Below are 72,089 nucleotides of genomic sequence, written 5' to 3'. Positions count from 1 at the left end.
GGACATCATGACAGGATGTTTAATGTCCTTGTGCTTGTCCGCAAGGCTGTCTTCACAGGATAAGCAGAGGCCAAATACCATTTTATGAATTCATACATGGCTTGCAGCTTGATGATTTTCCTATCCATGGGCAAATAACTAAATTAAAGGACTGAAAATTTACAAAACAGATTTAGGGAAAGTGCGCAGATATACTTTCAAATGTTGCTTTTGGGAGATAAACAATTGTATTTCAGTACTTGCTTTTATTTGAAGAAACACTAGAAATGTAAGTCAGTGAAGATTAAAGTTTTTAGGAAAGGAGTTTGACTCTAACAGATATTTTAGAGTCCAAGGCAGAATGAATATAGAAAGACAGGGCTAAGCACTATAAACTATAATTACATAAATCTCTTTCTAAATTCTGCTTAAAAATGCTAGTCAGGAAACACTAGACAGCTTATAATGAACCATTGATCATTCTAATGGGGTTTTTTTTGCACCTCTTCTCATTTTATTTTTTCCTTTTTCTTTTTTTTGAGTACAGAACAAAAACAAAACCCAAAAAATCGGAACAAAAAATGCCGTCTAGAGAGTTAATATGAGCCTAGAAAATGCAATATGAAGATTATGGCAAAGAACAATGTAGGAAGGCTCAGATATTCCCCCTTTTTAGGCAGCTCTTCCCCTGCAATCTTAATGGGGGATTTTCCCTGCAGATTTTTGATCTATTATATAGATTTGACTAGCTACTGTAGGCTTTCTTTTTCAGATTGGGCTCTTCTACTCTTGGCAAGCCACTGTCTTTACTGTCTAACCTTTCCTTAATCTACCTCAATCAGCCTTCCTTCATCCCAGGGCTGTTGAAGCACTAGGACAGTTGTAGGATTTATGGATGAACTCTGCAGCTGCCTTGTGTCTGCCTGTCCATTGCAGTTGCCTGTCCTTCACCCCTCTCTGCAAAGGCAGCACTGGGGTAGGGTGCCAGCTCACTGCTGAGGGTCACACACCTTCTGGTGGTGCTCTTCACAGCTGTGCCATTGCTTTCATGGTCTCTCATACTCTGTGAGAGCACAAAAAAAAAAAAAAAAAAAAAAAAAAAAAAAAAAAAAAAAAAAACCACTGAGAGAAAAGAAAGGTCCTGATTGTTAGAGCCATTGGGCAGAAAACATTTTGCTGGGAAAACTTCTTAAGATGTTGCAATATGACCCTAAGGTAGTGCCCACTTTCTGAGAGCTTTTACAAGTTCACAGCTGCCAATAAATCCCAGTGGTAAACAAGGCCAGCTGCCTGACATTGAGAGAACAAGAGCTATTTAGTAATCTGAAAGAACCTGGGCTCGCCATGCCACACTGTGGGTGTCGAACATGCACTTGGGGGATTTGCATCAGTTTGTGCTGAAAATGCTGGAGGCATTTCTTGGTATGCATCTTGTCTGTAGATTTTGTATTTCTATTAATAGCAGCAATCAAATACAGGAAAGACCATTCCATTTTAATACAGATGGAGAAAGAGGTACACATGTTGAATCATTCACTTGTTGGTAAAACAGAAGAGTTTTACTTAACTTTGGCAAAAGTAGGCATTTATTAGTTGCTAAATTTTTCCAAATTCTTCCTGATTACTTCCTTCAAAGAGTCTTAGGGAGGTGCAGGACTTTGGAGGTAACAGGTTTTGGATAATGTGTTTTCACTGGCATCTGTGACTGTTAATAATTTGCAAAGGTCTTCTGGTTCTTTTTTTTCCAAGAATATCCTGGCTGTGCCTCAATTTTATAACATGCAAATTCCCCATTTTGGCTTTAATAAGCCATTGAACTGTGTATGCCACTTGACTGTTGTTTTTGTAGCTGCTCAGAAATTATTTTTCTTAATGAAAATTATGCTTTATGATGAAAAATGAAGCTCATGCTTTCAACTGAAAATGGTTTTGTTTTGATACCTCAAGCGTCTCATGGGAGCAGTAGTCTGCGTGCTTCATATTCCAAAGCCTTCAGCTGTGGGGGCTTCTTAAACAAACTGCTCCTCCCTTGACCTGCCGTGTGAGTTCCCGGCTGTAGGACTTGTCATAGGATATCTGATCCAGAAAACCTGGGCAACAGAGGGGAATGGAGACAGCTACAGCTTTCATGAACTACCACAGGGACAATCCTGAAATGTTTTGGGTTTTTAAAGAAAAAAAAAAAGCCAACATAATGACAACAACAACAACAACAACAACAAAAAACCAAAACCAAATGAAAAGCTAGGAAAAAAAAATAGATATTTAGATTTCTGGTAATCTGTTTTGAAGGTTTGGCCTTGGCTGGATGCCAGGTTTTCACTACAGCCTCTTTATCACTCCCTTCCTCAGCTGGACAGAAGAGAGAAAATACAATGAAAAGCTCATGGGTTGAGGCAAGGACAGGGAGAGATCACTCAACAATTACTGTCATGGACAAAACAGACTTGACTTTGGGAAATTAATTGAATTTTTCACCAAGCAAGCCAGAGCAGGGTAATGAGAAATAAATCCAAATCTTATAAAAAACCTTTCCCCCACCCCTCTCTTCCTGGACTCAAATTCACTCCTGCTTTTCTCTCCCTCCCCACCCCAGTGGTGCAGGGGGACGGGGACAGAGGGTGTGGTCAGTTCATCACACATCTCTGCTGCTCCTTCCTCCTCAGGAAGAGGACTCCTCATGCACTTCCCCTGCTCTCATTTGTGTCCCTCCCATGGGAAACAATGCTTCATGAACTTAGCCAGTGTGAGCCTTTCCCACAGCCTGTAGTTCTTTATGAACTGCTCCAGTGTGGGTCTCCTCCATGGGGTGCAGTCCTTCAGGAACAGGCTGCTCCGGTGTGGGTCCCCCACAGGGTCATAAATCCTGCCAGGAGCCTGCTTCAGCCTGGTCTCCTCTCTGCACATGGCCAGAGGTTCTGCCAGGAGCCTGCTCCTACCTGGGCTTCCCACAGGATCACAGCTTCCTACAGGCATCAACCTGCCCTGGGGTGAGGCCTTCTGTGGGCTGCAGGTGGATCTCTGCCCCAGAGCACCTCATCCCCCTCCTCCTTCACTGACCTGTCTGCACAGCTGGTGCTCTCACATATTCTCACTCCTCTCTCTGGCTGCTGAATTTCTTTTTCTCCTTCTTAAATACATGTTCCTGGAGGTGCTGCCACTGTCACTGATGAACTTAGTCTTGACCAGTGGAGGGTCCATCTTAGAGCTGGCTGGTGTTTGGTTCGTCAGATGGAGGGGAAGCTTCTCAAAGAAGCCATTCCTGTAGTACATCCCTGGCTACCAAAACCTGCCCATGCAAACCTAATACACCTGCTTTTTGAAAAAGATGAAACTGTCTGCTAAGTGGCTAGTTCTCACCAAGAATTTAATTTAGCTGAAAACTAATCAGGAAACATTGTGATAAAAAGAATTTGCATATCATTAACTGTTTTCTCTTTTTAAAGAATAATGCTGTTTCTGCCAGAGAGCAGATCTGTGCTGCACCAGAGGAAGGTTTATAAGACATATGTCTGATGAAATTGCAAATGGCTGCACTTGAGATATACTATCACAAAGCACTGAACACAAGGGAAACCAGGAAACATAGCTGACCATCTGTGCTTGAGGGTCATAACAAACTGCATAACAAACCTGTAGCACCTAAAAATCCCGAGCATTCTACATTACCTACAACTGCTTTCAAATTATTGAAGGTTGATTATCAAGGTATTTGGACCAGAAGGTCTTACGAGTGAGGTTTTTTAAACTTCTTGGGTACTGGGTTGTTAAGGTTTGGCATGACAGCCTCTTGAATATCATCTGTTTTCTCATTTTTACTCAGACTTTAGTCTGAGTTCTCATTTTTACTATATGGTCTTAGATCTTTTGTAAAGTAAATATATTGTCTTTTTAAGCCAGAACCTGGATTTTTGTTTTGGCTGTCCTATGGCTGCAGCAGGTCTTGTTGTTATGTTCTCAGACACTCTCCTCTCCCTGTTTCAGCCGTCTCTTCAGTTCCCTCACATTGCATTTTGCACAATTGGGACTTTCCAGTGCTTTTGTGCTCTATGTCATGGGTCTCTGAGTTGCCTGAGTACATCTCTGAAAATTTTCTTTCTCTTCTTATTGCAATGGGGTGCCTCAGACAGGTTTGGCAGCACTAAATGAAACTGGGGAGAAGTTTCCCTCTATCCAAACCATGGATATAAATCCACTAGTTTATGGTATATTCAGTGTCAAGTTTGCTTTCTTTGTGAGAATTGATGGTTTTCCACCTACAATAGAATTACTTGCTTGTCCTTACAGTTTATTTCAAATGCTTTTGGCATTTATGAGCTGTATTAAACTTGTGTTTTTCATGTCAGTGACCTGCTTGGTGAGATATTCTCATTTTCTAGCTTCCCTGTGTTCAATTCTTTGTATGTCCATTCTCCTGACCCCTTTTTAACCACACAGCAGCTAAACAATTATTCTTTGGGTACTGGGAGTCAAGCAAAAAATTTTCACTCTTTCAGGCCAATTAAAGACTTCTTGTGTTCTTTCAAAAATACCAAGCACTGAAGAACAGTGGATTCACAGAAAATTGGTGTTATTTAGGCATATTAGTTGATTATTATCCTCAAAACAAACTACTGTACCAAGATACCCTATGTCTTTTTTCTCCCTCTCTCCTGCTCCTGTGAGACCAATGGAGCAAACACGATTCATCAACTGACTCCTTTGATGTCAATGGGATGAAAGTCACAGTCAAATAGGGCTATGAGCTTTCAAGATTACTTGGTATATTATTTTCTGATTGCTTTAATAAAGCTACTGTAGCAAATCTACAGCTACCAAGATAATTTTAATACAACAACAGTCTTTCTCATAATGGTATTCTGTAATTACATTGTGCCTAGGAAAAACAATGTCTTCAGGATATTTCTGGAGGCTGCTCTTCTACAATATTAATTTTGATTGATAATCTGATAGGCAAACATGTTTACCTATCATGCAGTCAGTTTGCTTCCTTTGTTAAACGTGACTATATCATGTAAGATCTACCTTTCATTCAAAGAACTTGAATTGGCTGAGAGGAAGTAACCAAACTGGCACTTTTACTCCAAAATGTCAGCACCTGAACTGCAGCATTAGCTCCCCTGTTGCCAAATTTTTGGGATGTGGCCAAATCTCAGAGATGCTATTTTTTAAGGGCCTAGAGGTGTTTTATCTGCATGGGCAAGTCAAGTTTGCTTATCTCTGACTCATATCAGCTGTGTGAATTTTGCCTGTGTCACCTGTCTGACAGTTGTGTGGCATTTGGGCATCTCTGGAAGTGCCTATAATGGTTCTGCAGAACCACATGGAGTAAAGAGCAGTAAATGCATACTGTGACTAGGAAATAAGCAGGTATCCATCTACCAAAGGACAATAGCATCTTCTGCATACAAAGCCTTGGTTGCTGTGCAGTCACAGTTTGGAGAGCAAATGAACCTTTCAGATGGTTTTCATTTATTAGCTTCTTCTGTCCAACATAGATATGAATGTTGATTTTTTGCTTCCCAGAAAAGAGGACTGCAGTGATTGCAAATCTCTAGATATTTTACATGTTTATTTAATCTTTTCCAAACAACCACCTAAAGCTTCATGAACATTAAAATTAATCAATTTAGGTTTAATTGAACTGCGTTTTAAAATCACAACATATATCTTTACTCCTAAAGTAAATTTAAAAATAACCAGAAAACATAACTGCTGAGATTATAACTGAACAGTATTTATCTCTTTAATCACTTGTTGGTTATGTTCCAGGCTTAGCATCTACAACTGAATATTCAACAAAATATCAGCAAGATTTTCTTTCTAGACTACTACGTCAGTGCTTAAGACATTCATTAATTCTAACTTTCAGCTGTTAGTAATCTAGCCAATGCTCAGTGTTTAATATGCTGGATCTGTGACAGAAACTTTCCCCCACACAGGCAAGGGTCTTTGACTTCAGTACAGTATTAAAAAACTAATGTTGTGACAGTCTTTCAGAAATGTCATCACTCCTGCTTGTCAAATGACTCTTCAGCACTTTTACAAAACAGCTGATAGCAACATGGCTTGTTAGGTCAGCTTAAATAATGCCTTCAAAGTATGACTTCATTTACAGAGCAGAAGAGACTTTAAATTTCTGTCAGGGTGATTTTACAAACCATTAAACAGGGATGCTCTCAGAAAAACGAGGAGGAGCAGTGGATCCCATGTGATTCCCCCACTGCAGCCCCTGCCATGAGTGACAGAACTCTACTGAGCTCCTCAGAGTGAGGGAAATACATAGGCATCCACACACTCTGCCTCTTCCTATTTATTAAAAAAATAATAATAAAAAAATCTGAAAAGCCTTTCATATCTGTATTGTTATACAACAGCAAAATGGTATAACTGCCCTGTGGTTCTGCTATATAGTCAGATTCCAGATGCAATAGATTGGGCAGTAGAATACCACTAACCCACTCCCATTTAAGTGCAGGTGACTATTCTTTTCCATTAATATATTGATTTTTTTTTATACAAACAACAGAAGATGAAATATGGGAAGAAATAAGGAGGTGGATGTGGAACTGAATTTTCTTTTTATCACTAGATAATTCACCTTTTAAAACCTATGTACAATCTACAGTGGCTCTGAATATGGACTTACAGCATCATGATGCCTGCCACATATTTTGTCTGTTTGAATGTATTTATATTTAATCAGGGTATTGTGTATTTTTCCAGATACTACCTTGCCTGCAGCTATGGCAGCAGCCTTTTAGAAGAGTCTTTTAAAGTGTAATTAAATAAAATAAATAGAAACAGAAAAAGTGCAGAAACTGTTAATGGAGGATAAGAGCATTCAGGATGCAAGAGGTGCTATTTTTCTGTGTTGACCTCTAATAATTTGCATAAACCACCTGCCTTAGTTTATCCAACCGTTAAATTGTTATAAGAGCACATATTCCCCCCAAGGGTTGTGGACAGAACTCATTAATGTTTCATAAACACTTTCAAATACTTATCTAAGATCATCCTATTCATAGTGGGTCACACTAATGAGATCTAGTAATGAAAGGTAAAAAACACGTATTATCATAATATTATTTATTTACTTACAAACACAAATATTTTGACAGAGTATAACCATCATGGCATCTTTACAATAAGAAATGTATCATAATTTTTAATTTAAGCATTATTTCTAATTAAAACCACATTAATTCTATAGCAGTAACATTACTTTTTCCATTGACAAACCAATCAAAATTCTGATTCTGACAGAGATTCTGTAATTAAATTCTTTACAACAAAGCTTTGCCTCTGATTGTTATCCATCTTCATGCACAGGGCAGCCAGTAGCTTCCCATAACAATTTGACTTCTGAGTGAGCAGCCATTTTCTTCTCTCCTCAGCCTCAATTAAGAAGGTTATCACTTATTTCCAGTGATTCCTGAAGTGGGTCAGGTGCATCTGCATGAGACAGGATTTGGCCAGGAGTGTTCAACATCAGCCATTATCCTCATGTGCCATGGCCTCTCCAGGAGCCATGTCCCGGGCTGGGTGGGAGCATGGGGCGCCAGGCAGCCTGTGCTCTGGGACAGGTGGAAGGGCAGGAGCAGCAGGGCAGGTGCTGAGCTCCACGAGGTACCTCCCTCACCAGGCAGGGAAAAGCCACTAGAGTTACTAATGCACAGACACACACAGGACCTGGAGTTTGTCCACTTCAGAGTCACGGAGATTTTAAAGATTTGCTACACTACTTAAGTTTTCCAAAGACCTATATCTGCATATTTAAAGGTGAGGTCTCTTCCAGACAGATTCAAATATTTTTTGTAGGATACTCTCAACTTTTCTTGGAAATGATCCCTGAAGGTAGTGCTTAGTGTCCTGTGGAGGAATGCTCAGTCCTCCAAATCTGGGCATGAGGTGCAGGCTGAATATGCTCAGATAAAATGTAAGGCTGCTCTGTTCAAAGTTGGTGGAATTATGGCAACCAGAACTTAATAAATACACAAAAATACTATATATTGTTTTCCAGGGTTGTTTTTTCATTTGTTTGCAGTCCTAGGACTGCCTAATAGATGTTAGTGTTGCTTACACAAGATTCCCTAAAGAAGTGCCTTTAAAGAAGGGATCTGTGCAAAGATTTCTATTCTACACATATTTAAAACCAGCTCTAAAGCAGGCTAGAAAAGGGAAGTCTTGCCCTGTAGGAATTCATAGATTTTTAGTTGACTGGTCCTAGTGAAGCATTTGAGAATGAGTGTTACATGAGACAGAAAAGCTGAAATAATAACAGTGAATTATTTCAACATTGTAGAGACTTGTTTGCAATAAGATTTTTAATTTACAATTCAATGAAATTAATAAGTTGCAGCTGAATATCTTGATTTATTAGAAACTCTGCTTCCAACTGGAAAAATACAATAGCAATTGAAATACTGAATCCTGCTGTTGATTTTTAGGCTATTTGATTTTGAACCACTCTTCTTAAAAATAACTTTTTCAAGGAGATATTTTTTGGTTGTAGGTAATACACACAGCAGTGCAGAAGGACATTTCAACTTGGGTGCATAGCATTGTCCTCCAGTTGAGTCCTTCTGCCCCTGGCAGGGTGCCTAGGAAAGACAGCCTGTCAATGCAAGCACCCGATTTAGAGGCTGTAAGGCTCCTCTTCACATGTAAATAAAACACTTCACCATGGATTTTTCTCAACTTCACATAATCAGTTTTTGCAAGAGGAAGGAGATGATAAGCAAAGTAGCAGATGACATTGTGTGGCAGAAAGAATGTTGTGATTACCCAGTAATGTTTCCTTCAATAATTGCTTGGGGAAAAAAAATAAAAATCTTGTGTTCACAAAGATAAACAGGATTTACTGGGCTACCATGTAGTCACAGGGTATAAATACTTGAAAGACAAAAAAAAAAAAAAAAAAAAAAAAAGCTTTAATTGTAGATGCTTGATGTGCACTGGAAGCAAGCAAATAAAGTCCAGAATGAAAACTTTATTTGACAGGCATTATTATATGTGAAGCACTGCTGAAAAGCTATAGTTTATCCAACTTGATTTTCAAATCTGTTATCTGTTAACCTGAAATAGCTTTTGAGGGTTCTGAAGGTAGTAAGTAACATGGATTTTGCTGCTTTATGAAAATTATTTAGGTCCTAAGGGTCTATGTGCTTTGCTACTGACCTATTGAATTCCATTAAATTTAAAAATGTGGGCCAGAGCTGGCCCTTTTTTATTATTATTTTGGAGAGACTGAAGACTGTGAATTTCTACTACAATGACCAGAAGAAAGTAACTGAACATAAGGGTAATCTACAGACTTACAGACTTTGGAATATTAAAGATCAAACAACCCACTTCTTCCTAGTCAGCTATGGTGATACAGGTGATAAGTAGCTTACAGAGTGGGCCTTCCTTTCAAAATTTTTCCTTCTCTTGTCTCTAAAGTACATATGGTTTTTCCCATCTACACAGATGACTTTCTGAATGCTTATTTTTTTAATGAAACACAGAAGCAAAATGTTCCTTTGCAAGTCTTATTGAAAGATGCATATCTTGCAAGTTTTCCATTTTGCCCAACATGTTTAGAAGGTGTGCCACTTGTATCAACAGCAAAACAACATTGGATTGTGTTTAACAGAAGTTGAAAATATGATGTGCCTGTCCCAGAAACTATGATCGCATTGTTGATCTTCGTAGCACAGCCATGGCACAGTTGCAAGGAAATGTGCTTCCTTTGTGTACAGGAGGTCCACAGTTCCCACTGACACCAGGAAATGGAAGCACCTTTAAGAGTACACAGGCATTGCTCCAGATGCAGGAAAATATCCACCAGAGCAATTGAACCCTGCTCTAATGAAGAGATGGGATGAGACAGTGAAGGGCCTTGACTTTGCCCACGGCACCCACAGAGCCTGAGCTCCCCAGTGAGCTGGAAGCTGCTGACCTGACAAAGCACTGTCAACCAAAAGTGACAGCCGCTCCTGTCACATCTCATCTTTGCAGCTCAAGGACCAAAAGTAAAAAGCTCACTGGAGAGAAGATCTAGAGAGGATGTCTTCTCAGTGTTCGACAGAGCCTGGCCATTTCATTGCTATTCTACCAATACACTGTAGAGGATACTAATAATACCTTTATGTCATTGAAAGGAGAATTTGGAACTCAGCTCTTCAAAAATTGGAGTCATACAGGCAAGATTTTGTTTTAACTCGACAAATTGTACTCTCATTGTACCAGAATAGCACCAGTAGATTTAGCTGTGTGGGGGAATATGGGACTGTGCAGCTTCCAGCATCGCTCACTGCTATTGTACACTGCTGGCTACACTGGTGAGCAGCCACCTGAACTGCAGGCTCTGAACCAGCAGCCACACCTGGATGTGCTAGAGGAAGTTTGCCCCAGGTCTATGCCCACTCCTTCCCTCTTCAACATCCACATACTGTGTTAAGTTCTTCTGAGATGATTGTATCTTATTACCCTAAGCCCTCATTTTTGCTTAGTTGAAGAGTCATTACACACCTGATGATTTGGAAGCTCCACTGTAATGTTTCCAGATCCCACTCCTAATTAACAAAGGAGCAAACCCAGCACAGAACTACTTACTATGCCACTTTTTGCTGCCAGCAAGTCCAAAATGAGTCTTATCTGAAGCTTACAGACATAGCTTTGGGCTTAGGACTGGCTTTAAAATTAATCTGAAAAAAATACATAAAAAGACATTAAAACTGGTATCTAGCCTCATGTGAGAATACTGATACTAATTTACACACACCCAGAAATGTGTGAGCTGAGTGTACAGTGTTTGCACTGAACAGACCCCTGGTTGCATAACTGAATTAAATGAATAAAACAGAAAGTGTTTTTTCTCTGTGGCACCTATTTTGCAAATATTCTTAGAATCACCAGGCTCTCAAAGCACCTGCAGAGTCTTCAGGGCCCTAGACTGCTGGTGTTTCAAGCAGACCTCTTACAGACAACATCATTGAAAAGCCTCTAAGCATGAACCCATCCTGAAAGCTACAATTCGCATTTAACTGTTTCAGTTCTGATATTGCAGAACATCCTATATTTGGGAAGGTGAGGACACTATGAACAAAAGGGCTGGTCACAAGCTGGAGGCTGCATCATGAATCAGTGCTGATGACAACTATTTGTCAAATGTGTTTTACACTTAACAACAAACAACATAACATCCCAAACTGTCTGTTCATAGCTCACTAATCTGAATTTGTTTATCTAGATTTTTTCCTATGATTTCTTTCAACATGGGAATCATGGCCTTTAGTGCAGCTCTTATCAAAGGAATCAGGCTCTTATTTCTCCCTAGCAGACTGAGTTCTCTGCTGTGCTAACTAGCAGATCCCTCCATTACCTTGTGTTAATACCTCTAAAATTCTGTCAATGTGGTTACCTAAATCCAGTAAATGTGTACTAAATAGCAATGCTAACAATTTAACAATCTAGTTACAAGCAGTAAGTTACAAAAGAAATTGTCTCTGCCTTTCATTAATTTTCCCCTTAATGGTCTCGTTAGTTTTTGTAGTTGGGCACAGCAGTTAATGGCCTCAACAATAAATCCTGCAAAGTGAGATTTTAAAACTTCAAGGTAGATCTTTGCTACTGGTTTGTCTTGTTATTTTCTATGCTGACCTCTGCTACCTTTATTTAGGTCATTCTCTCTCAACTTTTAACTGTTTCAGAGTCTAACAAGTGATATCTAATTCTGAAATATTAAATCTGGACCACACATATGCCAAATGAGTGCTTCAGGTTCTACAAAATGATGTTGCAAGACCTTCCAGGATTACAGTACCTTAAAACCAGAAGTATTTGAAAACAGTGACAGTAAAAATATAGTTCCTTTTTATTTGTGTCTTGAACTTCTGAACTTTATTATTCAGGTCCTTCCAGCAGCCTTGTGAGGGTCAGGAAGCCCCTTTTAAAAAATAACAACACAAAGCCAACAGTTTTTATTTAATCATATGACTTGAGCACCTGGGAGCTTAAGGAAGAGTAGCAAGGAAAACAAAAGTCACAATCAGAGCTCAAGGCTGGTAGCAATGTGCCTGACACAAAGATCCTTCTTGCGACTTTGGGATCAGTGTACCATGATAATAATAACCAGATTAGTGATAAAGATCATTGCATTCTCTATTTCCTTTCTCTTGACAGCTTTCATATCTGATTCACTAGGGTGCTTACTGAGTCCAGGGGTGTTCAGCCAGTGTACAACTGGAGTAAAACAGCCATGAATCATGCCCTCAAAGTGCTCTTCACCGCAGCCGCTAACACTTTATAATGTTGTCTAGAAATTCAAAAGAATGATTTAGTCAAACCACGGCTTCTATTTCATTTTTTATTAAACCTGGCTCTCTGCCTAAACTCTTGGCATTTTGAACAGTGAATATATTGCTTTATCCATAACATTTGTAACCTTCATTGATCGGCTCAGGTAAAAGTACCGAGTGTAAGTCCTTTATTATTGATGTGGAAAATATTACTTCTCTATTGCTTTTTTCTCCACAAACATCTGTCACTTTTCCTTGACAAATCTCCTTAAGTCTTCTGTATTCTGGGCCTAGAAACCTCATCCATGGTTATTTTGTGAGTTGCAATTGTTTTTCCATATGAATCACAGCATACTTAGATTTGAAAGGGACTGTCCAAGGTCGTCTGGTCTAACCCTGAGAAGGGACATCTCCAGGTTCAACCTGACCTTGAATGTCTCCCAGGATGGAACACCCATCACTTCCCTGGGCAACCTGTCCCAGTGTTAACTGAACTTTAAATGGTTTAATTAACACTGGTTCACAGCACTTTCTCTACACCTCAGCTTTGAGTACAAAAATTTTGCACAAGCACAGCTTACTGTGATCATTCATCCTCTCAGAACAAAGTGGTCTTTTCCTACAGCTTTGAGGACCCCTTGCCCAGCACCCCATTGCATTCACTGCAGCAGCACTACCCCAGGGCAAGCATCCTTCTTGAGAGCACAGCAGGTCTGCAGCCTGTGTGCATATCTTCCAGAGGAAAGTAAATTGTCAGCATAGCTTGTTAAGCACAGCTTTGTTTTCTGATTTTATCACCCCTATTTTTATTGCCCACTGCCCCTCCTCTCCTGGTGCAACAGGAGCCATGCTCTCCCCAGCAGTGGGGAGCCTAACACCTGCACCTGCCCCAGAAGCTGGGGTGTAATATCATGCCTAATGATTTTTTGATTTTTTTTCCCTGCATGATATCTCTAGTCCCTGTATCTGACAGTTCCAGCAGTGTAAGCAATAATTTTCCTACCTGTCACAAGACCCATGACCCAGCTGTAGCCTGGGGAAGGTTGCTCTGGGCCTCTGCCCTGCCAGGGCTGCTATTCCAGCACCCTTTTTGCTCTTATGGCTTCTGAGGCAGAAGAAGGCTCCCAAGGTTTTCGGTCAGTGCATGGCTGTCATATTTCATTTTGCCTTATACACATCAAAGCGATACCTTTGACAAGTGCATTTTCCTATGCCATTTGTTGATTCCTCCTCTATAATTCCACCTGCTGGGACCCAAAGTGTCACCCCATCAGTCACCAGGGCACAGAAAATTTCACTGGCTATTTTCTGTGTCTGTGTACAGGTTTTTTTTTTGTTTTGTTTTTGGTTTTTTTTTTGTTGTTGTTGTTTTTTTGGGTTTTGTTTTTGTTTTTGTTTTTTTTTTTTGTTTGTTTTTTTTTTTTTTTTTTTTACTTATTAGCATTTGAGATTATTATAGCTTATTATTTATGTATGTGTCTTTGGTGTGTATGAGTATGCAGTTGCCGTTTTTATTATTTCTTCATTCCCATCTGGGCTGCATGCTAACTTTGTGTATGTTGGTTTGCTTATTGAGGGTGATATCATTCATCCCTGTACAAGCATGGTGTGTGGGTCTGTGTGCATGCAAGTAGCTTACCCTATTCATCTCTTCATGTATGTGCAGCGTGTTCCTGTCTGTGTGACACAAAGATGAGCCAATGTTGTGGTTTGGTCTTCTGCAAGCAGCACATCTCTGTCTGCATATTAATATTGCTCTGCACCCTGATGATTTAATCATGTATTAGATAAGGAAGTCAGCACTGCTTCCCAGTGGAGAATATTTATTTTAGGTTTCCATTTTCAGAAATTATTTCAGGATGATGCTCCACCATTATGAAAGGGAAAAAAAGTAGTCCACCTGACTGAGCTATTTACTCATATTGGGAGCAGCATTATGCTCCTGCTGCACTAAAGGACATCTCTGTATCCAATGGGGGTGGATCCACCTCACCTGCTGGTAGCCATTGCAAAGTCAGGCTACGCCAAGCTCATCATCACGGCTCCTTCTGTAGTCAGTGAAAAAAACACAGAGATGTATAGACTCCCTCTGTAGACAACCCATCCTATGACAGATGTCTAAAGCAGTGAGAGGACCACTGCCTAGGGACAGGAGTTTGTAGTAGCCCATCGAAACTTGCTGGAGTTTGCATTGCGTATGTAGGAGGGGAGCTTTACTTGCATCTTTATCTGATGAGGTAAATCCTGGGACTTCAGAAAAGCAAAACTAGCTGAACTGAATGTGTCAGTTTTTCTCTTTACATGTTTCATGACCACAGTTTTTCTTGCAAGCAGGTTTTTCAAGTCTAGACATGACCCACACTGGATGAAAGGCATTAAAGGGAGTGGACTAGAATATGTAACCTATAAATGGCAAAGGCATTTAATAGCATAGATCCTGGAGGGAAGTTTCAGCAGAGGAACTGTGGATGCAAGACTAACCCCAAAGCCAATGAAAACCATACTCTTTGAATTTATGAGCTGGAGTATCATCCCACAGGTGAACAATGATTATCTTGCAAATGTAGGAATCATCTGAATTTTAGTGAAGGGCAAGACCAACAGCTAATGTTTGTATTACACTGTAGCTGCTGGTCAGACAGATCATCAGTACTACGGCACTGGTGACCCAGACATGTAATCTATAGTAGTTATCCCCAAAAAACTTGAAGATGCGGAGTAAAAACAGTACAATCCAGGCAATGATCAATTAATACCCAATTTTGGATGGCTTCTCCCAGAGGACTGAGGTAAGATAAAAAATCCAAGGTGAAACCTGCTGCATTTTGTAGCTATTAGAACATAAAACAGACACCAATTTGAACTTAACAAAACTGTGAGATTTTGCTTATGCAGTGGAGCTGGAACATCAAAAAGGTCTTGGAAGTCTAATAGCATACTCAGATTTGAACAAATAGGAAAGATATGAGCTTTCTCTTTTTTGGCTTTGATACTCTTGAGACAATCAGTAATTTGATGGATCTAGGGAAGCACATTTATTTATAGAACAGAAAGGTTTTTTATGAGTATCAGGTTGCTGGTATACATAAAAATTTACAGAAGTGGGCTTCTATGATCCAAACCTCTCCTTTTAAGTGGGTTTTTTAATGTGTGATCCATTTAGAGCTTATCTCTGTTCAGGGTCTCAGAATAATACAATTTGAGGAAAAACAACTGCCAACACCTAATTTAAAGGGCTGAGAATTTATTAATCTCTTTTTTTAGAATGTCACTGGCCTTGAGTGGAGCTGAATCCACTGTTTTAATAAGGCTGTATTGGATTTCACTGGCTTTACTATCATAAATGTAGAAATGCTTCAGATTATTACTTTTTTCCAGGGCAGTAATGGTTGATTGGTGTTAGGCATGTGTTATAGCTGTAGCTTTTTATGATGTTCTTTGTTCCTCCCCTCCTCCAACATCCCATGACCCATGATTCCTCGGTGTCCCTGTCCTCAGAGATCTATAGCACTATATTTCCTTCCTACCAAGCAGCATGTTCTTTTGCTCTTAGATTTGGACCTGAGAGTTTAAAACGAAGTGAAGAAACATAACCTAACAATTCTCTCTCTTCTGTTCTTCAGTGTCAGCAGTATCTCTGCTCTCTCTTCTATATCTTATCTTTAATGCTGTCATGCCTCACTAAGAGGGCTTGACTCATGGGTTGGATGCTACTGCTTTTGGTGATGACTTGTTACTTTTTTTTACTTCTGTTTATCACATCTGAGTGAACTCGACAGCATTCAGTCATTGCCAGATTGTCAACACTGGACCCAGACATTCCCTGTGCTCAGAAAAAATGTGGTCATATCTTTCCAAGTACAGCATCTAAAAGCCTACTTCTTTCTGCTTATTTTCTCTCCACATCAAATATGCCTCAGTTTTTTCCTGGAGAGGTGACACTGGCACTGGGGAGGGGGGATTTGGCTTCTTCACTCACTTGCCACGCTGCCTTTCAGTTGAGATGCCAGCCTGGGAGTCTGCAGTGATGCTGCTGTTGGGATGTGGCTTACAGCAGAACTGGAATGGCTGCTTCCCATCTGGTTCAGAGCAGCTGTCAAAGACAACGAATGCCAGTATCCAACAGCAGGAGCCTGGTTTTGTTGTGTGTACGTGTAACTTCCGAACCGCCGCTGTGCTGGGAAGCTGCTCTTCTCTTTGCTAATGGATGCTCATGTAAAGGCTCATATAACCCTGCGCCGTGGTCTGCAGGTCATAGTTTGCATTGCTCTGGCTTACTAGCTAAAAGATCAAGTTAATGTGTAAGTCTCAAGGTAATTTAATGAACTATTAACTGGAAATACACATTATTTTTATTTTGCAAAGGGATCTGGGAGAGAAGGCAACTTGATATCTTAACTAAGTATCAAAAAGGATTGTGATAAGTTCTTGGTTTAACATATAACATGACCCAATGGCTAAAATATCATCTATGATGTGTATAGATGGTGTTTACATAGGAAGCATGCAAGGGAAGCAGGCTACCTGTGGGGTAGTCTTTCTTCAAGGATACCATGTTTTCAAGCATTGCAGAAACATTCTAAAGCCTGTAGCAAACCCACAAAATGGAAACGGGTTTAAAACTTTCCCTAATAGAACATTTTCAAATAAAAAGTGTATGTCTTCAGCAGGTCAGCAGGTCAGTTTGGATCACTGCCTAAGGAAAAGTAAGGACTATTTCAAAACTGATTATAGGGGAGCAGAAAAACCTAAATAGGTGAGTCGCATTAAAAACTAGTGCTGCTTGTCTGGAATTCTGGACAAGTCTTCTGTGAAGATTTAGTTATCTCAAATATCGACTGGGTAACTGGGTAACAGCCTTCCAGCAGTTGCTCTTGCCCATCTGGCTTCAGTGCTCTGTGTGCTTGGCCAGAATCTGAAAGCTTTCAGGACTACTGGTGTGTGGCATTTAACCAAGGGGAGCAGCTGTTCCTTGTTGAAGAGCCAAGTTCTTGCCCAGTTCCCAACTGAGAGCTTGTCATATAACATAGCCCCACGATGGAGATAATAATGCTTGTCCTTGTTTAGAAATTACTTTGAGATCTGCCAAAGAAAAGGCCCTATTCAAATGCAAAGCCTGATGCTTTTATTTATTAATAGATATTGTGCCAGAGTCACCAATCTGCTCCTGGTGCCTAGTGTGGCTTTAAAAACAGAGGATCTGCTTGCTTGACTGAACCCAGCCAGTGAGTTGAGGCCTAGGGCTGTTTTGTGATATTGGAAGGAGAACGAAACAGCCAGATGTTAACCAGCAACTACTCAGGCTTAGTGTTTTCCTGCCTCTTTTTCCTGTAAAGCTAGAGCAAACATGGGAGTGCCTAAGCTGACCCACCAGCAGCACCACTGCTTCTGATGCAGAGGACCAGGCTCTTCAGAACACTCTTGTTTCCTTAAAGGATCTCAAATGCTGGCAAAAAACAGCAGTTACAGGTAAAACTATTATCTCCCCTGGAAAATATGTTTTATCTACGCCACAGGATTCCATGGCAATCCTGTGCTGTAGCAGGCTCCTGGCAGGACCTGTGGCCCTGTGGAGAGAGGAGCCCATGCTGAAGAAAGGGAACAGTGTGAGGAGTCCTCTCAGCAGAGGAGGAAAGACTTGCAGGGACAACATATGATGACCTGACCACAGCTCTCATTCCCCATTTGCCTGTGCTGCTTGGGGATAGGAGATAGAGAATTCAGGAATTAAGTTGTGCCCAAGAACAGAAAAGAGGTGGAAGGAATGTCTTTTAAAAATTAGTTTTATTTCTTATATTCTGATTTGACTGGTAAGAAATTCAGGTAATTTCCCCAAGCTGAGTTTGTTTGCCTATGACAGTAATGAGTGATCTCTCCCTGTCCTTCTCCTGACCCAGGAGCCTTTTGTTGTATTTTCTCTCTCCAGTCTAGCAGAGGAGGGGAGTGGTAGAGAAGCTTTGGTGGGTACCTGGCATCCAGCCAGGGTTAACCCCCTATAGAATTAGAAGCACAGCACAGTATTAAAGGGTGCACCTGATGTGTTATCTTTACTACAGCACTACCTGGCATCTATGGAGCCTCTAGTTCAGTTCAATCCCAACAAGTAAAGAGAGGTAGGAAAAAAAAAAAAAAAAAAAAAAAAAAAAAAAAAAAAAAAAAAAAGCTTTTTATCAGTCTTGGTCTAGCTTTATCTCTCTGCTGTGAATGATTAACAGGTGTTTAACAGGTGGGAGGCTTGCTTGTCTAAATTTGTGCCTTTCCTATTTTGTTTTGGCTGCACTTTTCTGGTGAGGAAAGCCTGGTACTGATTTCAGTCAATCCATGGTTCACACTGCTCGATTCATTTTTGCTGTCCTTAAGGGAGTCTTTCCATAGAATCACAGAATATCTTGTGTCATAAGGGACCTTAAAGATAATACAGTTCCAACTCCCCTGCTATGGGTAGTGATAACTTCCATTAGACAAGGTTGCTCAAAGCCTCATCCAGTGAACACTGCCAGGGATGGGACATCCACAACCCCTCTGGGTGACCTGTTTCAGTGTCTCACCACCCTCACAGTAAAGAATTTCTTCCTAATATCTGATGTAAACCTCTCCTCTTTCACTTTAAAGCATTCCCCCTTGTCCTGTCGCTACATGACCTTGTAAAAAATCCCTCTCCAGCTCTTGTAGACCCCTTCATGTACGGGAAGGCTGCTCCATGGAGCCTTCTCTTCCCAGGGCAGAACATCTGAGAGTCTCTTGGCCTGCCTTCATAGAAGAGGTGCTCCAGCCCTCTGATTATCTTCACGGCACTCCTCAGGACTTGCATCAAAAGGTCCATGTGTTTCTTATGTTGGGGTTTTTTTCAAATACTTTCCCCTCTACCTGTGCAGTAACAGATGACATTTTGGAACAATCCCATTAAAATTAAAGCAGAGGGTATGTTTCTACCCACAAAGTGATTGATAAACTTTATTTTATCAGATGAAATATAAATGGAAGTAACTTCACTTAATGTGCTTTTACCGAGACATCTCCTTAAGCTGACACATTATAGTCTGTTTATTTTGATTTCTCATATTTAGAATTGATTTCTGACATCAGGATTTTTCCTGTAGCCGCTGAAGCATTTTTATCTCAGACATATTGTAAAGCGATGGATAACTTTAAATGCTTCCTTACCACCTCGGAAGCCCGGACAGCAGAGTGGAGCAGTGCTGCTGGATGATGCACACCGGGGTGTTTGATAAATACAGGCAGGGTTCAGCAGGAGCCGCTGATCCCGCCCGGGCAGGGCCGGGCAGTGTCGGGCAGGGCAGTGTCGGGCCGGGCAGGGCCGGGCAGTGTCGGGCAGGGCAGTGTCGGGCCGGGCAGTGCCGGGCCGGGCAGGGCAGTGTCGGGCAGTGTCGGGCCGGGCAGTGTCGGGCCGGGCCGGGCAGGGCAGGGTCGGGCAGGGCAGGGCAGGGCCGGGCAGTGTCGGGCAGTGTCGGGCCGGGCAGTGTCGGGCCGGGCAGTGTCGGGCCGGGCAGGGCCGGGCAGTGTCGGGCCGGGCAGGGCCGGGTCGGGCAGGGCAGGGCAGGGCCGGGCCGGGCAGTGTCGGGCCGGGCCGGGCAGTGTCGGGCCGGGCAGTGTCGGGCAGGGCCGGGCAGTGTCGGGCAGTGTCGGGCCGGGCAGTGTCGGGCCGGGCAGTGTCGGGCAGGGCCGGGCAGTGTCGGGCAGGGCAGGGCAGTGTCGGGCCGGGCAGTGTCGGGCCGGGCAGGGCCGGGAGGGGGCAGCCTCGGCCCGCGGAGCCGCCTCGGCGCGGGGCGCTCCCGGCAGGCGTGGAAATTCCCCCTCCCTCCGCACAAAAATAAAACACTGCGTTGCCATGGATTTAAAGGAAAACCGAGGGGGTATTGTCAGGGAAAGGCTTTGCCCTGCTGCCCGGGCGGTTCCCGCGGCCACTTCAGGGAGAGCTGCGGACGTGAGGGAAGTGGGGAGACAGCGGGGGGACCACGCGCCGGGCTTGGGGAGATCAGGGGACAGACGAGTGAGGGGCTGATTTCATCTAGTAAAGTGAGGGGTCATGTCATTCCTAAATGTAAGAAGAAGAGGGTCACTGGAGAAAATCATGAGAGAAAAAGAGCAAGCATTAAAATCAGTCCTGTTTGCCTTGCCCTCTGATTGCTAACACCTTTTAATGATATTCTCTCTCCCTATGGGGTGGATTTTCATTGGCTTACTTCACTTTCCATTGGAGTGACTCGGAAAATTCCAACAGCTTTGGTGGAAACAAATTCCCATAATCTGTGATTCTCTGAAGTCCTTCCTTTCCAAGAAACATAATCCTTCTGTGATAGAGAGAGCTCTATCATTTGCAGAACCTTAATGCATCTTTTAATGCTGAAAATGTACCACATCAGAAATCATGCCCAGTGCAACTGCAATTATACACCGACCTCCCTACTCAGATTAAATTGCACACCATTTAAAATATATTGCATTATTATTATTTGGTCCTTAATTTAATTTCTTTGTCTGACATTTGAAATATACTGAACAGTCCGAGTTACACTCAATTTAATTCACTTTTGATTCTTCAATGAGTTGACTTATATAGTGATTTTGGCTTTCTTTAAACAGAGATTTCCACTTCTTATTTGCAAATTCGTGTAGCTGTAAATGCTTTTCTTGATTTTCATACCTCCACAGTGCTGCTGTGAATTGACAGAATCACTCAGAAAGCAAAGCTATTTTAGGGTGCCTCCCTGGTCAATAAGGAAAAATGTTCCTCTCACAAAAGAAAACTGTTTCTCTTCTGCATGAGTCATGACTCTGCTTGTATGCACAGAGCAAAAGATTTCCAGCTTTTCAGGCCTCACTGGCATTCGGGGTAGGATTCAGCCAGCCAAGACTCACATGTGGAAACTAAATATGGTCATAGGGTTACACTCCCATTTTTTGCCCATTACTCAGGCTTCTGCTGCATGGTGTATTTCAGTGCCTACTCCCTTTCTGCTGCTGTGTATTTCTCTCTGCTGTGATGGTTTCTGGATAGTTAGATATCCCTCTGTGGATACTGCTAGTAAGATCTTAGACAGCACCAGTTACAAATAAATAGCATATTTCAACTGCTTGGAGTACTACATAAAGAGAACCTGTAGTAATCCTGGGAGGAAAGCTAAAAGCTCAATACTTTTATCAAACTTCAGGCTAGAGGGTGTAATCTTATGACTTACTTGAACTTTCAGCTGTAATACTCACCACAGTTTTCATGGTACGACCTGCCAAAAATAGACAAACATGAGGGAAAGAATATGTTGTTTTTTTGAAAACAAAACAGCCCATGTATTTTCAGCAACGAGAAGTCAGAGAGACCTTTTTATAATTATATACAACAGCAGAAGGGTTCTGATGTCATGGAAGTCAGAAAAATATATCTGAAATTATACCACATTTCATTATGGAGGTTAATCAGCACAACAATGCCATTTTTAGGTTCCAGTGAGGATGTTCAGCCCCTGATTGGAACTGGTCAACAAGTGTGGCTGCAGGGGCACAGTGAACACAAGTTACTGGGCTCTCTCAGCTGTGCACTGCCCTGACCTGGAGACAGAGCTCTCAGCAAAGCACTGGCTCCCTTCCATCAGCTCTCCCAGGGGCCCTCATACCACTCCCCAGGTGCTTTATAGATTTGTGTGGGAGTAGCAAGGGGTTTGATCTTAGGCTCTGGGCTCAGTTTTGACTTCCTTAAATTAAGAACTTCTATGTTCTCCTTTCATTGTCTAAGCTATTCTGTGCTGCCTGGAGACACCAACTGCAAACTGCAATGCACCCACAGTGGAGAGCTGATGTCTGTGTTGGTCCCACTTTCCGCCTTCAACATTGATTCAGAATTCAGCACAGAATAGTAACAGCACTATGACCAAAGATTTCTGTGAATTGGGCCTGTTTTCAGAAAAGCTTTTACATAGTGTCAAATTTATAAATTCTCCCAGGAAATTGTATGAGACCAGACTTGATTAAGACAGAATTATGGTCAGGCTGGATTACCATTTGTTCAGGAGATATTTTGTTACCTGATGAATTACATTTACCCTGTATAAACTCTATGGGACTTTATGGCTTGCTGCAATATTTCTGCTAGAAACAATACAATAATATTTTACAATAGCTGTGGTGACTGCATGGATTAAAACCATTCAACTAGGAGTATCTTATACAATTTTTTCAGCCAAACATTTTAAATTACACTTATGCTTTTCTGCATTTTGTTGTGTTTAACTACAAAATAGTTACCATTAGGAGAAATGAAAAATAAATTAATCTTACTTTAATAAAATAAAGAAAGCTCATTTCCACAAGAAATACCACACACTAGAGAACCACAAAGTTTAATTTCACATCTGGCTATGCAAAAAAATTTCCTGCATCTTATTTCTTTAGCATGAGAACCAGCCCTTTGAAGAGACATAGGCTAGACAATGCTGCAGGGCAATATTAAAGTGTTTATACTTCTGTCATGTGTACCAATATTTGTTCTGGAAGCAAACAGCTTCTTTTGTGAGAACTATTCCATTTCATTCCCCTCTCCAAGGTTATTGAACTGGCTTCAGAAATATTCAGACATGCCTTATGCCAAGTATTTGCACCTGTTATATTCTTTATGCAAAATTAAGTCACTGACTGTAAAGGTCCTAAGGGACTTATGTTCTGCCTCAGAAAATCATTTGGCATTTATACATATGAAATTTGATAGTGTGTGCCATGAAAATCATTCAGTATGACTGCTCATCTGGTCCTCAACTACCCACCTATCCTTGGTTGACAGACAAGCTGGTGTTTCTATATTCATATGAGCTAAAAGTGTTATTTTTAATCAGATTTTCATAAATAGTAGTGTTTGTTAACCCAGAAGGACAGCTTAGTTTTGAGAAGCAGTTTAAAATTTGCATTGGATGTAACTCTTGAAGCCATGGCAAGCAGCACCATATAATGAATAAACTGAAACTAATACATCATTATCTGATCACACAGCCATTACCTGATTGGAATTACCCAGAACTCAACACAGAGCAATAAAATGACTATCTGTTACTTTTTAAGTCACATTTTATCTGGTTTCCTTAAAGAAATAAAGGCTTTTTGCTTCTAGTTGGTGTTTGTAAATGGAGACAAAAAAGAATGCAAGGTCCACCTATGAGAAGCCTATGAAGTATTGAACAGGGAGAAGAATAGAGTCCTTTTATTACCCCTGTACTTGGCACTGGTGAGCAGCACCTCGAGTGAGTCTTCAGCTCTGGGCCTCTTATCACAAGAAAGATACTGAGGTGCCGGAAAAGAAGGGGAACGGAGATGCTGAAGGGTCTAGAGAGTGAGTTGCACGAGGAACAGCTGAAGGAGCTGGGGTTCTTTAGCATGGAAAAGAGAAGGCTCTTCCTCAATAAGGAGAGACCTTATTGCTCCCTACAATCACCTGAAAGGAGACTGTCACCAGCTGGGATCAGCCTCTTCCCCCGGGCAACCAGAAACAGAGTAAGAGGAAATGGCCTCAAACTGGGTTGGGGAGGTTCTGGTTTGACATCAGGAGGACTTTCTTCCTTAAAAAGGTGGTCAGGCATTGGAACAGGCTGCCCAAGGAACTGGATTCACTCTCCGTAGAAGAGTTCAAGAAATGAATGAATGTGGCACTTAGTGGTTTGGTTGATATGGTGATGTGTGGTCAAGGGTTGGACTCCTTGATCCTTGAGGTTGTTTCCAGCCTACTTGATTGGTTCTATTTGCATGAGCTTTCTATCCAGAATCACCTGTGTAACTGCTGGAAGCTCATGCTGAAATGGAGGCAGACTAGAACAGAGATTAGAACAGAAATGGAACAGAGATTTTTTGAGATTCTTGCAAATTGTAGGCCTCATTCAACATTGTGATGAGCAAATATGGAGGTGACTTTGGAGAGAAAGAAATACCTTGAGTTGAAGATGCTGAACAGAGCAGCATAATATTGTGAAACAAGTGGGGTAAGGCTGAGCATTCCTATCAGCCAGCAACACGTCTGTGAGAATGAAGGAATTCCCAGATGTTGGCGTGGTGTAACACTGATGGTGAAATAGGGAGAAGGGCAAGCTGGAATGACAGTAGTCACAAAATGGCAATAGCTGAAGGAAATACTGTTGTTGTGATGGCTGTGAAACTAAGTGAAATGTTTAGTGCAAAGAAATGAAGATAGAGCCTTTAACTGTTGTTGATACAAATATATGATTAATTGATCTTTGTTAATTTTTCCTGGGTTTGTTTTACTTTTTCTTTTGTCTATACAGGCTTAGTATTCTAAATGAGAAATTTTGCCTATAAAGAGAGTCAGGGTTCAGCATTCCTACAATTCATGCTGTGGATTCAGACTGAAGGCTTTTGCTATTGCTAAAAGGAATCCCTCTACATTTTAGCCTAGTTCTTGTTGCTGTATGCAACGGAGTTTCTTTGAGTTTCACTTCTCAATAATCCATACTGCAAGAGACTGGAGTTTGAACTTGCAATGAAGTTTGGTGGTTTTGTTTTTTAAAATTAATTTTGGATGAGTATTCACCAGCATAGTTTCAACTGTAAATTTTTTTAGTCTCTCAGCCAGGAAGGAGTAAACTGATACATGGAGAAGTCCAAGTTTTTTTGAGAACTGCAACAGAAAGGCTTTCCCCACTATACTGAATAGTTGGGCAGTGCTGACTTTAACCTCTCTCTGCTGAATACTGATATTTGCTAAGACAATTCTGCAACTGAGAGGAGTAAAAAAATCTGTATTTTCAGTGGCCTCCTTCAAAGGATATTTGTTAGACATATACAAAGGAATTTTTGTAACTATAGAGATTATATTCTAAAGACACTCAGGTTCAGACCAAAATCCTGCTAAAATATGTTCCAGTTTTTTGTCTCGAAGCATCTTTATTTCATGGGTTTCTTTAGACTGTTTCAGAACAAATGAAATGAAACTGGCAGAATTCTAGCTGCTTCCAAATCTAGTTGAATCATTGAATCATTGGCCAACAGAGAGTAAGAACACCTGCTTTTGTAAAAACAGCTGAATTGACAAATGTCTGTACCATTTGAATGGGAGTATATAAATCACAAAATAAGGAGATAAAATACTGTACAAGCCAGAATATTAAAAGTCAGGAGTTGGCAAAGTATGAAAAATGTCAAAAGTACTTGTCTAAACCTTCAAGAGCTCATATGCTCTATTCAGTTTTCAGTTCCTAATTTTGGGATATTTATGATCCTGCAAAAAATCTAGGCTACAATAGAAGATTTCTGTCTCAGTGGGTAGTCTGGAAAGGCAGCAAATGCTTATTGCAGGAAACACACAGTAGGCATCGCCCATCAACACATTTGGATTGGGCTTTGGGATTGCATGCAGAGGGTTTTCATACATGAGTCTGACTGCTGCTGACAGCTCAGGGTCCCTAGCTTGCTTCCCAGTTGATGCCTTCTCAAGGATGGAAAGCAGCCACCAGGCCTGCCCAGCCAGGCTCCTGTTATGGGAATCTGATCATACACACTTGCATGCAAGGTAAGTTCTGATATTACTAATCAGTGCATTAAACATAAATCTACCTGGCCACAGGTGATCCACCTGGCCTATTGTGATTCCACCTCCATTTGCACATCCTAATGATACATTAATGCCTTGGTTATTGCTGCCTCTTGGTGCCTGCTACTGCACTGTTCATATTTGCTCTTCTGTATGGTTCTGTTTTGGTTTAGAATTTATCTGCAAAAAGTTAGACGTAGGAACTGGGAAAAGGTAGCAAAAGTCATCCCATTCCTTTTTTTTCTTTTAGAAATCTCCATCCATACCTTTTAGATGGATGTGTGTCTGCTGTGCACAGCTTTGCGTCATTCCTTGAATATGAAAGGCAGATCTGAGATCTCTCATCCACTTGTTCTTTATATAGAATATACCTGCTCCTTTTGATGAGATTTTTTTTTTTTTCATTGCACCAACTAGTTCATTTTCATGTCAGTTTTTTCACTTTGGATTTTCTGCCAGTAGGGTTTCTGGCTACGTGTACATCTGGGCAAGCTACATCTGGAGCCTTGATTGCTGGAGATCAGCAGGCTGAATGTTTTGATGACTAATAGTCCCAGATGAATGCCTATATTCTGACAGTTGCCAAAAAGTTATACAACTCTAGAATCCTTCATCCTTTAAGATTACTCTGAGTGAATCCTTTGGTGTAAAGTATTTTCTAGCTCAGAATAAATAGCCAGGAAACGACTATCAGTGCCTAGATGCACTTTATCCACATCCTGGATAAAGGTTCAGATATATGATCAACTGAGGATGTCACAGTTATGACAGGCTTATAGCTGAGTTGCTCCCTTGGTGCCAACAAAACTCTTGAGAGCTTCTGTCAGTCTGCAGAACAGCCTTCAGCCTATATTGCTTGTGTTTCAAACTGAAAAACAGAATTAGGTCTAGAAGTACTACAACTGGAGACCATAATGCCTTTATTCCTCTCTTATAACCACTGATAACCACTTGATAGAAGGGAAAATCTGAAGATTTAGATCACCAATGGTGTCACACAGCTCAGGCAGTATCTTTACTGCGAGTGACCTGGCTCCTGTGGGAAGCCATCACAGCACATCAGGTGTCTGGTTAGTTCCTCCAGAGCACACCATCAGTCTTATAAAAATTGGACCCATAGTAGTCAGCAAACTGAGTGGTGAGAAGCTGAAGTTTACACCTGGGAGGGCAGTGAAGGAATTTAAATCTCCTCTCTCAAGGAGTGACTACAAGCCTCAGAGAGACATCATTTCCCAACACTTTTTAGGTATCCCTGAGAGCATTGATCATCTCCAGCTCCTACAGGAGAAGGTCAAATAGACTAACACCTCATTAATACATCCGTGCACTATGTATGTGTAACCTGAATGCCCTTTCAGTGAGTTTTAATGACAATAATGGGCCAAGGAAATTCAGGTTCTCAGAACAAAAGCAAACCACCTACTAGAATTGAGCCTAGGCACTGTGGATTGTGTCTTGAATCAACACTAAAATGTGCTCTGACTATGAGAAAAGGCATAGGCTTGTAATGAGTTTAATCACTGTCTTCTTACTTGTGCTGTCCTTAAAATCACAATCATAAAGCTGGAGAAGACCTCAAGAATCAGAGTCCAGCCATTGACCAAATACCACATCAACCAAACTATAGCACTAAGTGCCACGTCATCATCTCTTGACCACTTCCAAGGATGGTGACTCTACCACCTACTTGGGCAGCTTGTTCCAATGCTTGACCACACTTTTAATGGAGAAATTCTTCCTGATTTCCAACCTGAACCTCCCCTAATGTAGCTTGAGACCATTTCCTCTTCTTCTGTCTCTGGTTGCCTGGCAGAAGAGGCTGAACCCACCTGGCTACAACCTTCTTTTTGATGGCAGTTGCAGAGAGAGGTAAGGTTTCCCCTGAACCTCCCTTTCTCCAGCGTAAACAAACCCAGGTCCCTCACCTATTCCTCACAGGACTCAGTCTCTAGGTGCTTCACCAGCTTCATGGCCCTTATCTGGACATGCTCCAGCACCTGCATGTCTTTCATGAAATGAGGGACCCAGAACTGGGCACAGCACTCAAGGTGTGGCCTCACCAGTGCTGAGTACAGAGGGACAATGACTGCCCTAGTCCTGCTGTCCATGCTACTTTTTATATATACACTGCTTAGTAATAGAAGTTACAAAATTAGTGAGAATACTGTGCATTTATTTTTTCACAGTTATCAAATGTACATTATACAACTGTGCCTTCAGAAGCCCCTAACAGAGAAAAGCATCTTGGAGACAGGATATGCTATTTGTACTATACAATTAAAAGTTCTACAGCAAGGAGCAAGACAGAAATAAAACACCCGTGTCACACGGTGTCCCAGTGTCAGACATGACATGAAACAAAAAAGTCAAGGTTTGTAAGACATAAATGAGGATAACAAAGGTGTTCTATCATAGCAAAGACATTTATTCTGTGCTTCTTTCCTCGTCCTCAGGATATAAGGAAGCAAAAGGAAGCAGCAGACATCAGGCAATGAAAGCAAACAAGTGAAAATAGAACCCCTCTAGTTAGACCTGAGTGAGGGTTAAAAGGTAACTTGGGAGCAGATATGGAAATTTTCCATCATTATTAAAAGCCTAAGGTTTGTCTTTGTATTTTGTTGTAACTTCATTTCAATAAGTACGTTTAAAAAACATAATCTGTGTTTAGTTCTCAGTCAAATTCAGATGGATCAAGCAAACAGCCAGACAGTTCACATGCTCTCAGTACTTGGGTACTCCACCTTGTTTGAAGTGCCCAGCTCTCCCATACTTTGTCTCAAGAACACAGTTTAAATTACATGGCAAAATCTAAGAACTGGTGACTCAGTGGATGAGAAGAGTGACCAATGACAGCCACAAAAGTTTTCTGGTAACAGGAAAAACCATTCTGAGCCCACCTGAATGCACAAGTCTTGAGGCACTTTGTGAAACTGACTTCTACCTAGCAGAGTGGGGCTGTCTGCACCACATTTACATCCAAGCCAAGAAATTCCCTGCTACTGTCCAACACCTAATGTCTAATCCTCTACTTGATAAACCTGGATCTTGCTATGGTCCTAAGTGTTATAGCAGGAGCATGGATATGAGATCCAGCCACAGCACAGCCCTGTGACCACAGTTCAGCAAGTGTCAGGGACAGTGCAATCATAGTGTCAATCTGCATGTCTCTCTCATGAAGAGTCTTGGAGTCATGATATTATAAACAGTTAAGCTTAAATAGATCAGGCTCTTTGCAAAAGCAAGCTATATACCAAAGGTATATTTGCTTTTCTTTCAGATTACAACCTCCCTTTTACTTTTAAAATATTTTGCATTTTCTTAGATAGTCCAATTCAACATACTATTTGCTACCACTGGCCTATTAAGTGCTGCTAAATACACCATTCTGCTATTGGAAAACATATGATGGACTACATTTATTTGGTATCTGCCACTTGAACATTAAAATACAGTTAACAGATTTGCAGACCATTCATAATAGCATGTTTTGTTGGGCTTTTGTGTAACAGTGTGACAGGTATTGTGCAACAAACCCATAGAAATGAACTGTTCTGTCACAAGTTACGTCTATACACGACTAAATAAAAGCTGTCATTCCCCTATTTCCATACATTAAATGCTAAGGCTAATGAGCTTTTATTAGGAAAAATCCTGTTTCTACTGGACTGACAAAGAAGCTTTATGCAATTTTTAATGTATTTTTTACACATGACTTTCAAGGAAAAAGAAGTCAGACAGGATCTACCTTTAAGCATCTTTTTATTGTAGTCTTTAATGTACATGCAGAATTTTTAAAAAAGGTGTCAGTTATATCTGTAAGCTTATAACAATAATGTAAATGTTTGGATCAGCAATGTATTTGGATTAGAGACTAAGAACTCTAAGTGAACAGACATCTTTCAGGATATACAGTTTATATGGTAAATCAAGAAGGTTTTCTTCAGAGTGATTTTCCTCATAAAATGATAAAATATTTCTTGTTTACAATCTTAGTTGTTTTTAATACTGAAAAAATCTATAATAGTACACTCTTCATTATGTACATAGAAAAACATAGAACTATATCCATACCAGTGTCTGTTTTAAATGCAAATAGTAGTTAATAGCTTTGTAAATTTTTGTGCACCCTTTCCCCTTTTCCCTCCCCCACCCCCATTTAAAAATGCAGCATTTCCTAAAGTTTTCAATGCTTTGGCAGAAACAGAATGGAAGGCACTTCCAAGTTAGGTAAAGCAATATGTGAAATGTCAGCGCTAAATAAAAAAAGCCGTAGGTGTACCAGACAGCTCCATGTTCATCCCAAGGGACAAATTTTGCACTCCTGCGGGTCAAGAACTCGTTTGCTAGAGATTCCAGCTGGAGCAGGCTCAGACCCCAGCTTGGTTTACAATAAAGCTGATTAGCCTTGCAACTATTTTTACAAATGCTTCACACACACCAATGAAGATGCAGAGAGCATCTCTGAACACAATACTATCATGAGGGCAAAAAGCTCTTGCGGGTCACAGCATTAGAACATGTTGCAAAGGCCCCCGCTGCTGAGGCCTTCCACTTTGCAACATGGTACTTTCACACAACACCCTCTGTTTAAGATTTCCGGATGTGGCAGCTCAGCTAAAAATTAACAAAGCAACACACAAATGTGAAGATTCTAAAGCATCTCTTGTGATGGATACATTTAGACTCAGCAAAGCATCCTGAAAACAATCTGTGTGCTAGTGGCAGGCTGACCTCTGCTGATAGGGAGGTTTTGAAAGCTGTAGAAAAGTTTCTCTCAGGGGCAGCTCCTCCCTATTCTCCTGCGGCTTGTTTGGTACTCCTTCATTTTTCTTTTAACTCAGGATTATCTCTGATAATGGCAAGCATACTTGCCATGTGCATTTATATTAATACTTTGCAAAAATACCCCCGATGCCAATGAGATAAGCACCTAAATGCTTACTAAGGGATGTGTCATAAGTCACAGTCAGGAAAACATTTCTGTAATGACCAGTTTTACCTCTCAACTGCAGCTTGTTTCTGCAATCCTAGCAAAGGTTGAGAAATGACTGGATGCAAACTTCCAAGACAGAATGAGACAGAAAGGCACCGACCAAAGCTTTTACACGTCAATGTCTCCAGCCTGACAAAATGTTAAATTTTCAGGACATATGCTAGTTCAGTAATATGTTTACTTAACTGATTTATTCATACAGCACAGTATCTGACCATGACTGTAAATAGCTGCAGTCAACTGACAATCCAATTGAAAAAGAACATTCTGCTAAAACCTGCCAGCTGGTCACGTTCATTCTGCTGTGATAGCTCTGCACTCTTTAGCCACAATAAAATGAATGGCTTTATAGTGTTGGAAAGCATTTTTGTCATTCTTCAGTATCACCGTGGATTTATCTCACAAGGAATGAAGGGTAAGATAAAAAGGCATCCAACAACACTTCAATCTCTGAACTGAACGGCCAGCAAAATAATATGCAGCTGGCATGGAAGAATAGCCCTTTAAGGTTAGTTTAAAATGCAGACCAAAGGGGGGAAAAAAAGGCAAAAGAAAGAAAAAAATAAAAAGGCAAATAGTCCAGTAAGAATGAACAGTAGAAAAAGAAATTGAGCAAGTGATTCTTTGTTTTGGGCCAGTCCACCATCAGTTGCTCTATGTTGCTTTGGGAAACACAAAACTGGCACCAAAACACTCCAAAAAACACAAAACCTTCACCCCCTTCTTTGGCTGATGGCTCTCTTTGAATTGTCCCTCAGATCTCTTTCCGCACTGTGGCTCGGATGCTGCTGAACACTTTGCCTATGGCCTCAAAGAGCGGGTCGCAGAACGTGTGGATGCAGATGGAATAGACACGGCTAATGCACTGGATCTCAATCAGGTAGCTCCTTATGCATGGCACCACTGCCCAGATGTGCAGGAATGACAAAATGGCAAAGTAGATGCCCCAGATGAGAGCCATGGGAATACCAAAGATTGCTGAGAGTAAACGATAAAACCAGTATTTTGTTACAGTGAAGGTGGTAAAACTGGCCTTCCAAATCCCATCAAAGCTGTGTGTTCCCTCTGGCTCAGCAATCACATCTTCAAAATCAATCTGCAGCAAAGAACACAAAATCAGGTCAGTCAGACATTCGCATCAAGGGTGTATTCCAGACACACCTTTCCTGGAGAGCCATGGTCCCCTGGCAAGAAAATACGAAGCACATACTTCCTACATCCCCACGTAATTCAACCTATTATAACCCATGAATCTTCAGTAATCTTTACCCAGTGACTACCAGGGAGCCTCAATGATTAGGTCAAAATTAGGCATCTAACTTCTAGATGGAGTTCTCCAGAAAACTGAATGTATTTTCCTCATCTCCTACAGCCCTAAGGTATGCAGTGCCCTTATGGTCTACTTAAGGTACAAAACAGGTGAATAAAATCGTATTTCATAGTTTTGACTATTCATAAATCATTCAAAAAGTCACCTAAGGAAGCAGTGCATTCCAACAGGCATATTTTAGCACTCTCTGTTGAAATACTGAGCTTTCAGGAAACTTAATTGTCATAACATTTCTATAAGAAAATTAACAGAATGGCAATGATGGTTCAGTTCTATGTCACACAGACGTGTTTGATATAACCCACAATACAGGATATTTAATTTAGTCAGCACAACTAATAGTATAGGCACTGCAAACAACAGGAAAGAGACCATAACAAGACTATTCCTCTGCAAGGAAATAAATGGCTGTTTAAGTCAGATGAAAGAAAAAAAACCAAACTGCATTCCTGGGACTGGATCCCAAAATGAGATAATAATGCTGCCAAAAGTGAAGATTTACAGGAGCAAGGTAAGTATGACATGGGCCAGCAGCCTCAGAAACTCAGGCAGTTGTACCTTAGCATGCTGGAAGAAGGTGAATACACATATACTCAGTGTAAATACTGCTTATACTTTAAAAAAAGGCTCACAATCACTTATTTTAATCTAAAATATACATAAAAATTGAAAAGAAGTCATTCTTCTCTCCTGCTGAAATTTTCATCACCTCCTAACAGAGGAAAAAATACTAACAAAGAGAAAGATATTATAAAACCACTAGACTTTCCAACTTCTTAAATGAAAAAGATAATTACAAGCAAAACTGTACAGTCTAGGTGCAATGTATTGGAATGGCTGGGAAGTCCTTGAGAGGAAATCTCTGAATTATCTGTGATATCCAACACCTTGAATGTCTAACACTAGGCTGGCTTAATTAACATATTCACATTACTCTCTCTGCCAGTATTTCTCTCTAGACATCCTGTAATGCAAATTATAAACCTTTTTTTCTGCTTCTCTGAACTAGGTTCTAGTGATCTGAAAGTCATTCTTTGGTATGGATATTCATATCATCATCACCATCACACTTAAAGGTAGCATTTGAGTTGAAACTTCATCTCCACAGAAACCTATGGCAGACTCTGCATTGGCAGAGTAAATTTTCTTTTTTAGAATACATAAGGAAGCATACAATCTGTTTCTGGAGCTATTCAAAAGCAAACTTTTCACTATAGCCACATTTTGTGCTAGCTCATTTTCAAAGTGAATGGGGGTTCCTGTCTTATTATCAACATCTTCCTTGAAATCAGATAAAAATATCCATAATGATGGCAAAACCCAGGATGATGACAGCAAAAGAAAGCTGCTTCTTAAAAAATATTACTACTTAAGGACTACATGGTTCAGCATCGCCCTCTCATTCTAAAACTTTTGTCAATTTATTGCATGCTTCCCACCAGCTAATGCTGTAATCCTTGGCAAAGGTAACACAGCCATCACAGAGGTTCAAAGCATTGAGTGCTAGTCAGTGTCATATCTAAAGGCTTCTTATTCAGCTCAGTTGTAGTGGAGTCCATCTTGTATTATTTCAACTAACTGAAAAGGGAAGCTCCATCAGCCTTTTCATGGTTGCATCTTTATTTTTAGCCAAGTGAGATCTATTTTTATCAGAAATCCATTTCTCTGGCATGCAAAATGAAGCCAGAGTTTAACGTGAATTTTCTAGAATTTTTAAAATATATAGTAAGATTAGCCCATAATTCGATTACTTTCAAAATAATTCACTGTAATGAAATGGAAAATGGAAGCCAATAACTCGCTGGTTTTCAAATCAAATAGTGAACTTTCTGTAATTGTGATTCTCAGTAACTAATATTTTTAGCCTGTTTTGTTCAACAAAATGTCCATGGAGAGCTGGGGAGCTGACATAAGAATCATACCATATAACATTTCCAGATGGACAGCCCTGTCCTCATTCCAGGAGATGATGCTAATATTAGAACATTTGTGATATATCTTTGGTCAGGATTTCCCAGCTCAAGTCATACACAGTTGTCCTAAAAGTACTCAGGAATAAATCTGTCTGTGAGATAACAGCAATGTGTTCATGACACCAGTAATTATCAAGAGGTTAGTTTCTTGGAGCAATTTCAACAGCTCTCAGAATGTTTCTACCAGTGCACTGAAGTAGAAGAGATGGCCCTGTAGGAATGATAGCTGATGTCAGATACCTTTGCTCATTTCATTATTCCTCAAATTTTTTTTCACATTACTCCACTTTGAGTAAGGGAACTTGTGAGTGAAAAGATAGAAAGATGACCTGAAAACTTAAACTTTTAGCTGAATATAGTGTTAAAATGAAGCTTTTATCTTCCCAAAAGCCATAAGAACATTATGAAACATAAGAACATTAGGTACATGCCAAGAAAGTCCAGTTACACCTGGCACGTGAACATCTGTGGACTGTCCCAAACCAGACTTAACTGCAGCAGTGTCTAAATAATGACAGGCAAGGAGTTGAGGTAATCTGGGCTCTTCTAGTCATGTGCTAACAGACACTGCCTGGGAAACACTATTTATTTCACTCTTCAAGCAGGACAGATAAGTCCTTATGCTGCAGGAACTGAGATATCACTCAGATTCTTCCTGCACTAAACCACTCCCACGAAGGATATCCTGAATTTAACTTGTAGGGATCAGTTCTCCTCCTGTGTTCACAGGAGGAACAGGTGACTGGATGCATTTTGCCTTGCTATGGATTGCATTTACATCACTCAGATTACTCAGTCCCTCCTCAGTCCCTCCTACTACTCTCCTCTGGTTTTTAGTGCAGTAGCACTCACTGACAGTGAGTGTCATCAGACTGATAAAAGGTGTCCAACTGAAATAAGCAAAGTAAAAATAGAACTGACAGGAGAAAGAGAAATGCACATAACTATGATCCTATGAAGAGAGACACTGTCATTTCTGGTAAGGAATCTAACTGTCTTGCAAGTATAAGACATCTTTAAGGTATTGTTCTCAAGGTCACTTTTGTCAAAGCATCATGTGCATGTAGATCTGTGGACTCTCATTTTATCTACATAAAGGCTTTATTAGGTTGTGCACAGGTCTTGTTTAGCAGATTGCATGCATGTTCCTTGTGTAGTTTGTTCCTCCAGAGCTGCCAGGACGTGCTGTGAAATCACACTGAGGCAGTTGCAAAACTAGTGAAAATACATGCATGTTCATTTGCTACAGGAGAGAAGTACAGGAAATTTGGTTTGACCCTCTAAAGGATGCTAATAACTTGCTCTAGCCTTCTGTTTCAGATTAAACTATTAAACACTATCAACTCCTGTTCCATGTCTACAATGCACTTCCTGACTTCAGCTATTCTTTGTTTCCTACTATTCAGTTTGGTAAAGCCAGTTTTTACATTGCTTGAAGCCTTTGTCTGATTCTGCTATGAGAATTAATGCAGCTTCTTTTGCTCTGCACATGTTTATTAAACTTCTATCAAGAAACTGAGGAACCTGCTTTGATTCTAAAATAGATTTATTTACAAGAAAGGGAAATGGTATGGGATTTATTTACAAGATTTATTTACAAGAGAGGGAAAATGTCTATTTAAAGATCAAAACTATTAATTTAAAAAGCTCAACAGTGTGAAGTTATCATCTGACTCAATAATATATGCCACATCTATGAACTTAGTTGACCTGCTGACCTGGTCACTTCAATTCCCCATGTATCAGAAGCTGGCCAGCCGGAAAGGTATATTAAATGCTGGGCTCAAATCACCTACTTACCAGTTGTGCTTCTCAAAAGTTTGTTATTTGAGGTTTATAATACTCATTACATAGAAAAAACTACTAAGCTTGGTCTGTCAGGAAAAAAAATAAAATACGAAGATCCCCAGCATTAGGCTTTGACCTACATTTCTGTGATTGTAACTATCATGATTCATATCTTTGTGTGCGGTAGCTGCATGCTGCCACTGTGCTCACAGCATACAGTTTACAGACACGCATCACCCCTACTCCACTCCAGAGGAGCCCAAACACGTGCTGAGAATGCCTACATTTTTTTGTGCTTTCAGTATCTCTTGGAGTCAGTAAAAGGAGGCTTAGAACCTTACTATATCTCAGTTGATTGATCACTAATATGTCCAGTCAAGCAGAACATTTAAATTTGCACACAACATGAAAAATGTGAACTGTCCCCCTGGTGTCAATATGCTTGCATGCTCTGCCAGACCAGGACTAAAGTCTAGGCTGAATGTATACAAGAAAGAGTCATAAGCTAGTTTTCTTTATATTTTATGCCCAGAGTGTAGAAACTGTTTTTACTGCCTACCATGGGCTGTTTTTAAACAGGTTTTCCCTGATGCCAAGACAGTAAGTATAATATTGTTTCACTGTACTAAATCATGTCCTTGCAAGACATGAGGCAGATATGTTTTTTTTTTTTCTGTTGTAATAAAGGCAATTTGTAAAATGCCCAAATACATTCAATGTCCTTTAAAGAAGTATTTAACATAAGAAAATGTATAAAATATCACAAAATGACAAGCCTTTCTATGGCAGGGGTCATGTTTGGGAGGTGATGTTAAGGACAGATGCAACACTGTTCTTATGTTAGAGAAGGCTGTGATGTGTATTAATAAAAATAAGAAAATGTGTGAACATATGACATTACTATAACCTTAGTACTTCCACACACTATTTGGAACTTAAAAATTCCCAGTTACAGTGCCTGGAGAAGAAAGGCATCACAGCAGCTGAAAAAAAAGCAATAAACTCATAACCTTCCTGTTAAATCAGTGATGCCAGTTAAGCATTTATGTATTTCAATGATCCTTGGAATACCACATATGCTGATGCCTGTCCTGACTGCTGCCACAGTTTAACAGAAAATGATGAAAAAGTTTACACTCTTTCTACTGAATCTGCAGGAAAGTTGTTGGAACTTACAGAAAAGTTGCTGTTGTCTCTTCCCTCCCGAAGACTCATTCACCCTTTTGGGAGCACTGTGTTATCTCCATTTGGCAAATGTTTACCTGTAGTTATGTAGGAAAGCTGGTACTTTGTTCCTGAACACATAGAGCTTCATGATTCCTAGATGGTCTACTTCCTCACTAATCAGGTTTCAACAGCAAACGTTAGGTGATCTCAGGTGTTTACTAAAGCAAAAACTTGCTCTGTTCCAGTGTTTATACAAACCTTGATCTGAAGCATGGGTGACTATAAAATGTGAACATCTAGCAGTGCTCTATTCCCTCACAAGACAAGAAATCAGCTTGAATCTTCGTATTGGTAGCAAGCATCTAACAAGGAAACCCCAAGAGCCTCTCCAGCCTGGGCTGCAGCATGATTAGGCTTTGCCTGTCAACCTCAAACCCTGTCTTCAGAGCATACTGTTCTTCTGGGGACTGGCCAGATCACAAGGCACAACAGTTGCTCCCTTAACAAAAAAAAAAAAAAAAAAAAAAAAAAAAAAAAAAAAAAAAAAAATTGCCATGACTGCAGATGGTTAGGACCAGAGCTGTTGTGTAAGGCTTGTTGAGTGCAGAAAAATTACAAGGTTTTTCCAAAGTCAACGAAAGCCTAAACAAGCAAGCAGAACTGTTGCACCCCAGTTACTTGCACAAACTGACCAATGAATTTGCTTTACCTTTTCTGTCTCCCTGTGCCTGCTTTCCACAATATGGCAAGGAAGTGTTCTGCTGGCAGATCTCTTAATGGAAACTGTGAATCTTTACCGAGTTCTACAGAGTATGCCAGAAAAGCAAACAATGCTTTAACAAACAAGGATATTCATGTTGGAAAGTAGAATTGAAGGACTGCACTCTTCTAGCCAGAGAAAAAAAACCAGTCTGGTCAGGAATGACTCCTACTGCATGCATAACAAATACTCAAATGTGTTATGAAAATGTGTAAATGATGCCATGACTTAGAAAAGGGGGTGATTGCAGATCACCATTTTACAAACTGAAAATCATAGAAAAGAGGAAAAAAAATTTGCTTCTAGTTACTGAGAGAACAATCTCCTGCTCCCTGCCCATGCTGATTACATACCAGAAATGCCCGGCTGATGGTCTTTGTTTCATCAGATGGGCAGACCCACCAAAATCCGGGGAAGTACTTGTGAGAAAAACGTGTGTGATGCTAATGGGTCAGCACTGTAGCAACCAGCTGTTCTCCAGAGATCTCTTCCTGAAGCTCTTGCCTGTCCTGTTCCAATACAGGCTGGCAGAAGGAAAGACAAGCAGTTTCAAGGAAAGATCTGCACTCTGTAACACAGCAAAACTTCCTGTGCAGGTGGGGATACCATGTTAGCTAGTTCCTTGACAAATGTCTTGATGTTGTTAGAGTAAGCAGTCAGAAAATGAAATTACTGTTTTCCTCCCTGGAAACTGGGCTGCTGGGAGGTTATTGCAGTTTTCCCAAAGAGAATCCCTTAAGAAGTTTTCTTTGTTTTTATTATTTGGTTCATGTTCCACAGTTCTTTGTTTGATACAGCTATTTCGGCAAAGAACTCTTATACATTTATGTATATTGACACATGCCTGACTGTCTGTATGTTTAAAGAGGTATATTTATGAACATGAACACCAGCGTGAAATTTTGACTACACTAAACATTAACAGGAATTTTTTTCTTTTATTTCAGTGGTGCCTGGAGTTAAGCTGAATCCAAAAACCTTAATAAAAGTAAAGATATAATGTAAACTAATTTTATATTTCAAGTTATATTTAATAAATATAAATACGACAGATTTATATTTATTATTGTATGCTTATATGCTAGTCAGGTAATACATTGCCATTAAGTATAACTTTTTAGAACTTGGTTTACCTTTATCAATCCTCAATTTAGGCACTAATGAGAAGTAGAAATGTAGTGACCTCAGACTCTTTAGTAGTGCATGGGGAGACAGGGACCTTTGGAGGTTGTTTTAGATCTGGAAACTACTTTTTTCTCTTTATACTTTGTAAAGGGAGCCTAAGGAGAGGAGACTCTTGATTATGCGTACTATCAATAAACACACTCCTGTTAGCTGCTGCAATCCTTTTTTGTAAATCTGTGTAACTTGTTTTCACCTTTTCCCCTCATTTCTACCTGAACGATGCTCATTGCTGACAGTGAGTGTGCAGTGATGCCCAGCTGTCTCTCTTTTCCTTTAAAAAAATCTTGCCCCTGCATTTGTACTGTTAGAAGGCTGTCTTTCTTATGGAAGAGCTTAAGTTACTGATCCTTAAATAAAAGGTATTTCTTTAGTATCCCATAAAAAATCAAGATATTTTATTGTTCTGCTCTTGTCATAAACTGCATGAGAACAGCAATGGGATTGAGTCCAAGTTTGCTTGATGACACCAAGCTGTGTGGTGAGGCTGAAATGCTGGAGAAAAGGGATGCCTTGACAGGCTTGAGAGCTGGGCACCTGTGAATCTCATGAAGTTCAACAAGACCAAGTGAAAGGTCCTACACGTGGATCTGGGCAGTCCCAAGCACAAATACAGGCTGGGTGGTAACTAGACTGAGAGCAGCCCTGCAGAAAAGGACTTGGGGATGTTGGCTGAGGAGCAGCTCAATAGGATCTGGCTTGCAGCCCAGAAAGCTGAGAGCACCCTGGGATGCATCAAAAGAAGCAGGCTGAGAAAGGTGATTCTCCCACTCTGCTCTCCTGAGACCCTGCCTGGAGTACAGTGTCCAGCTCTGGGGCCTCCAAGTTAAGAACATGGACCTGTTGGAAGTCCAGAGAGGCAAAAAGATGATGAGAGGGCTGGAGCACACCCTCTGTGAAGACAGGCTGAGAACTTGAGGTTGTTCAGTCTGGAGAAGAGTCTTAGAGCAGAAAATAAGAGGGACTATAGAGGGACTTTTTAAAAGGGCATGTAGTGACAGGACAAGAGGGAATGGCTTTAAACTGAAAGAGAGTAGGTTTAGATTAGATGTTAGGAAGAAGTTCCTAAGAGAGGCACTGGAATGGGTTTCCCAGAGAACCTGTGGATGCCCCATCCCTGGAAGTGTTCAAGGCCAGGCTGAGAGGGCTTTGAGCAACCTGATCTAGTGGGTGGCATCCCAGCCCATGGCAGGGGGCTGGAACTGGATGATCTTTAAGGTCTCTTCCAACCCAAACCTTTCTATATGATACACAAACTTGGACTTCATAAAACAGTTGAGGATTTTATGGCTTAGCTCTACAAGAGATAGATCCCTGATCTTGAGGGAAAACTTTTTGTAGCATCTGTTTGAATTCCAAGAAGGGATTTCAAAGTTCAAAGAGGAAATGTTGCAATCTGTCTATGTGACTCTCTTAGGTCTTTTGGAACTCAAAATATAAATTCAGCACAGCAGGAGTTTGGACAGAGAATGTGATGCTTTCACCTTCAGCTGTGAGAATGTCTTCTCACTTCTTATCTATGAAGTTGAATTTATCAGTTCCTATTTGTTTAACTGGGAAGAAACCCCACCCTTGTACAGCCCCACTAACATCTAGAGCACAGCTTCTATATTGTGAATAAAATAATATTTTATCAATTCATGAGCTCATTAAAATGGGGACAGTGGCACTGAAATTATTTTTTCTTTTGACTGCTAATCTGATAATTTCTGACAAGAATGATATTGCATAAAGTTCAAAATTTTTTTGAAACTATCAAAAGACATTTTCCTAAGGGATGTGTCAAGAAAATAGTAAAAGACTAATGGGGTAAAACCTGCCTCCCTAATAAATCAAACAAAATTAAATTTCTCTTTCACATTCGAAATAAGCAACCCTTTTAAAGTCCAAGATGGGTTTTATTACTGCCATTTGTCTAGAAAAGAAATATGGTAGTTTTGGATCAAAAAGCTTAGAAAATCAATTCCTGATATAGACTTCATCCTGCTGTCTATGAGAAGGGTATTTGACAGCTGTGGGAAATACAAACTTATCTTAGTTTAGAACTATATGTCTTCAGTTTTCTAGAGATTACAAGTGTTAGCAGAATCACCAAAGTTCATTTGTATTTTCTTCTTTCTGCTGCCTAAAATATAACCAAGATCAAATTTCCTCACTAGGGACCTCACTGGCAGACCATTCTACTGTACACAATCATCCCTTTTTCCCCCCTAGAGTACTGTATTTCAGTATTTTTGTTTGTTTATTTTAGATATTCATACTCTATGCAACAGAATACAGTGTTTCTAACCACACAATCTAAAAATTCTACAATAAATTCAAATTTTTCTTAGTATTTTCTAACATATGATCTAAATTCTGTTGAAGTTATCAGAATTGAAAAGTATTTGTCTCTTTTGAATCTGAGACAGTGTCCAAATAAATTCTAACAAAAGAAACAGCCATGCTGAATCATTTGCTCTGTCCCCATGGCCATCAAATGCACATTTTTCTATGGAGATATGAGTCATGTTCACCATGCCAAGCAAGAAAGCTGTGCGTAAGGCTTTAATAGTACCATGAGTTTAAATGCAAACACATTTTTTTTGAGAAAGAAGCTTTCATTAGAACAGATGTCATTATTAGCTATAATCTTATGGATATTCAGAAATACCATGTCTGAGAACTCCTAATTAATGTGCAAGAAATCTATTTTTCAGAACTCTTAAAACTTCGCTCAGACCTTGTATAAACTGGCATTCATGACTCAGGTTTTTAATCTCATATTCCTAGACTAGCCTTGGAAGAAATATCTGAAACAGAATTGGATCAATGTGGGGAGCCAAAGTCAAACAATTCGAATTTTCTTGCATTTTAAATCTAAACCCCATAGCTTAATAGGACAGGGCATTACAGAACCACTTCATTTAATTTGTTGTTATGCACAAGTAAGGTGTGATGTCTCATCAATTGAGACACACATGCCCTCTGAGAGCACTGCTTCTCCCGTCCTGTGATGTGAATCTGCCTCCAGAGGCATCTCACTTTGGTCACTGCCAGTAGCAACAGCCCAGGTGAGAAGCTTGGATTAGAACACATACACACACATATATTCATGCACCTATCTATTTATACGGATGTTTTTAAACTTAAAAACATTTATCTATATTCTCATGACTTTTAACAATTTCTAAAAACAAAGAAAAAGAGTCTGCATTAAATTTCACTTAATTCCTTATTTCAGAAATAGCACTGATTGAGCTCTGCTTTTCTCTCATTTTACTATGTTGAAGTACAGAACTGCGTTCCTTAGGTTGACACTGTCATATCTGAGTGACAGCCCACCTTAGGTCTCCCATTCAAAAACAGCATGGGGCGACACCTTCCTTCCAGGAGGTTCTCAGGTGTGGGGATGGGAAGTGCTCTGACCAATCATCTCTCTGTGCATCTTACACCGTGCTCAGTACAACAGGGAGGGACCTTAATCAAGAAAGATTACATAAAATGTAAAGTGCTTTTGAAAAACCCTATCTTTTTATTACGAGGCAGAAATTGTTAATAGCTTTAAAAACATGCCTGAGTAATACTTTCTTCCCTTAATGAATACCTAAGAGTATTAGAGCACTTTTCAACATCTGACCAAGAATTCCAGATTTTTCCTTGCAGTAGGCTGAATTGCCCTCAACTGCACTAGTTTTCAGTGGAAGGCCTGAATAGGTAACTTTTTGAAACCTGGTACAAAAGCTCTGCATCCTCACATCTTTAGCCAAGTACTGGATTTTTTTCCAGAGCAAAAAGGACTCCTGTACAACAAACAGCAGATACACACCACTTGTTTAAAACAAAATAATATATACATTCTATATGGTAGACCAGGCACAGGCCTTTCTTCCTGGCACATCACAGTAGGAAAAAACTGTAAGCTGGCTGCAGGCGTGACTGCACATTTGGTCCTTGCTAGTCTGAAAGGATTAGACTTTGCAGGGTTGGCTGCAAGGTCCATCCCCATCCTCAGCGAGGAGCAAAGAAGTTAGTGAGAAGAGCAATCTGTAAGAGAACTGGCTTCCTCCTCTGTGTTTTCCAAATTCATTAAACTCTGTGCAGACTTGACCACAGACATGATGAGAAAGTTTAAACTCTAGAACTCGAAGGCTGCAATTTAGCTGTACTCTGAAAAACACAAATACTGTGCTGGGAAACAAGAAGAGCAAAGCCTGAACTTCAGGCACCTTCATGTGAGTCCTGAGCCATTGAGGAATGAATGAGAGAAAATAGCAGTAAGCTTTTCACCCTGTTTGTTGTGTGTCATCACAAATAAAGCCTCAGAACACAAGTCCAAGAGAAGAACTGTCCAGTGAAGGACATATGAAACAGATAAAACTATGACAAACCACGTGTATAATCACCAGCATGACTCCTGGAGAGCTCCCACATGCAGAGAGGCTGTTTCTCCCTTGCTTGATTCCCTCCTCACCTCCTGCCTGACTAGCCACCACCAAAAGCCAGTGCCTGGAAGAGTGGAACCACTAGTGCACATCCTCCTGCTATGTATGTATGTATGAGGACAGATGTGTGAGGAAGAAAACCCTTCCTTTCTGGTCTCTACTGAAAAAATTGGGGAAAAAAAGGAAATTCTGGTGATTTTTCCTAGACTGTGCTTCCTCCAGTTCAGAGCTGTCACTTCCATGTCTGCATACCTCAGGTTCCATAAGGCCTTGTGCTCACATCCCTCTCTTAACAGAAACCCTGTCATTTGTCCCATTTTTCTGTAGTCCTCCCAGCACTAAGCTTCCACTTCATAGTTAATTCAAAGAAAAACCATAAGCAAAGTCACCAACAGCTTTGATGCAAAACTGCTCTTTGTGTCTAGTTTTCATAAAAGGATCTTGACTGGGTTTCTGCCCCTTGCCTGGATCCCAACCCTAATGCTGCCTGCACCACACATCTGCTGCAGGGGAAGCTGTGTTGCAAATCAAGGGAACATCTCTTGCTTCTCACAAGAGAAGGTTATTTTTAAAATGTGCTATGGGAAGTATTTGAATACAGACAACACTGAGGCCTTTTAGAGAGCTGCTTACAGAGCAGATTCCTCATTCTCTGTCTAATCATTTCTATTTCATGGCTGACTGATTTGTCCCCAGTTTCCATGCTGTTGTGCCTCATAGTCAAGTGGCAAGAAATGCATAAAATAGCATTTTAAAAAGCAGAAAGTTCGGAATCTAGAAAAATGCAATGGCTCTAAACAAAACTGAGCTCAGCCTGAGCCATGCTTCTGGCATTACAGGAGTCTTACACCTTTTTTTTTCCTTTTGACTTTCAGTACCTAAGACTGGGGTCTCCTTCAGTCAGTTTTACACTCTGCCTGGATGTTCTACAGCCAAAGTAAGAATGGCAGATGCATGTCAGAAGGGGACTACAGACTGATGGCTAAGGCAGGAACTGAATCTGTATGTTTTCACCCCAACCCAAGCCTGTCCCCTAGGTACTGGGTGTGAATTTTATTGCTATGTCTAATAGATTGAATCTGAACACAGGGTCCATATAAATGCAAATTGTGGCAAAATTCCTCTTTCTACTCTGCAGGTTGGACTATCTATGAAATACTTAAAATAAAAGTTATTCTTATTTATTCTTGTAACAAACCAGAAAATGTTAATTTACCATGCCATTTTGTACAAATACTGCTGGTTTTATGATATAAAATGGATCCTGTCTGGTTAACATCAAATTCATTTTGGTATATGCCTGTGTCTTGATGTGACTATGTTCACTACCAGGAGCTTACTTGCTGACATAGAGGCAGTACTGGTATTCTGGCTGTTGACTGTTTTTCAGTGAATGTGTTGGTCCGCAATTATTTCAAAGGGACAAACTGAAAAGCTTGTTTTTTCCATTCCTATGCTTATTATTCTCCAGTTTTCTTTTAGAAGATGTTACAAACTTGCCTCTGTGGGAGGCAGAGAGGGCAGGATAGCTTTGCTGGTTTCAGCCTCTTTTAAGGCCATTATGGGGTTTTTTTTGTCAGTGGTCTCATTCTTTTCCCATCAGGGTCTTTCTTTCATTAGATTAGGTTTGTGGACACCAAGATTCTGACTTGCTCGGGGGCTATGACTCATCCTCAGAAGATCTGGTTGCTCTGGGGACTTCTCCTGTTGACATACGCAATGAACTGTGATGCAGGGCTGTTCATGAGCTCTGGCATTCCCTGTCTACTCAGCTGCTCCTCCATGGGTAGAAGAAAAAAAAATTCTCTCTCCTTTTTAAAATCATTCATTTTAAAGGCAGTTTTGTACCATTAGGTAAACAGATGATTTTTTTCTAAACAAATACCAATTTTAAGCCTTTTCATTTTTATATGGCTCCTTAAAGATACAGGCTGCTGTGAGGGATCATTCTTAGCATGGATCCAGAAATATGACCATGGCTTGTCATATTCAGCACCTTCAAATTGTTTTGAAGTCTGGAATTTCAATTTACTCATGACCTTGTTAAACTGTCTGCACATAGCATGAATCATTTTACAGATATACATTCAGGAACCAGAGTTCACCCTCTTGATTCTCTGGAAACAATACAGTATTTTTCTTTTTCATTAACAGATCTTCGTTACAACAAACATGGTGAATTGCACACATTCTGACACTGCTGGCCACTAAGCAAGCCAGATCGTGGCTTAGTCACCCACTATGACCGGGCAGCTCCCCTTTCTCCAAGGGTGTGACAAACCCAGATGACAGCATCCTCAATTTTCACATTGCGGTGGTGTATTCCTCTCCTTCTTTCCAGGCTGCAGTGTGACCTGAGAAATACTTGTTTAGGCCTTGACTTTGAAAACACCACCTGAGCTCAGATCTTTTCGAGCTTATCAGAAACACTGTCTGCTCCCAGGAACTGCTTGTCCTTATGACCAGTCTTGGAAAATACTGCTCCTGCCTGAATGGCACAACATTCCTGTTCTCACACTTTCAGAGAAAGTGCTGACCCAAACTGTGGCCAGGATGAAACACCGTTATGACTAAAGCCCACTCTCTTGCAACCCTATAAACAGCAGTCCAAAATGGGGCCCTTTGAGCTCTCCTAGACTGCAGCAAGCTACAACCAGCAACCTCCCTCTGAGTGGGATGTCTCTCAGAGCCTCATGGATGCAGGAGCACCGAAACAAGCAGTATCTGGGCAAACACCCACACTCCTCAAGACCCAATCCTCTGCCCATTTGGAGGTGCAAAAGTATTTCATTGACCTCTGGGGGGAATTTTTCACAGGTACCTTGCTTGCACTGATGGTTCCTGTCTGTGTGCTTGCCCCTGCACATATGCTACAGCAAATCTGGGAGAAATACCGCTTTCTTAGATGTTTAAGTACCTTGGATACCTAAGTAAGTTAGGCTTGTGAGTAAGGTTAATTTATAGTTATAAACTTACTTAAATGCTGTTAAGTATTGCTCTTTTGCTAAGTTGTTAAACGTAAGTTATAAGCTAAGTGTTCTGCTGAGTTGCTAAGTGTAACTTCAAAGTTGTAAATTAGGTTAAATGCTCTTCAGTGAATTGTTAAGGTTAAATTATAAATAAAGTTTGAGCTATAAGTTAGGTATAAGTTAAGTGTTTTTCCTATGTTAATTTGTTAGGCTTAAGGTATAAGTCAAGTACTGTTAAGTTGGAGTGTTGTTAAGCTTTTATGCCCTGTGCCTTTTTATCCTTGTCTGCACTGTCTTTTGTCACACACACACACACCTAAGCACACACACACACATACCCCTAGATAGTTCTCAGTTCATGTCTGTTTTGACTGCCTGGATTTTGTTTGGTTTTGTTGTTGCTTGTTCTCCCTCGCTGTGCCTTGGCTGTCCTGTAAGTAGTAGAATGAATCTTGCCAATGAACTTGTCGTGCTTTGCCACTTAATACAAATCTGACTTTTGCTCATACTCTTGCCGAAGATTTTTTAAGTGATCTCAAACACTCTCTTTCGTAACACACATGGATTGTATAAACCTGTCTGTATATTTTTTTTCTACGAGAAAACCTATCTCTGTGATATTTCTGACCAAAGTGACTTCAAGCAAAAATCTTCATCGACCCTGACTTGTCAAAACACTCAAACTGGTCTACACACCCAAACAAAAAAAACCTAGGCAAGGACACAGATTTTGCTTAGCTTGCTTATCATCTCTTGAAGGAAGGAAAAACACCAAAGAGAACAAAACAGAACAAGGACACAAATCCAATCGCCATCAGAATCTCTGATTTTGCACCCAGCAGCCTTCGGGAGGGCGATGTGGTTTGTGACATCTCCCCGCCCGCCCTGCCTCCGTGCGTGCCTCGGGGAAGGAAAACCCTTCCGACGGTGTTACACAAGGTCAGGCAGCTCATCCCCCGCTCCCTGGCGGGACGTCCCGGCTGCAGAGCCGGCTGCGGCACAGAGCGGGGACCCCCGCCCGGCTGCGGCACAGAGCGGGGACCCCCGCCCGGCTGCGGCACAGCGCCCGGCCCGGGGCGCCCCGGGGGACAGCCCGGGACAGGGACAGGACAGGGACAGGGACCGGGACAGGGCCAGCCCCCTCCGCACCGCAGCGAGGAGCTCCGCAGGGCTGCCCCGGCCGCTCCCGCCTCTCTCCTGCCCGCTCCGCCTTTTCTTTAAAAAAAACACCCAAAAACCAAACCGATCAGCCCCTGGCCCGCTCCCTCCTGCAGCAGGTGGAGGGACGAGGCTCGCAGGGCTCAGACGCGGTGACAGCGCCGCGTGTCCTGCAGGACTTGTATCACCCCCCGCCACGGCCCCTCACCTTAACCACGTCGTCGTTGAGGTGCTTGGGGTCTCGGTTGACCAGGTCGATCTCTTTGGTGTGCACGTCGTGCACTGCCTTTTCGCTCAGCTCATCTGCCATCATCTTGTTGTTGGGCTTGTAGATGTTGCCCTGCTCCCGGACGGGCGCGGTGTACAGAAAGCCCTGCCGGGAAGCGGAGGGAGCGCGGGCGTGAGGGCAGAGCCCAGATGCGGCAGGGGAGGGGAGGGGAGGGGAGGGGAGGGCAGGGCAGGGGAGGGAGGGCAGGGCAGGGCTGGGCCGGGCAGGGCCGGTCCGCGCCGAGCGGGAGGGCGGGCTGGGGGAGGCGGCCCCGGTCCCGCGGGCAGCGGGCTCCAGGCTGCGGAGCGCACACCCGGCTCGCCCGGCTATTTACCCGCGGCCGGGGCGCACACCACACCCCGCCGTGCCCGGCGCCGGCTCCCGCTCCCGCCGCCAGGCGGCCCCGGCCCCGCGGCGCTGCCCCCGGGCGGAGCCAGCGGCCCCTCGGGGCGGTGGGCGCTGGCGTGTCCCGGGCACGGCAGGGAGCGCCCCGGGCTCCCCGCGCAGCGCCCTCCCCACACCGCCCTCCCCACACCGCTTTCCCCACAGCCCTCCCCACACCGCCATCGCCCCACCGCCCTCCCCACACCGCTCTCCCCACACCGCCCTCCCTATACCGCCATCGCTCCACCGCCCCCGGTGCGCTGACCTGAGCGCGGCGTCCGCACCGTACTGTCCTCGCTATTCTGGCCCCCTGTAGTGCCCTTCATGCAGGGCCATCACCGTGCCCTCTCCATGCCGGTGCTCTCGCTGTCGCGCTCTCCACACACCGCTTTTCCCGCCAGCAGCCCCCTCCCCGGGCCCGCCGTCCGTGCCCGCAGGTGCCCGGCTGTCCGCCCTTCTGTCCGCCCTGCTGCCGCCGAGCCGGCCCCGCTCCCCGGCGGGTCAGGGAGCTCGGGGCCCGAGCCCCGCAGGTGCGCGGCCGCGGGGCAGCATCCCGCCCCACGCCCCGTGCTCCTACCTCCGAGTCCACGTATTTGGTGCCGGACATGCTGCCGCGGGCTGCTGACGGCTCTGCCGAGAGTTACTCTGCCCTGTGACTTGCAGGACGGAGGCAGGAGGATTCCGCTCTGCGGGGCGGCCGGCCGGGGGAGGCAGGGGAGGAGAGGGCTGGCCGCGGGCCAGGGCGGCTCCCCGCTCCGGCCGGGGTGGGTGACAGCGGCGGCACGGCCCCGCACACGGCAGGGCGGCCGGGAGCCGCCGGGGGTGGGAGGGGAGAAAAGCCCTGCCCCGGCAACCCCGGAGCGGGCGGACCCGGTCTCCGATGGCCGGGCCACGCCGTGCGGGCACGGGGCTCGGCAGGGACAGGGACAGGGACAGGGTCCCCTCCGCCCTGCCCGGGCCGCCCCCGGCCCCCCAAAGCGGGTCCCGGGCATTGGGGGCCGGGCGACAGTGGTGCGTGCGGCAGAGCCACCTGGGCAATACGGGGGGTGGAGGGGGCACGGAAGCGGCGAGCAGATGGAAAAGTCTAGTTTTGTTGAGCGTCCAGAGCGAGCTTTGCCGGGCTCCCCCCTCTCGGCACTGACAATAGTTTACACAGAGCCATCGCTGCTCCAGGAACAATTGTGGAAACTTGGATATCCTTGGGATGAAGAAAAAGACTTTTCTCAACTGGTTCATTTCAAAACTATGCAAATATTTAACAGTTCTGCACTTTAACACTGCTATATTTTTCCCGAGAGGAGATTGATCCATGCATGTCTGCCATGCATATTAACCACTGGGATTAACTTTTAAAGGGGAATGGTGTGACACCGCCTTGCCATGCTCTGTTCTCAAGGTTTTTGTAAGCTCAGGGGCATATGTAGGTGTAAACGCTATAAATATAAATCATTATTCAAGATGGCTCAGGTTAGGGTTGCAGCATCACTGTAAATCTAAAAAATTAATTATATTTCACTTTTCTGTGTTGTGTGCGTGTGTGTTTGCCGACATTAGTTTTGTGTTAGGAAATCAGACTATGGTGAAAGATTTATAACATTAATAGAAAAATTGTGACCTTAGTGTTATGCCATTTAGCACAGAATTGCAACAGAAGCAGAAAATTCCTAATTACAGTGTATTTAGCTTTGGCTCTTCAACAGAGAAACAACCTCGAAGAAGCCCCTGGCTAAGACAGATGTAGGCACCACAGATGTAAATAACTGCACCTGTTGAAAATGCAGTCCACATGGACATGTGTTACTGATACATCAGTTAGCAGTCGACTTTTTTAGTTTATATTGCTCGTAAACTTTAGAACAAATGCCTTGGATGAAAGTTTCTCAACTTTCCAAGTTAGTTGTAAGTTTTAAAAGTAACTTTTTTATTGATGCAATAATTCACTTAAGCCGTCATTAAAATATTTTTGTCTGTCCAAGCTTTTAAATGTGAATATGGAATCAAATGAGTGTATTGAAGGACATTGACTCTACAAGTTTTCTATCTATCTGAAAAAACCTGCAAGACAGTTCTTTGTTTTCATATCTAGGAAAATTTTTCAATTAGTCACTGTCCTGCACATGAATCAGAACATTTTGATCCTCTTGTGTATCTCAAGGATGACTGAAAAAAAGAGAAAAAAGAGAGATACTTGTTAACTTGAAATGCTGAACTGGTCCTGGAATAGTCTTTTCAGAACCACAGTCTCCTTTAAAAAATATTTCTGAATCAAACACTGCTGCAGCTAGAAGAATATAATAAACTAGTGGAATTTATAAGTTTTATGAGATGAATTCCAGAATAAGCTGCATACAAAGCGAAATGAACCATCACATTATGTTTGCGGCATGCAACAACGAGGCTAGAGAGTGACCTGTATCTTCTGAGCCCGGAGCACTCTGCTGGAAAATGACTGACCATTTAGGTGAAGGAACGGGTCCTCATATGGAGATCCAGTAACTGTTTATTATAAAACAGGAACAGGGTAAAGCATCCAAAAGAGTCCAGGGCCAAGGAACCCCATGGCGCTGAGGGCACAGGGTTGAGTACGGGGCAAAGGGGGTGGACCTGAGGGTCAAGGGCCAATAGGGACAAGATAAAGTGGTGCAGAGGCGTGGCCATGGACTGCGAGAACCAATAGGATAACAGGGCGGGGTAATGCAGCAAAATCGGGCCAATGGGGGTCAAGGGAAGGAAGAACATTCTAGGGGAGGCCTTAAATGGCAAATGGGGGCTGAACAAGGCGGATGTCAACTGACAAGCCACTAGAATAACTGAATCTAAAAGATATTAACATGTTGCTACAAAGGCCTGTGGGAGAAAGGCTTTTCTCACTCTAAGCTAGAGGCACGTTTCTTTTCACTTACTTTGGCCCCACTAAGTTGAGGTATAAGAACTTCGGTGGCAGGCCCCTGGACCTCTACAACATTAGCAATGCTTCCTTGAGCTGGAATAACAAAAAACAGCCTCCTCAGGAAAAGGCATGGGTACTACCAAGCAGTAAGAATGATTAAGTGACACCTGCAGAGATGGCGAGGGATGGAGCCACTGGCCCACTGCCTCTAGCATTGCCATATGAGAAATGGACACAAACTCAAGAGCCAGAGACCTGGCAGGGATGCACACAGGAGTTCTGCAAGGATCTCCTGTTACACTCAGAGGAAGAGTAATAGCTCAATGGGAAAGGGCCTAGTAAAGGCAAGCAGAAATCTTCTAAAAGTGCAAAGGCTCCATTCCCCTTCTCAGTTACAATGAATGGATCATCCAAGGGTTGGCCAGAAAATACCAGAAATTGTAGACAATCAAGCTGGCCTTGTAAATGCCACCCAGCTCATGGAGCTCTGCTGTGTCTTTAGCAGTCCAGGTCAGTTGCTAAACAGGACTAAGTGCCACCTTGGTTGGCTACCTCACTGCCTTTCTTCATCACACCAGCCTTAGGCATTTCATACTAGTTTTTAGAAAGTTTTTATTGCTCCAAAATCTTGCTTTAACTGAAATTTCTTACCTTAGTTGAAAGCTTGCTCTAAACCTGGAGCAAAGCATGTGCAAGTTATGATTTTTTTTTTTTTTTTTTTTTTTTTTTTTTTTTTTTTTTTTTTTTTTTTTTTTTTTTCCATTTGGAGGGGAGGAAAAGCTTTGTTATGGGTAGGATTCCCAGAAACCAGTGGGGGTGGGGAAGGATTGGACAAAATCCCTCAAAAACTGACAGAAAATGAATCATGAAACTAAACTGAATGTGGATGACTGCTCACTGAGTGTCTTTGTCTGGTATCAAACACTCCTTCCACTCCTCACTCCCCTTTTTGTTTTAAGCTTGTATAGTTATTCCAGTTATGGTATTAGCAATACTCTTGATATATTCCAATGTCAGCAAGATCAAAATCAGCCCTGGCAAACTGTTTTCTTTATGTATAGTTTCAACAGCAACAAGGCTGTCAGGTAACAGAGGCTGTCCATGAGCAGCTTGGCTTATATCCCACTCTCTGGAGGGTTTCTGTATTTTAAAATGTAAGTCACTGGATCAGAACTTTTCCATAGAGATGGGTTCCCCTCGCCCCCAGTATACAGGGCTGCAGGTTCAGATATGCATTTGGTATTTGGCCTGTTTGTGCCTCGAATCCAAGGATTAGTTATACCAGAGAGATGGCTAGCTCTTCTCACATTCCTTCCTTCTCACAACCTCTAGACAGGAGTGATTTCATTTTATGTGAAAGTGATGCTGCCATAAAACATTTCACAATAGCCTAAGGGCTAGAAGACTCAAACCAACACCTGAGAAACCTGAAATCAGTTTTTGCCTGAGGTGTGCCACTGCATTTGGACTCACTCCTGGGAAAGTGTATTTTAGGAAGTACCTTATTCTGCTGATGTGCAGTTAAGTGTATTTTAAGGAGTCTAAGGCCCCACTTTCTTTTGGGGTTCTGACTGGGCTTAGATGTGAGTAAGATGCCAAGTAGCCCAAATAAGGGCAGTTCTGGGCATGACAAAAGTAAAACTGTAGGTATTGTGGGGGTTTATGGGAAAGGGAGGTGCCTTCTGAGTTCAGACATGTTCCTAGTTGGGTGGCAGCTGGGCAGGGATTACAGTTTTGGATCAAAATGCATGACATTTTCTCATCTCAATCCTGTAGTAGGTGTGTACATCTTTTATTAGAGAGCCCCTGTAGGTCTTTAGCAAGAGAGCTTGTAACTGCCTTGACTGGAGAGGTGAATAGATTGAAAGCTTTAATTCTGCCAGACCTTTTGCAAAACAAGTCCCTCTTTTCTCAACCCTTTGCAGTATCAAATACCTTGAAAATTACTGAGCTGGACCATGAACAGTGGTCTTTATCGACATTGTTCTGTACCATTCTTCCAGTTCTACCGTATTGTTTAATGTTCCTGTGTTTTATAGAAAATGTCAGACTATGAGAACTAGTCTCATTAATACTTAATGAGTATTGACCTACATACTTAATGACTTAAATACTCACTCCTTAAGGCTTATGTAGGATGGGCTTTTTGTCACTCTGCTTCTCTACCTAAGCATTGCCTGGTAAACCCTAGCTGATAGTCGTATCATTGTGATAGCTCTAATAGTGTAAAATAAAAAGGCAAGATCGGGGATGAAAAGGCAGCTCTTACTGAGCTGAGGCAGCTAGAAAAATAGACAAGCTTTCCTCAAGGTTTGAAATAAAAGTGAATCTCTATATTTTATCCCATCTGAGTGCTTTAAGTAGGATCTGATTCAGTGCCATGGGAAGGGGTCCTTCTTTCTCCCACATGGAGCTGGAAGGAGAAGCTATACAACAGCCAAAACTGAACATCTAACATAGGTGACACTCACCCCTGGAATCAAGTTGTGAGAGAAGGGTGTAGAGAAGAACCTGCCTCACTACTTTTATGAAACTCCAGTTGCTTCCATCGACCTTCCCAATTTCTGCAGCAAATACATTTTTTTATGTAGCAAAGAAGCCAAGCCCAACCTGGCCCAATATTTTGTATTAATCAGTACAGACTCTTTTCTCTCGAGGATGATTCAAAGTAGGAACCTATCTTAGCTCCTCTGAATTGCCTCTCAGAAGACACTTTCCTTTTGTTGCAATAAGCTTAGGAAGATTAGTGTCACCAACCTACAATTAGGCTTTATTAATTAGCCTAATTCGTAAATCCCTGTATGAATCAAGAACCTCCAATTATAATGCTTAACTGCTGGTTCAGTATCTCTGGAGGCCTTCAACTCTCATTTTCCTGAACATAGCAGAAAACACTGGTAAAGTGTCTGGTGTTTGACCTTGTTCTATTTGCATTTTTATTTTAAAAAAGCAAACAGATGTACTTTTCCATGTGGTGTTTTTTTTTTTTTTTTTTTTTTTTTTTTTTTTTTTTTTTTTTAATAAGAGTTAATAACAGCAATAGTTTTATCTCTGCAGGTGGGGGAATGATCACACCCTGTAAAAATAAAGGACTTACCATTCTTTGGCTTCCACTTCATATGAGTGTGTGGTCTGAGGTCCCAGAGCTGCAGGGATGTTCTGAACTTTTTAGTCAGTGAATGCTTAAGTGAACTTTTTGGATAGGTGGGAACAGGCTCTTCATTTACTAATACATCAAAGCTTCTGCTAAGAATTTATTTCAATTTAAATGGTGAAGTACTAGGGTGGTGAAAGATAAGATACAAGTATAAAAGTTCCAGAATCAGATTAGGAGCATTTTAGAAAACAGCTCTCATGAAGAGATAGGTTAAACTTCTCTTAAATTAAGAAATCCGTAAACACAAATCCAGGGTGAGTTCTGTATGTTACTTGTGATCTTCATGAAAAACAAGATGCTGAAATATTTTGCAAGTCAGAACTGAGTTTCCAGCTCATGGTTGTAGACCTAAGGTTTGCTTTAACAGGAGACAGGCTGAATTGGAACATCTCACTCTTACTATTTGTAATGCTCTACCATGATGATGGAAAGTCTGCTCTTGTTATGAACAGTAACATTTTCCCCATTCCACAGACACAAAGATGCTTCAAAATAATCTAAATTGGGCATAAATTTTCCTACATTTGTTGCAGACAATGAGACTCAGTTTCTGAACTCCCTTGCCTAAATTTTCATTTGTAAGTTGGTTTTCAGGGATCGGCTGGGACAGTTTGTCCACATTTCAAACAAATTGGAGACAGACTTGCTCCTACATTGAAAAGCACAGTTCAGTGCCAATTCCCATTCAGTTCTTGTTGTCCAGCAGTGCTGTGAGGTATTCACAGTATATGCTGGGCCAGACCTTCAGGATGTATGTCAGAACCATAAAATCCTGAGAATACTTGCCAGCCAGAGTTGCCTGGGGCAGATTCACACCTGAGTCCTGGAGAGCCTGTAAATATTTATACTTCCTTCCACTCCTTTTATGGAAAAAGAGCATTTTCCAAGCATCTAATGTTTTACCCAAAGTCTAAGAGTGCCCCTTGTATTTTCTTACACTAAAGGCACACCTGTTCCAGAGAAAGGTATTGCTAATATAAATATCTAAGAAACCAAGATTAATTACAAGCTTGCTTGAGTCTTGTAGCAGCTAGAGAATGGTGAAAAGAACTAATCAATGACAAGCCTAAATCAAAATCAGAACAAACCAAACCATTCTACTTAATAGTCTGTGGTAGCTAGAGCCAGTTGACTTCAGTAAGCTACTTAAGAATGCATATGTCCAGGCATACCATAAAATGATACATCTTTCTCTGGGGAATGGCCTCTTTCTCAAAACTTAAAATCCAGACTTGGGTTCCTTCAAAGCTTAGGCTTTTATAGAGCTCTTTTTAGACACAAGAACTAGTACTGATTGATTTATTTTCTTTTTCTCATTTAAATGAATTCATCAAGGGGATATTTTTCAGTGGAAAATATCTTTGTAAAAATCCTTGGACACTGTAAAAGAAAATAGCTCTCAAAAGAGTTCAAGCCTAGCTTTGCCAATTTTTATTTTCAAAAGAGTTATTTCCGTTTTTAACACAAGAAAGGTATTTTGAAGAACACATCTGAAAAACAAGCTAACTTCTTGCAAAATAAAAAAGAACAAGAGAAGTTTCCATGGGCACTATCATTAAAATCCAGTTTTGTAAAGCCATAGGAATCCCTCTCTAAATGGCACAAATGCTATAAATACTTTTAATATCCAAAGATGTTCTTAATATACAAAGAATATACAGTGTCAGGTAGTTTTAATAGGCCAACAGAAAAGGAAAATTCTGCAGCTCATCTGTAAAGAAAGCATGCACCTGTAAAAAAAATTAAGCATTATTTTGAATGTTGCCAAAATTCTGCAGAGAAACCTACTTCAGAGAAAGCAATCATTCTGTATGGGCTTAATTGCAGAGATGACAGAGATACGTCATTTTCTATTATAAATATGTTAAATGCAGTTGATAATAGTGGAACTGTATTGACACTCATCCATCTCTTTATCTCTCACATATTTTGGAAGAACTGCATAGTATTCTATGCTGTTTGGCATTTTAAGAGTTTGTTTAAAAGTTGACAAATCTGAAAGGAAATGAAGCTGAAAATGGGAAGCAGCTGACATTTTATTATTTTATTAGATACCTCTTGTTTGATAAGAAATTTGAGACATTGCTTTAGAAGATAACACTCTAAATCATACAAACATTTTACAATTGCAACTTACCATCTGTATTTAAATAAAACATCAGCATAAACCCACCAGAAGGCTAATGTAATTTTAATGTACCTCTGCACACATTCTGTTATTCTGGTTTAAAAATTCATATTAGGTGCAGAAGAAAGAAGGGTCTTTGAAATAGCAAAGAAGCAACAAAGGGAGTCAAGTCAATAGGTTAGGAGAATTAGACAAAGATACTGAGTACACTCATTTGCCTTCTATAAGAGCTTGCTACCTAGTTAAAGTGCTGGCACAGTGTCTATTGCTTTGAATATCACAATGTTCACACCAATAATATACAGAAATAGGCAGGGTAGCATTTATTACACCCAATTTTTAATAAAAACCATTTCTCATAAACAGATATTTCCAAGTCTTTTGCATAACTGTGTATGGAAACATTTATAATCTTTGCTTTTACATACAATTATGTATAATTAATATATTAGAATTGCACAGCAACACTCAAAATCTATTTATTTTAGAAAAGGAAATTTTAGTTATATAAAGTAATTTTTGCAGTGTCTCACTCTTGCTGCTTAAGAAGTTGGTTAGAATTCAAATACTAGAGAAACTATGCTTCATAAAAACCTGATCAACTGTCATTTACAAAGGTACAAAATATACAGCAAAGTTAATCTTTCATTAAATAAAATATACAGATTAGCTAATGTTACAGATCATTAGCTAACACCTTATTTTAAGTGATAAACTTTTAGGGAGCTCCCCCCCCCCCCCAAATACAGGAGAGTTACACAACAGTTCCTTTCCCTGTATGTTTATGCAGTTAGTCATGTTCACTTTAACTGCTGATAAACTGCTGGGTTTATCATTCTGCATAGCAAGGCCAGAAATGATCCCTGGTGGAACTGCAGTAAAGTCAGTGTGAAACCCTAGAGATCATTTTTTTCTAAGGTATCACAGCTTATTCATTAATTTATTTATAGAAATAACACCAATCATTATCACCGTGGTGGCTTTTAATCCTCCATGAGAATTCTCCTGTAATCTAGCAATCAACCTACCATTAAAATAAAGTGTTGCCAATATATTCCACGATCACTCTGTTGTTAAAATAGTGACCTATGAAAACTGTCTACTAATTCTTAAATGGATCTCCCTGACAATAAATGAGTTTTAATGAAAACAGCATGTTCCCACTTAAACCAGCCATTGTAATTTAACAGTTTGGAATGAATGGTAAGTACTTGTATGTTAGGTTAGCAAAGAAGTATAACACCAGCTACAACTACAGCAGTGTCACATCTCTGATGTTTACTCTGGGTCCAGGCGTATATTAACCATGGCAAAGCACCGGCCTAGGCTCTGAAAGAACGGTACAACGAAAACATCCGTCAGGCTCTTCCACACAGTCTGCACCGAAGGCAGGACCATGAGACAGGTTTTCACAAAAGGCACCACCACCCTGAAAAACAGAAAATGAAAGATTTGAAGATTGGTGCTGCTACAGCATGAGGAAATCACGATAATGAAACACAAGTGTGACGTCTTATGGAAGAGAAGTGGTTCTTTAACTTTCATAACTTTATAATATAAATATTTAAGCAATTGAGTCTACTCTCTTGCAGTCATTTTCCATCAATTTTGTTTGCTCAAGGCCTCACAACTGCATATGCATGTGGTCCTCTGGCCAGAATCATTTGTGTGCCACATGAGAGTGTAGACACCAGCTTTTTTTCTTTGTGTGTCTGTTTACTAACTGGCAATTTCTTTAAATGCCATTTAGAATGATGAACTTATGCTGCCATAGCCCTGCTGCCACCCACTGTGGCCAAAAAAGCAGTCATCTCCTAAGGACTCACTCGTGCTGTGGTCGTATCTGAATGTGGGTCTTTAGGGGTTGACAGGAACACCATGTTCTCCAGTTTGATTTACTGGAAACAGCACCCTTTGCAATCTGTTCTTGCTCTGCTGCCTCTTCTGGTGTTTCTTTTATCTGTCTGTCTCTCAGGCAGTGTAGGTGCACACATGCACATCACACCATTGGTGTCTCGTTCCTACCCATCCCTGTTACAAGATGCTACAGTAAAACAGAAACAGGAAGGCAATATCCAGCTATATCAGATTGTCGCAATACAGGTACATGCCACATCTCAGAAAAATGGGCTGATCCTGTAAAGTTCTTCATTTGTGGGTGAGAAATTAACATTAGAAAATGGTCAGAACTATTCACTCAGGGTGCATTCTAGAAAGTATTACACTTTCATCTCATGAGCATTGGTAAGCATCTGGGGATTGCTCTCCATGTGTACCAATTCCAAAGCAATGTCATTACTGGTGGCTTGAGCCAAGCACGCTAACAGTGGAGGAGAGCCACAAGTGCACACACATTTGGGCAGCTCAGGAGGGCCAGTGGATACATGATAGCTGACCACACTATATTAAGTTATGATCCTTCCTTGATAATTTGCTGGCCTAAACCTCTGGTCATTCCACTAAACTGTTCTTACCTGGGTGCAGACAAACTAAATGTATACATAAATAATACTGAAGTTCTACTAGTGCAAGGTTTTAAAAAAATCTCTGTCATACTGGACATATTTACTTCCTAAATTAGGTAAAAGAAGCTATAGATTCTTTTGACAAAGATAATAAACTCTGTTCTACTTTACTGTTGCATTAAAAATTTAAGTTCCCAATCTTGCATTTGCATAATTCCACTACAGAATTTTCACTGACTTTTACTGGAATGACAGAAAAGAAATAATTTATTATTTCATGATAATTAAAAAAAAAAGGTGCTGTGTATTTACAATGCATACTCCTCAGATTAACAAAGTAGAAAAAACCCACCACGTTTAAAAAAAATTGAAGGTTAGAAATGTACAGAAACAAAATTAATTACTTTCAGTGTTTATCTAACAGCTTTTGTCACACAATGCAAGCCATATACTAGTACATCAATGCTCTACTCAAAGCTAGCCCAGATGGATTTAAACAAGAATAGTTTTTCTAAAACCTTCTCTTTTGTCTCTGCTGAAACACCCCATATAGGACTGTGAGCATTACTAGAATAATGTGCTTCTGGTTTTAAACTGAACCCTGTAAACTATGTGTTTATAACCCCCTATAATACCACTGCATATAGAATAGATGATTTATAGAGTAAAAAATTAGGCTTTAACCCGTTAGAATGCATCTGATAAATATCAACAATGCAAAGGAAAAAAAACCAACAACACTGCTATTTTTCCAAGTAACACCAGGAAAGCACCAGAAATGGCTATTCTGTTTGTGCTGACTGCACCTCTTTTCCATTTCAGATAGTTTATAAGGACTGTGTAATTGCTCCTTTGCTACCATCTATAATTCATTTGGCCCAATTTTTTTAAAATCTAACTGAACTGGAGAGAAGCAGAAAAGACAACATTTCTTTTGGACCCTCTGTTGACAGGATCACACAGAAGACAAACTAAAGAAATACCACAGTATGCAGAAGATTCACAGAAAGATGTAGAAGGCTGGAGAAGCAGTGATCATAGTACTAGAAATTGTTGTAGAGGTTATTCACATAGTACTGGAACTCAACCTATTTTGATAATCCTAAGCAAAATAAAATGTTTTAGTAATGTTTTATAATCTTTAAGCACTTGTTATTCGGTTGTTTTATTTATAGTAAATGCATGCAAAACTCAGTGTAGGCTAAATCCATAGGAGGATACATGAGACATGATTGCAACCAAAGCTAATTAATGCAAGTAACTTTCAATTCTAAAATAAAAGTCCATCTACTCAACAATTACTCAAATACCTTTCCTCAGAGAAGAAAATCCTTTACACCAAGGAGCGTCGTAAAAGGTATTTTCTAAGTTTTAAATTATGTGAGTGTGTGTATATACATGTGTATTTACATGTGTACAAGTCTGTATCCTGTTCTGCACAGGATGTCTTATCCAACAGTACAATATTTCCAGTTTATCAGAGGGTGCAATGTGCTTTCCGTGGAGTGACCAGTCACACTTAAAAATAAATAATCTAATGCCATTAGAAGGCATGTATTTGCTTTTCTGACCTGACATACCCATCCTTTGCTGTGGATTTATCCTGGTCTGCACTTTTGTTCACAGACATGGTAACTACTGGTAACACAGTAATTTCACTGTTAGTAATGTCTAAGTACCATATCTCAAGGATACCAACACTGATGCCATATTGGTATTACTAGTGTTACCATGTAGTACAGCATTGGGAAGAAAACGAAAGGTCTGTTGAATTTGTCATCTAAGCTGAATACAGCTACCTATATGACCTTTCATATAGGTCTTGCTATGTATATATTATAAAATACGCCTCCTTTGACCAAGTGGGATGAATCGTGTCTTTTGGGAACTGTTGAACTGAAAAGTGCAAATTACCCCATTTTCTCCCCTCCTATCCCATTTTCTTTTTATTTTGTTCAGGGCATGACATCTACAAATTTATACCCCTCAATGCTTCTCACTTTTGCTCATGTTACTTTTTCTTCTTGCTAAGCCCTAAACAAACACTGTCAAGAACCAAACACCTCTTGGAAATGGCAGAGCACAGATTAATTCCCACTGAGAATGAGAATCAACTTTTCACAGACTTGAGCAACAATGCTGGAGTAGTCATGCACCATTAATTCAAATTCCAGGTTCAAAGTGAAGAATCACACCTTCTTCTGTAATGTTGTTCAAAATGGAATCTCAGACATGTCTTAATACTATTTTTCAAATGCTCTATGTTTCTGTGGTTAAATTATCTAATTCCATGTACTACATCAGGATTGCGAATTAAAGATCTTGTATAGCTCTACAATACAAGCAAGTATTGTGAAAAGATGGCTAAAAATTACCTAGCAGTTGTACAGCTCCTTGTTACATGCCATTAACCATTGGGACAAATGAGGCAACACATAACCACCAAAGCCTTTCATGACTCATACACAATATTGAAGTGCATTAAAATCAAATAATGTATTCCAGGACCTGGGTAGACTGGAAAACATAAAACTACTACAAAAGAAGCAAGAATATCCATGAACTGCCTTTTTCCTAAACAAGGGATATGTACTGGATATACATCAAAGAAGAGGCATCAAGGCAGCACCACCAGATTATAAGGTAGCCCTTCCTAGCTGTAGTGGAATTTATTTTGATTTCAAGCAGTCAGTAGGGACATGGTTTTAGGGTTGTGTATGATAGAGCAGTTATGTAAATGAAGTTGTGGAATACAAAAAGGTAAGAAATAATGCATGTCCATATCTGCTTCTCATGTAAGTCCCTGGTTCTCTCTTATCACTGTGAATGGAAGCTCGAGCAGAGGAGCGCTGTGAATACCCACTGCTTTAGCCAGTGATGACTACAGAGCTGAGTGAGCCTATCTCAGATCCAAGACTCAAGTTATGGATCACTGATTCTTAGCATAAATATGCGAAGAACACTATTCTGGTAAGACTACAAAAAAGCATATATGAAATTCAAGTGTTAATTTCCAAGAGGTGGCAAACATGTGGCCTGGAACAAGAATCAGTTGCTGATCTACAGGAAATATAAAGATTTAGCATGAGTGGCCTGAAAAACCGAAAGTGTTCTGTTCATGTTCAAAAATCAATAACCTAAAGAGCTACAATATGATGACATATTTAAAAGCTTGCTAATTTCACAGAAAGATGTTACAACTCAAGTGTGGCCTGTATAGTCTGTGGTGAGAATGACAGTCATCAGTAAAGGAAAAATGAGAAGCTGACTTCCTTGAACTGGCTTGTATGTAGATCACCAAGCCTGCTAGCTGGCCCAGTTTCAGCCCATCAGTATCTTTTACCAGGTAGTGTGAAACCAGATTCTGGCTCAAGCAGCCATTTTGGGAACACAATATGCTCCATCTTTATGGTTAAAATTGAAAATTAAGTGTATTGCTATATATTTCTTACTTAGCTTTCTTTGAAAATTAAGCGTATTGCTATATATTTCTTACTTAGCTTTGTTTTTGCAGGTGAAAGACAACATCTACTATCAGGTGTGATGGAGGCAATTCACAAGATGCCCTTGAGCGTGAGAAATGCTGTTAAACTTATGTGGATTTTTGACATGCTGATGAAACTGCAACAACATGTGTGACATCAACAGAGCTTTCTGCTTGAGCACCTCCAAAAGTTGTTGAAACACTTTTGACTTTAGCTCCAGAAAAGGCTCCCTTACACCTACATCATCACCTCACTGGTTTGGATGATAAAAGTGCAGCACAGAGAGTCTGAGTGGCAGACTTCCAGGAGGTTTTGCCCCAGAGTCTTCCCATGACATTTAAATAGCTGAAGACAGAGTTATAATGGAATTCTCTTTCTTTCATGTACAAAACAAGGAGTTATGTTGTTTTTTTTCCAGATCCAATGGGCCTATAAGGGAACTGGTGTCCTATGTTTAGGGCCTCTAAATGTGCACTGCTTTTGCACTACTCTCTCAAATGCAGAAACACTGAACTCCTCCCTCACATGATATCTGGAACACAAAGAGGTGCAGAGATGCCAACTTAGTCTCAGTGTGTTCCACCTTTGTGTTGGAACAAATCCAGCTTGAGTTTGTGGGAATATGAGGCAGTACTGCCTTTGGGTGGTAGCACTGGATGGAGTCCAAGGGGATGCAGATAGCACTACTGAGTTACATGATTCTTGCACATCCATCCCAGGTGCAAGGAAGATCAAAACAAAAGATCGATTCTTTGTTGACAATGAACCTGGGGAAAGAAAATGATTTGTTGGGGAAGTATGTTCACAGAAAGTCGAGAGAAGATTTCATGTGAAGTACTACATTCAGATAGTCCTGTTTCACATGTACTGAGAACCCACAGTTCCTGAGATAGTCACTAGGGACTAGGTGCATAAATAGTAACTGACCTCTGAGTCCTGGATCAGTGGAACTCTGTATTTAGTCTGTGAAATCCAGATAAAATATCCTTCTGAAGCACAAAAAAAAGTACTACAGTTTTAATAAATTTGGCATTGATGAATTTTTCCACAGATATTTCACTACTGGAAACCTACATATACTCACCATATGCTTTTGCAGTCACACTGCACACTATGGCACAGTGACAGCTGACAGATCTAAAAGTCTGGGCAACACTATGCCTATGCACTGTTTGTTTGTAACAATTTAGGAACAAGAGATATACCAAGTGGGCATCTCTAAACTGCACTGCAACTCCCTTAGATATTATGCAAATACTAAGCTCCAAAATTCAAGTTAATCAGTTTTCAAAGTGGCCTGACAATGTCATCAACACAAGCTTCCATTGTACTTTTAAAAACTGAAATCTGCACCCACAAGATTGCCACCAAAGGTTCAGATAATCAATGTACTCCTAGGGTTTTGAGTTCACTTCCAGCTTCTGTATTCTGTTTTCCTTGATAAAAGGAAAAGGATTCCATTGTTACCCAAGTCAAATTAGACTTTGCCCAAAACTCATGTATATGAAAAATCCTGGTTTGCAAAAATAATGTCAATAATCTGCATTCATCCCTTCCTCTACAGCCTTTCGGATTGTCAGTTCTTTCCTCAACCTCATTATTCACCCTGCCTTTCTTCCTTCTCCACCATCATCTTCCTTTCTGGTCTCAAAGTACTCTTCCTCGTATTTTGTGAGTATATTATGCTTAAAGTACACAGGTTTGGTATGACTTGGATGGCCAGTGTATTTGCCTGTGAACTTGTGCCATGGCCAGAAGCAGCTTTCCTGAGCTCAGCAGGGTTTATTTATTTTTGCTTAGGTGGAATGGTTTTGGAGCACTGCATCTAGAGATAGCTATGTACCAGATGCAAAGCACTACATTTTATGGCAGTAACACAGAGCCAGCTGGGCCCTCAAAAACTTTCTTCAGTCTGTGAGGAAAAAAATGAAAGAGGTAACGCTACTAAGAAGTTAGTAATAACTTCAGGCATTAGTAATACTTCTGCCTGGATAATTCATTTAAAATACACGTTTGAACAAATTCTGCAGTTCAGTTAAAAAACAAATTCAGTCACTATAATCACTCCAGAAGCCAGCCAAGGGTGGAATGCATTGCTGTAGGTGCCGTCCAAGAGGGAATACAGGCTCTCTGCCCCAAGGAGCTTATACAGTCATGACAGATCACAGGTACAACCAAGGCAGGGAACTGAATCACAGAGAAAACATTGATTCCTTTTCTGCCCCTTTAAAAACAAAGCAGTTAGTATTAGCTGATGTGACTATCGGTGTACAGTGGGCGATGGGCGGCTGGGCAGCAATGACTGCTAGAGCAGAGCACTCTGCGGAGCTGCGGGCAGAGCCCAGGCCCCGGCGGGCACGGCCCGCGCTTACCAGATGTGGAGGCAGCTCAGCGTCGCGAAGACGATCCCCACAACCAGGGCCAGCGGTATGGCGAGGACCAGAGTCAGCACCTTGTAGACCACGTACTTGCTGAGCTCAAACAGAGCGTGGCTGCAGATCCACACCTTGTCGAAGGAGTGGGTGAGCTCGGGCTCCGCGATCACATCCTCGAACCCCAGCTGGAACAAGAGGAGGCTCTACCGTCACGGGGAGACGGGGCGCGGGGACCCGCCGGGGATCCCCCTCGCCGCGGCCCCGGCCCCGCCCGCCCCCGGCCCGGCCCGGCCCGGCCCGGCCCGCACCTGCAGGTGGGAGTTCAGCCCGTGGGGGTCGCGGTCCAGCTCGTCCTCCGCGCACTTCTCCGCCTCCGACAGCGCGGGGCCGCCGCTCCGCGGGAAGTTCTCGTCGTCGTCCATGAAGATGCGGGTGTCCACCTTCTCCGTCTCCAGCCCCATGGCGCTGCCGCCGCTGCGCGGCTCCGGCCCGGCCCTGCCCTGCCCCGTCCGCCGCCGCTGCCCCGCCGGGCCGGGCCGGGCCGGGGCGGAGCGGGGCTGCCCGGGACACGCCCCGCGGCCGGCGGCGGGAGCCTTGCCGAGGGAGCCCTGCCGAGCCCCGGGGAACCGAGGGAGCCCTGCCGAGCCCCGGGGAGCGCTGCCGAGCCCCGGGGAGCGCTGCCGAGCCCCGGGGAGCCGCGGGCCGGGCCCCCTGCCCCCCGCCTGAGGGCTCGGTGGGCGCTCAGCCCTCCCTGCGGGCCGCGCTCGCTTTCCCCGTTCTCTGCAGTGCCCGGCTGGCCTTGGGCCGCCTTAGTGGCTTAGCGACAACAGGCAGCAGAAACAAAAAGCGGGGAAGATTGTGCTCTGGGCCGTGTTGGGCCGTGTCTGTGGCCCCTTTGCAGCTCTGGGGGACACAGGGAAAGAAGGGGGCAGGAGAGGTGAGTCGCCACTGCCCACCGAGGTTCCCCTGCCACACTCCAGCCGGATTTACTTGACTCGTGCTGCTTAAATTGCCTAATTTTTGCTGCAATAAAATACTACATCTGCCATTATAAATATTTTCATGCCTTCTTTGGGTTTTAGCTTCTGTCTGTACAAATTACTTCCTCTGTTTTATTTGAGAACATGTTTTAAACCTAAGAGTGATCTGTATAAAGTCACTAAATTATTATAATGGCTGCTAAAAGTACCTGATAATATTGATATGCAGAGTGATCTCATAGGCTGCCAGGAGTTCATTCTTGCTGTACTCAATAACCAGAGTCACCTGTCAGTCTTGGAGAGAAGTGATATTACTAGTCCATCATCCAGGCCCCTTAAATTAAAGAGGAAATTGCTAATTTTAACTTCTTTAATTTTCACCACTACATTAAGTTAAGGAGACCTTTAATCCTTAAAAAGCTAACAAGAAAGTGATACAAAAACAACTATGCAAAATTTGGGTAGGAAATCACCTATTACAATGCTCTGGTTCATACTGCATTATTCTTGTCGGAACTTCTGCAGAATAGTTCCGACTTCTTTGCATCTATGTGTAACTCATATTGATGAGTTTTTTTCTGCCATACTAGTGAGCTTAGTAATACTGATCTCACGTTGATGTTTTGGACTAGGTTTAAAAAGCCTGCAAATATGAGTTTAAAATAGGTTCAATGGCAAGCAAAGAAACACCATGATGACTAAAGAGATACTTATGAGCTGCATTTCTACCCTGCTTCCCCTCACCCCTCCTGCCTTCCTCCAGTACTCTTTGCTCCATGAGTGAGAAGAAAAAAACCCCAATTGACTCGAGGTTCAGCCCTACCCTTCAGGGTGCTTCTGTCCAGCAACTTTTCTCTTTTTGGTCTATTGATATGGGGACCTGAGTGCAGCCCAAAGGCATCCATCAGGTTTCTGGTAGCTCCTTGGGCTAGGCATAAAAATTTGGATTTGGTGCTGCTGAAAAGCAAGATAGGAGCCACCAACAAGGCTCTCAAACTAGCCCCTTAGTTACAGAAGTCAGACCATACTGGTTTGTACCAACTGCTTCCTACTTCTCCCCTCTCTAGAGGCATGGATCAGGTGCATGTGCACAAACTGGGACCTGCTTTTGGGCAGCTCTGGCCATTTCTCAACCACTCCTGCTGCATCTTACTCAATCCAACCACCTGGAGCAGCGAGTCTGTTGCTTTATTGCTCAGTTCCAGCTTTGCTAAAAGCTAAGGAGTGGTTCTTCTTGAAAGATCTCCCAAATCACAGTCTGCCACTGGAGAGTAGGCTTGCAGTATCAGCCCATTTATAAAAACCAAATAGCACTTTGATGTTCATGTCTGTATACTTTTTGAAATCTGTTATTGTATTAATTGATAAATATAGAGAAAGCACCATGGAAAAACCAAGAGTTTACCTTTGTAATCTCTGAGGATTTAAAATAAAGTGGTGATGCAATTGCTCCTGAAAAAATAATATTTTTCATGGAAAACCTATTTAAAGCAATAAAAGCTCAAATCTGCATATGACTGAGGATGTTGGTTATTAAAACACCCTCAAATCATGCTGTTTTCAATAACTTTGGTAGTTATTTTGGAAATTATTACTCTCACTTCACTTGATATGACTTACCGAGTGAGGTGAGAGTGGAGCCAGAGCAGCATCAAGTTATAATCTCTGGCAAATGCACAGAATAAAAGAAGGTATATACAATGTTCAGTAAGGGGGATTTTTCGAGTATCCATGTTCCAGGACATCAGGCTCAGCTTTCTGCCAGCATGGCTGGACAGAGAACTTTGAAGTACAAAAGTAAGGGTAGAGAAAAATGACCATAAACAGGATGCAAAGCTTCTCCAGTCTTGCATGATATTCTCTAATAACCTTTGGACACAGATGTATTTATTTATTTATTTTTAATCTCTGTGTTGGTAACAGCCAAGGAATTCTATCATGTGGCATGAAATGCATATGTATGTGTGTGTTTCCATGTTTTGGCCCAAGTGTAGTTCTTTGTGTGCTAAACTTCTGCTTGAAGGTAACATCAGCTGTTGAAGAAATATATCTCCATTTTCTAACCATTTAAATTTATGCTTGGATGTATATCCATTTGAAGGAAGCCGTTGTAGAGAACTGAGAAATTGGTGTGGCATTCAGGGATATGTGAGATGTGTTAAAATGAGGCCAACCCTGAAGGGCCTTGCAGATTAAAGATATTGATTAGAAGCTACATTTTCTTTTCTACACAGTGGGCAGTTTAAATATTCAGATTTGACACACAGAGACATTTAAGCTGCAAACATTAACACATTGCCTTGATATAGCCATAACTTTATAAGCTGAAGAAAAAATTCAAATGCGTTGCATGTTTGAGGAGTTTGCATAGGAAAACTTGACGGGAGACTTTTTGGAGAAGTGTGTACATCATATGTATCCTACTTCGTCACCACTGAAGCCATGACCTTTGACTTCTTTCATTAAAAAGGGTAATGAGATCCTTTCTCTGTGTATGGAAATTCTCTTGTGTTCCATAACTTTTCTTGTCATTTTTTATCCTGTAGAGTGTAAAATTCACTGCTTTCAGTGGCCAATTAATGCAAATAAATGTAAGCCATGGCTAAATATTTATATTTAATTTGCTGAATTATACCAATTGCTGCTAAATTTAGCCAAATGATTCTATGAAAATTGGTTTTGTATGTGTTGAGGTGAAAGCTGCTTTGAGAGCCAGAATAGAGGTGACATGATAAATATGTTCAGGCCAAAAACTTGTTGTGGAAATTATTTTAGGGTTTTCTGGATCTCTTTTAGCCAATCTAAGTTATTACTTATAGAGAAGTTTATAGTAACTTTCAGCATAGCCTCTGATTTCTAATATGAGAAAGGAAGAAAACAAGTACTCCCATGAGGTCTCCTGAGTTGCTGCTTTGATGACTTAATAGTGCTCAGTCTCCACTGAGGGATGAGAGAGATTGCTGTTTAATCTGAACAGTGGGAATATGGTTCCTTGTGAGCAGATGGAGAGCATGGGGAAGAGCAAAGGGGCTGGGCTCAGACATTTTTAGAAACTTCTTTTTTGTTTTCTCCCACCAATAGAGGTTTGGAGCTGGTTTTAGTGTGTTATCATAATTCATTCTTGTGAGCTTTCAATTTTTAAAAAATTTTGCTTCTATCAGCAGTTTATAGGATGTATCATCAAAGCTGTTATTAATATGTCAGTATACATTCACTGAGACTTGGATTTGAATGCTGAAATAAGTGGTGATCTAGTTAAAAGTTCCCAGGTTGGGATTTGGAGGCTGTCTGTATGTATGATACGTATTAAATCATAAAATCATAGAATCAATACGGTTGGAAAAGACCTCCAAGATCAAGTCCAGCCTTTGACTGAACACTACCATGTTAACTACACTGTAGCCCTTAGTGGCACATCCAGTCATTCCTTGAACACTTCCAGGGATGGTAATTCCACCACTTCTCTGGATAGACTCTTCCAGTGCTGGACCACATTTTCAGGGATAAAATTCTTCCTTATGTCCAAAGTGAACCTCCCTTGGTCCAGCTTGAGGCCATTTCCTCTTGTTCTGACTCTGGTTGCCTGGGAGAAGAGGCCAAACCCACCTGGCCATGGCCTCCTTTCTGATGGTTGCAGACAGTGATAACATTAAACCACCCAAGTCCTTCAGCTGCTCCTCATAGGACTTACTCTCAAGACCTCTCAGCAGCTTTGTTTTCCTTCTTTGGACATCTTCCAGCCCCTCAATGTCCTTGTAATGAGAGGCCCGGAACTGGACACAGAACTTGAGGTGTGGCCACACCAGTGCCAAGTACAGGACAATCGTTTCCCCAGTCCTGCTGGCCACTTCAATGTTTACAGCATTACAGGGGCTGATAAAATCAATGTTTTCTGTGTGTTTATCCATGTTAAAAGATTATAAGACACCCTAATGGGGTTCCTGCTCAGTGGGCCAGCTGCACCTTATAAAAGGTTGAGAAAGGGCTGTAGGGTCTGGAAAGCTGCTCAGCACTGAAGCTACTCAGGCAGTTCCTGAGCCTGTTCATGCCCCAGCCCTGCCAGAGCTGGGGAGCAGAACTACCTACCTGCTTTAGCCTTGCAGAACGGTGGTCCAGCAACTGCTACTGTTCAGCTGACTGGTGGTAGCTTGTTAAAATGTGTAACCCCAGTGTTTATGGCTGTTTATGACCATATAAGCATGTGCTTATATAAACAGAAGAATGAAAGACATTAAACCAATGTAGCATGAAACCAGAACCTGAAAGTTCATCAGAGCTTGGTCTCTTGGCCCACTGAAATGTAAAAGGAAAAGGGATATTGTGGAGGAAATACAGAGACAGCTTGGGTGCTGGTGGGATTTGCAGGAAGGACCAGGTAATTTCTCTATGAGCATCCAAGTTAAATCAGGTTCTGATGAGAAATCATTATAATAGCAGCAACTCTTCTTGGATGGTTTTTGTTGCAGACATTCTATCATTAGTTCTCAGTGGTGGAGCATCCTTTACCTTGAATCACATCATATTTTTTGGAGATTGCTGAATGCTGTTTCAGTTAGGACTCTGCTAATGGTTGTTTTGTTCTTTCATCTATTGATAAAGTGTTGCTTTGCAGGAAGCTCTGTCTGGTGGGAAGCAGGTGGTGACTGGGGTTGTGAAGCAGTGTGCTGTCATTGATTGATAGCTTTTATAAAGAAAAAAATCAAACTCTTGAACTCTTCAATATTTACTACAAGCTTAGATGCTTTGGATATTGAAAAACCTCAAAACCTGATTTTTCTTTTTTTCTGAAGATGCAGATTTCTATCTATTTCAGCAGCTGGATCAAATACTTCTCAGGTCTGTTTTTAAAATCCCTCCATCTGTAAAAAAGTGACAGTCACTAGATTGAGACTAGAATTGTCTGGCTTTCTGAACTACACTTGAGGGGTTTGCTGCCACTAAGTTTTCCAGATGTTTTTTGCAACATGCTATTTAACAACTCTCTATGTGAAAAACTCTTTGATCTTTTCACTAGTTTCTGCTCTTTTCATGCTTTGTGTACAGAAGAGGAATACTGAACATGTTATGTTTGAATTATGTCATCCTTTCTGTAGTTCCTTTACAAAAATACTTAGGGTCTGATAAACTACTTTTTCTAAGAATGCATTTTTGGTCTGTTTGCAGTATGTTAATGACACAGAAAATCTCTGAGGTGTTTAGTACATTCTCATCCATAAAGTAATTCAGTCTTGGACAACAAAACTTTTTATTTCTTATTCCTAAAATATAGAAAAAGTATTTTCCATTCTTATTCATCATATAGTTTTCAAATGGTTTATTGGAAAGCCAAAATATGTATAAGTTGGCTGTACACAGAATGATGAGTTTTTCTTTTCCAAGACTTTGGTCATCCCTACAATTGGGGCTTGTAAGGGTCTGACTTACTTGCCCAAGGAGTATTTCATATACACTATTTGGATTCTTTTCGCTTAAACTTAACTTTATTATCTTTTAATAGTCTGATAGCTTGGTTAAATCTTGACTTCTTTGGATAAGTAAAGTAATTTCCAAGGTAAAACCCTTCCTTTATGAAAAAGGATACTCCTTTGAGAAAAGTAGAATTTTCAGAATACTTTTTCAAAGGGCATACAGTTTTAAAAAAATCCTACTTTGAAAACTCCATTGAGAAGAGATGATTCTGTCCAGGTTATCCAAAGAAAGGAGATTAGAGAAGATAGAAAGCAAAGTTACTTTCTAGAGAGGAGGTACATTATCAATAGTTAAAGTCTAGCAAATTGCGATTAACCTTCAATTGGCTACTTCTGGGGGCTTTCCCTCCAGACCACTCCCTCCCAAGGCTATGTGCTCTTCCTCTTTCTGTCTGTCTTTTTATTAAGTCCAGGGGGAATTGGGAAACTCTTCTCTAAAGAGTTAGTAGCAGCCAATGAGTTCAACATGTGCTGAAAACAGGTATATATATGCATTGCTTGCATCTTAAAATTTCCTTCAGTGTTTAAGTATATGTATGCAATGCTTGCATCTTAAAATTTCCTTCAGTGTTTCCACTTGCAGTGGCAGTGGTAGGGGACATAGCAGAGAACAGGGACTAGGTTAAGGATTGGTTTGTTCTCAAAAACTTTTGACCACAGCTAGATGGTCCTTGAATAAAATGCTAGCTACACTACTTCTAAGTAGCCTTAGTAGTAAAGAACACTGAACTATGCAGATGAATTAATGAGATAGGAATAAGAATTTTTTATGACACCTACTGGAATAAGAAATTTTCAATACCTGGCTTACTGTAGCCAGGTCTGGGAGAAGAGAACATTGTTAGTCCTAGACTAGCAGATCTTTTACACATTCCATGCTTGGAAGACTAGTTCAATCTACTTTGGGAATCCATAATGCTTTTTTTTTTTTTTCTTATT

General features: G+C 41.3%; 2 protein-coding genes across 2 annotated transcripts; both read right to left on the bottom strand.

The window, feature by feature from the left end:
* Positions 1-29,548: 29,548 nt before the first annotated feature.
* CAV1 (caveolin 1) lies at positions 29,549-48,902 on the bottom strand. The gene is made up of 3 exons (XM_083860303.1): positions 48,780-48,902; positions 47,759-47,923; positions 29,549-31,895 (listed from the first exon to the last, which is right to left on the bottom strand). Exons 1-3 carry the CDS (start codon positions 48,807-48,809, stop codon positions 31,554-31,556), a joined length of 537 nt encoding a protein of 178 aa, XP_083716429.1. The 5' UTR covers positions 48,810-48,902; the 3' UTR covers positions 29,549-31,553.
* Positions 48,903-55,761: 6,859 nt separating this feature from the next.
* Positions 55,762-65,202, bottom strand: CAV2 (caveolin 2). Its single transcript, XM_083860094.1, has 3 exons — positions 65,011-65,202; positions 64,700-64,887; positions 55,762-57,806 (listed from the first exon to the last, which is right to left on the bottom strand). Exons 1-3 carry the CDS (start codon positions 65,161-65,163, stop codon positions 57,656-57,658), a joined length of 492 nt encoding a protein of 163 aa, XP_083716220.1. The 5' UTR covers positions 65,164-65,202; the 3' UTR covers positions 55,762-57,655.
* Positions 65,203-72,089: the final 6,887 nt, after the last annotated feature.

This window comes from Zosterops lateralis (assembly GCF_965231275.1).
Source record: "Zosterops lateralis genome assembly, chromosome: 4".
NCBI lineage: Eukaryota > Metazoa > Chordata > Aves > Passeriformes > Zosteropidae > Zosterops > Zosterops lateralis.
This window is presented reverse-complemented; position numbering and strand designations above follow the sequence as displayed.

Coding starts and splice junctions, on each gene's coding strand:
- CAV2 (XM_083860094.1), bottom strand. CDS start 65,163: ATGGGGCTGGAGACGGAGAAGGTGGACACCCGCATCTTCATGGACGAC. Junction 64,888..65,010: donor GGCTGAACTCCCACCTGCAG/GTGCGGGCCGGG, acceptor CTCTTGTTCCAG/CTGGGGTTCGAGGATGTGAT. Junction 57,807..64,699: donor CTGAGCTGCCTCCACATCTG/GTAAGCGCGGGC, acceptor TCTGTTTTTCAG/GGTGGTGGTGCCTTTTGTGA.
- CAV1 (XM_083860303.1), bottom strand. CDS start 48,809: ATGTCCGGCACCAAATACGTGGACTCGGAG. Junction 47,924..48,779: donor CCAAATACGTGGACTCGGAG/GTAGGAGCACGG, acceptor GCTTCCCGGCAG/GGCTTTCTGTACACCGCGCC. Junction 31,896..47,758: donor TCAACGACGACGTGGTTAAG/GTGAGGGGCCGT, acceptor TCTTTGCTGCAG/ATTGATTTTGAAGATGTGAT.